This window comes from Adiantum capillus-veneris, chromosome 1 (genome assembly GCF_014529385.1).
Source record: "Adiantum capillus-veneris isolate H3 chromosome 1, ASM1452938v2, whole genome shotgun sequence".
Taxonomy (NCBI): Eukaryota; Viridiplantae; Streptophyta; class Polypodiopsida; order Polypodiales; family Pteridaceae; genus Adiantum; species Adiantum capillus-veneris.
The window spans coordinates 90,737,574-90,809,662 of NC_140931.1; the positions used below are offsets into that span (position 1 = coordinate 90,737,574).

The 72,089-nt window shown below is 40.2% G+C and overlaps 1 pseudogene; it reads right to left on the reverse strand.

Moving 5' to 3' along the window:
- Positions 1 to 19,180: 19,180 nt before the first annotated feature.
- LOC147465172 (uncharacterized) lies at positions 19,181 to 20,533 on the reverse strand (annotated as a pseudogene).
- Between the last annotated feature and the right edge of the window lie 51,556 nt (positions 20,534 to 72,089).

Sequence of the window (72,089 nt, forward strand, 5' to 3'; positions counted from 1 at the left end):
CCCGCGGCTCGAATACCATTAATTGCAAGGAATAGAAGAGAGGGTCTTTTGACACCAAAACAGCACCGGCTCCTGTCAAGCTTCTAATAGCTCAATAGTGGTTAAGCCGTAGGCAAGCAAGCCCCGTAGGACTCCACTATTAAGACCATATCCTAATAACTTATGTGTAGCGGAAATTAGCATGAACATAGTGGGCATTTCATTAGAATAGATTCCTAATGAGAATTACAAGAGTTCTTGGGTGGAGAGAGCAACAAAAAGCATAACACCTAGTTAGATAGCATCAACAATACTTTCAAAAGAGAGAGAAATTAAGCTATTGACAACAGTTGAGGACCGGATTTGCATGGATCCGGTCCCCCCTCCAAAAGGCTTTGTATTATGGTTTCTCCCATCAAGAGAGACATTGTACAATACAATTCTTTGTGTTCCTTCAAGACTAGCTAGTGCAATGAAGATGGAAGCTTCATGCACTAAGCAAAACACTTAACAAACACAACTTGAATTATCCCCGTTCTCAGACCCAAGACCTCACACACCTTCGAAGATGGTGAGAGCTAGGAGGGTATGAAAGTAGATTGAGAGGAAGAAGGAGTATCTTACGAGAAAGATGTACATCTCCTCACATAATCACTCATATGTAGCATAGCTTAGCTTAGTAATTAGATTGATAGAGGAGATGAGCATGCATTGACGCTTGGCTCTTGGTTGGATTTGCATCCACATGCCAAGAGAGTGTTGTGGTAGGCTTCTATCTCACAAGCCTCGAGTAGGTGATGAGTTCTCCATTAAAGCTTGGGAAGAGATAGTCTTCTCTTTCTTCACACATGAGCTTGTGTGACTGTGTGTGTGATAATGCCTTGCAAAAATCAGCCCCCTCTCTCTCTTGGGCGAGCCCTCTTGCTAATTGCTCTTGCTGAAGCCTCATTGGCCCTCCCCAAGTCAAGCCAATTACAATTAAGCAGCATAAGTGATAGCCTTCTGACATGTGTCCCCCTTTCCCCTTTTGTGAGAGCTTTAGGTAATTTAATAATTAAACTAAACTCTCATTGGACCCCTTTGCCTCCTGGCCAATAGGAATCAGGCAAGCCATTGGGCTCCTGAATGCTCATTGGACCCCTTGGGAGACTACCCAATAGTCTTCTAGGAGACTTAATTCTCATTGGTTTCTTTTATTAAATGTTTTTAAATTAATTAAACTACATTTACTCTAGCTTAATTCTCATTGGTCCACTTCAAGGGTCTTCCAATAGGAGTCAGGCACACCTTGTGGGCATCTGGCCTAGGGAGCTGACATGTATCCCTAATTCCCTTTGTGAAAAGGGAGCCTGTGTGTGTGTGTGTGTGTGTGGCTTTCTCTCTCATCCCCTACCTTTAGAGCTCACCCCCTCCCATGTAGGGATGTGCAAAGACTGTTAGGGCAAACACAAAGCATCCAATTTTCCCTAGGGTTGACCTTTGGACACAACCTTTGAATTTTGGAACCTTAGCATTTTGGAAGTCTTAATGGGCTGAACCTTAGGGTCTTTTTAGCCCATTGTTGCACATGGCTCTTTTGCAGATGGCCCCCCCTTTTGATTCCTATTTTCCCTCCTTTGGATTCCTACTGTGGCCGGTCTGCTAGCTTAACCAATATTCTAGCTTTTTCTCCCCTGGTACCTCCCCACATTAAATGATCAGTTTAATATGAGAAAATCATTTAGGAGAATTAGATATTGATTATTATGATAGGAATACATGGTGAAAACCCTAACGCGCGCCATGTCTTTCTTCAAGAGTCTACCAGATCTCTCCTGTGCAATGCTATTTAAAATCTGCAGAATGTTGCTCAGATGCATCCAAGTTTTTAATGACCCTAAGCAAGCAGAGCCCCATGACTCTGTCATTTTTAGAAGGTAACAAAGGCTTATGCTATGATCTGAGTGGAAAACCTTCAAACGAAGTCCTTTATAGCTTCTATGCCATATGTATGTTCTTACCATCAAGCAATATGTTGGCATTTGAGGAAGCTTTATACACTGGATTCTTCACCTAGTGAATGAAGATATTTGCACCGGTGATCAATAACCTCACATCCAGATTTGTAGGCTTCTCATCGGTGGAGCTGAAAATTAGAGTGACTATGCAATTTCTGCAAGTGCCAGACAAAGAAAGAAAAATCAGATAAGAGAAGGCACTAGATGCGCTTAAAGACCGCCTCGCCAGCCGTCAACCCGAAGATTATTTCAGCCCATAAAGCTGTGTCAAGAGACGACATAGGCGAGGAGGGGGGAATGTTAGCAGCAAGCTAACACGGACACCATTTTTTGGAGTTCTCTTTGTAAAACATTTATTATTTTGATAAATCGAGAATATTGTAACTCATATTTTTTCGGATAAACTCTGAAATTAACGAGCCGGGGCTACAAGCTTCCAGATTGTATTAGCCAGTCATTACCCAACTTTGGTAGAGCTCCAGATTATTAGTTTTGACCACCCAAAAACCTTGGCTAAGGTATAAAAGCCAATTTTTGTAAGTTTTTTATAAGTTTTTGGATAAGAAATACACAGCGTGAGCAAACGCCGCTCACTCCTCTTCTTCTCGCGCTTCCTACTTCCTCCCCGGTTGTCACATTGCGATTGTGTTTGTTGCATTGCAACCGCAAGTAAGAGCTCTACACATTGACATAAGTAGTTCACAGTATTTTGTAGCTTTTGGCGTCACTAACTGGCGGCCTAATTTCATCATAACTAGGAATTTACACTTTCAAATAAAAAACTAAGCATAGGCGGGCGGGGTATTGGGGCATCATTGCTAAGCATTTAAATGTATTCTGGGTCGAAAATGACTAGGTCAAAAATCCACTGTTGTTAATTATCGCGATTTTGGAACTTGACCTAAAGTGGGATTTGAGACCATAAGCATGTGTGCTTAGGTCTTATGAACTCGTCCTAGAAGTTTTGTTACATTTGGATGTCATTTGATGCTGTAACAGATGTGATTTGTTTGTTGCCGATGAGCGATTGGCCTTTGGTGATTTCAGTCACTTGAGTGTAGCTTGAGTTAGATGCGAGCTGTTAGTTGTTTTTTGAGAGATTGACAGCCTCTTGTAGCCTCTATGCACTACTCGAGTCAATTTCATCCCATGGTTTGACAAATTAATCGTGGTTCTCGCTAATATTTCAATAAGATAGGATGGTGAGGTTATACATGCATCCCACAGGTAGAAAATATGTGGGTGGCATGATGAAACATGTGCTTGCCTGCTTTAGTCCACTCAAGGTGCATATGTGGAAGCAAAAAAAGAATGTCTAATGCATATAACCATAATGATGGGACATCCTATATGCATACAAAAAATGCATGGTAAACAATATGTTGTGCAAGAAAGATGTTTGAGAGGCTCTTCAAAAAGAAGGTGTAGCTATATAAGCATATGTCGTGGCTTTACTAGATGGAACCCCTTTAGGTGTAGCTATATAATCATATGTTGTGGCTTTACTAGATGGAACCCCTTTAGGAAGGGTTTTTGTTGTTGGGGATCTATGCTCTCATCTTAGTGTGCACTGTGTGTGAGTGTTGAACTCTACGTCACTCCACCATGATTAAGTTAATAGACTTTCACTACAAGAGGCTATTCATATTAGCGACGCTCACACAGCGACGCTCAAAAAAAAAAATCCCGGCGTCGCTATGAGCGTCGCAAATTTACAAAGAAATTTGCGACGCTCATAGCGACGCCGGCTGGGCTAAAAAAATAACCGAGCACGCCCAAAAACTCAGATCTCAGATCTGAGTTTTTCGGCACCCTCAAGCAAGGAGCAGGTAACGCTCTCCCTCTCTCTCTCTCTCTCTCTCTCTCTCTCTCTCTCTCTCTCTCTCTTCTCCACACACACACACACACACACACGAGGAGAGGAAGGAGAGCCAGGTATGCTCCTTCCCTCTCCTCATTCTCATGTTCCCTTCCCCTCTTTCTCTCTCCCTCTCTCCCTCTCTCTCTCTCTCACACACACACATACACACACACACACATAGTGTTTTTGAGAGAGAGAGAGAGAGAGAGAGAGAGAGAGTACAAACAAAAACGCACACACACATACATAAACAAAGAATGCACACACACATTGAGAGAGGAAAAGAGAGAGAGAGCATGCATAAACAAAAAAACGCACGCATTGAGAGAGGAAAAGAGAGAGAGAACATGCATAAACAAAAAACGCACACATTGAGAGAGGAAAAGAGAGAGAAAACATGCATACGATCCAAAAAAACGCACACACATTGAGAGAGAAAGAGAGAGAAACTAATTTAACGTCGTAGGAAACTAATTAAAATTAAAAGACCTAAAGATCTAGCCGACGAGGAGTTGAACTCAAGACCTATTATTAAAGAGGGAAATGGCATAATCAATCTATCATACTTGGCATGGGTGATAGAAAGGTTATACCATTTATCTCTTTTTATTGGCACACACATCCACACACGCGCACACACACAAGAAGAAGAGAGTTATAACGTCGTAGGAAACTATCTTAAAAGACGTTAAAGATTAGGTTATATGTAGACTTACATTAAATTAGATTTAGGTTTATTTTTAACTAGATTTACGTTTATTTACGCTAGATTTAGATTTACGTTATATTATATTAGATTTAGGTCTCCATAGACTGTGATGCCTGCATGAAGCGGGTGAAGAAAGCCCTCAATGGAATATAGGGTATTGCTGCCTTCACTCATGGTGGGCTCCGTCGATCCAAAAGTACTGGTGAAATGTCTTCAGAAGATAGGGAAGAAGGTGGATCTTCAGGGCGGCAAGAGTCACTACATCCCCGACACAATGACTATCTAGACAACCTCTAGTCATTCAACAGCAACTTCAAAGTTAGTAACAAGAGTAAGAACGGTCTAAAGGGCCAATTGCTGTCGTCAGATGTGGATGGAGATGAGGCAGCATCACCGCCGGAAGTTAACTCTCACATCTTTAGTGATGAGAATGCCAACTCTTGCCGAGTTATGTGAAAAATTATGTGTTAAATCAGTTTTAAGGTTCTTATAATCCCTGTTAGTTTAGTTCTTTGTTTTTAATATAACATAATTTACGTTAGATTTAGATTTATGTTATATTAGATTAGACTTAGGTTTATTTAGGTTTACCCACACACACACACACACACACACAAGAAGAAGAGAGTTTTAACGTCGTAGGAAACTATCCCAAAAGACGTTAAAGATTAGGTTAGATATAGACTTACGTTAAATTAGATTTAGGTTTATTTTTAGTTAGATTTACGTTTATTTAGATTTATGCTTATTTACGTTAGATCGAGTCCACGCAAGAATTACTTACGGTTTAGGGTTTAGAGTTAGACGAACAGTGAAAAGATCTACTGTGAAAAGATGTTAAGATGCTGTGAAGTGCTACAGCTAGAGAAGAGGCAAAGGGGTTTTATCCACTACATGCAGTATCATGTAGACGTGGGTGTGTAGATTTCTTGTACCCACAAATATAGGTATTGACCAATAAAGACGAGATTATAACCCAGTGCTTCTGATCTCCGTGCACCTCTAGACCGAGGTGTGCGGGGATTGGACATGACTAGAGAATGTGAGGTAGAGAGAGAGAGAGAGAGAGAGAGAGAGAGATAAGACGAAGAATGCCAATAGAATATTAAATTTGTTGTCCAGGTTATAAGTTTTTTATCCTCATTATGAGTAGTGCCGAGGATGTGGGACCGTCCAACCGAAACACCTATCTCTCAACGAGGGTCTTATGTCCTTGTAATCAATGCAAGCATGCTGTGCGACGGACAAGACGTGTTTCTTTGCAGCACGTTCACGAATTTGGCGAGTTTGATCCATCTATTATAGATCGAGTTGTTGCCAATTATAACTCGTCGGACTCTGACGCTGGCCAACAAGCAGCAATCTTGCAACCCAATAGACGTGTTCGCAGGCTTTGGTCAAGCAGCATATGTGAGGCCACAAGATGTAGCCTCTGACAGCTCAGGCGATGATCATGCAGAGCACATTCCCAACGAGGCAATGTTTGAGCCCGAGATTGATGAAATGATCGAGACGATCATGGATTCAGAAAGGCTTATCTATGATGATATGAAAAGTGAAGCGGATATGCCATTGTATAATGGAGCACGTATGTCTAGATTGAAAGCACTCCTGGTTCTTCTCAACATGTAGGCAAAGTTTGGATGGAGTGACACTAGCGTCACAGTGCTTTTCAGGTGATCTATTACAATTAGTTTACTTTAATAAAACTCTAAATGTATAATGATCTGATAGATTTTTACACGACTGTATCATATTTTTATGTTGTGTAGATTGCTGAAAGAGCACATACTACCAGCTGACAATGTGATGCCAGATTCCCGAGATGAAGCAAGAAAGATTTTGCGAAACTTGGCGATGGATTACAATTCTATCCACGCTTGTCCTAATGATTGCATTCTTTTCAGAGGGGAATACATAGACATGGAGAAGTGTCCGAAAGATATCGAGTAGATCTCCACAGGACAAAAATTCCACAAAAGGTTTTGCGACATTTCCCTCTGCTTCCTCGCATCAAGCATTTCTTCGAATGTAGGTCCATGGCCGCCCTAGCATCATGGCATGAGGAGAATAAATCTTCGGATGGTGTGCTACGAATTCCTGCAGATTGCGTAGCGTGGAAACATATAGATGGAACATGGTCGAATTTTGCCAGGGAAGCTCAAAATTTGCGCTTAGGCCTGGCTATGGATGGCGTAAATCCATTTGGTCAAAGATCAACATCTTACAGTGTATGGCCCGTTGTCATTGTCAACTACAACATTCCCCCGTGGTTGACTACGAAGAAGGGGCACCTATGGCTAAGCTTGATTGTGCCAGGGCGATATAAAGTGGGGAATATGGATGTGTATCTTCGTCCACTATTGGAAGAGCTACAACAATTGTGGATTGGCATAGAGGTGGTGGATATGAGCCGACACACAGGACGACGGAATGCTTTGATCAGAGGCATTCTAATGTGGACCATGCATGACTATCCCGGGCTAACAGAATGCTCAGGTGATCTATTGACACTCCTCACTCAGACACTGTAAATCTTGTTTTTTCCCATAGTTGATCTGTTATCATGTGTATACATGTAGGGCTTCAAACAAGTGGATACAGAGCATGTGTCACATGTGGACCTAGACTGAATGCACATAGGGCACCCTCACTGAAGAAGCAAATCTACGAAGGTCATCAAGCGTATCTTCCAGAGAATCATGTGTTACGCGACGGCTTTTTGGGAAGAGAGCCACCAAGGATGTCTGCACAAGCATGGTTAGAGCAGAAGGAGATGTGCGATGACGGATTGCCTCCAGGGATGAAGAGACTATCTCTATGGTACGAGTTACCATACTGGCCCCGACTCATGATCAATCACTTGCTCGATCCAATGCACATATTCAAGAATGTGGGTAATCTACTATGGGACCATCTGACCGGCAAGAAAGATACTTTGGGAGCCAGAGTTGACCTTAGAAATGTGGATCGTATGGAGCAATATTGGCTGCAAACAGCGTCTGATGGATCGATAAAACTCCCTAAAGCACCATGGATTTTCACAGGAGCCCAAGAACGCAAAGTAAAAGAAACCATTCGACCTTTGCGGACCCCCACTGGCGTAATGCACTCGCTCCGAACGTGTTTTACTAAAGAAGGAAAGCTTACCGGTTTGAAGTCACACGATTGGCATAAAATGTGTCAGGTACGTTCATAGTGGACTTTAATATCATTGCATAAAATGTGGACTTTAATATCATTGCTGCACATACTTTACAGTTTATTTTACCGGTTGCCATTGAGGGATGTTTGTCTCTCGACATCCGTAACACAATCTACAAACTTGCAAAGCTGGTGCAATGGATCTCACAAAAGGAGATCAACGTAGACTCCATACCATTCGCCAAACTAAATGCTGCGGAGGTTGTGTGCATGTTTGAGAAACATTTTCCTACTACAATGCTAACCATTCAGGTGCATCTTCTTGTTCACATAGTTGATGAGGTGGAAATAGCTGGCACAGCTCATTCGAGATGGATGTTCTTCTTAGAACGTTTCATGAAAACGCTTAAGGGATATGTGCGTCAAAAGGCACGTCCGGAGGGTAGCATGGCAGAAGGTTGGTTGGTATCAGAGTCCCTAGTGTACATTGGAGAGTGGCTAGATGGATTTGATAAATCCCGGGACACGCTATGGCAAACCATAGATGATGAGCGCATATCTGGGATTGTCATGTGCAATCTCGGTGTTGAGAAGAAGATGACGGAAGATCTAGAGGCTAAAATCAACCGATTTTGCATGCTTCACAATCCAGTGATGCAAAAGTGGATTTCACAATATGAGGATGCAAAGCAAGAGCGACAAAGGGCACAAATCGAGTGGAGATGGGGAAGACGACCACCGATGCACTATCCAGCGGTTCTGGAGAGCCTACCAACCTTCATGAGCTTAAGATGGTTGCACAACCAATTGAAAAGCGCACAACAATGCGGTGACAAAGTGACTGAGGAAGGGTGGGAGTACTCTCGCGGTTGCGCGACCAAGGTAAGTTTGCAATGTACGACTAGCAAGTGACTTTATTTATAAACGTTTGAACGGCCACTCATAATCTTTGTTCGTTGTAGTATAAGTCATACACAGCAGCATGGTGTAAAGGTCGACATTTTAGGGTGGAACGAATCGACAAAAAGCGTTTTACTCAAGATTGTGGAATCATGGCAAAATTTGAACAGTCTAGTCGACGACGTTTCTCTGATGCAGATCCTGTGGTGGCGGAACTCACTTACTTCGGCACGCTGCAAGAGATTTTGAGGATCAATTACAGAGGATTTTTTGTCGACTTGTTCGACGTGCAATGGTTCAAGATAATCATGGAGGGTCGCAATGCTACTGTGCGTAGAGGAGAGTCTGGTTTTCTTGAGGTGGATTCTACTAAGAAATGGACTGACCGAAGAGACACTTTCGTACTACTCGAGCATTGTGAACAAGTAAGTATGTAAATAGTTAACATCCCCCTTTTACAAGTTATGTGCTTGAAAGCTCTCATGTAAGTTATGTGGCTCTGGCAGGTAATATTTCATCCTACAAAGTCTACATCAAACTGGTGGTACGTCATAGAGGTAGCCCCTCGTAGTGCAAGGACGTATGAAGGCTACCATGTGCCAATCACAACGGCATCAATGGAGGAGATCAGAGAAGATGCTCAATCAGAAGCCGCTGCGGTGGTGCCAAACGAGCATCAAGATGCTACTACTCTATATGGGGTGCATGCAGAGGAGCTACAAAATAAAACAGAGGATATGTGTTTAAACGGAGAGCTCTATATAGATATAGGAAGTTATGCTGAGTTATGCGAGGATAAGAGAGAGATCTCTTAAAGCCACAAATATTGTATTTGAACAATTTTGCTCCGTGTTGTAAAAGCTCTGGCTCTCTAAGTACCTTCCATGGTGTATAACGCTCTTTTCTACTCGCGCTCACATCTTTTGATTGAAAATTCTGAGTTTTCAACTTGCCTCTTCTATCACTCAATTCATTGCGTCATTGTATTTATATGCGTCATTACGTCACTGTATTTAATGGTCTTTGCGTCATTGTCTACTCTATTCATTCAATATTAAGTTTAAATATTCGTGTGTTTAATGCAGGTATGGATGATGAGGAGTTTCTTTCTTCTTTGTCACCGCAGCAGAGACAATGGTACGTGGAGCGTCATCGCTCTGGCGCATCATCGCGCGTTCCTACTCCATCCGCATCTCCCTCTCTTTCGGAGCATTCGGCGCGCTCCGAAGCTTCGGCGTCGACGAGACGAGCTTCACACTCGTCTAGACACCGGCGCTCTAGTGGTGGCGGTGGCGGTTGTTGTGGGGATTCCGTCACCGATGCCTCCACACCGCCTCGTGTTCGACGAGGCTCTTTACCCTCCCCTTCTTTGCCCGCCCTCACACCAGCCACAGCATCGCCATCTACGCCAGGTTTTGCACGGCTGACTGTTCCTAGAAGCTACACACCTCTACCTACTCCGCAAGGAGCCACCCCACTCGACACTCCTCGCTTCGGGGCCCAGACGCCGGTGGAGACACCTGACGTCCGTACCCCCATCGACACCCCGCTAGAGACCCCTGCCGGGACACCCAGGTTCACGCGTCACCGGCCAGAGGGCTTGTCTTACTCCATCGACTTCAGCCGCGGCATCATCATGGATGATGACGACAAGAAGGTGATCTCGCGCATGCGTGGTCTTTGCTCTCAGCTGTTTAGACACTACATACTAAACAAATGGAGTGAAGTACCAAGTGATTTAAAAAACAGAGTCATCAGCATACTTCATGATGAGTTTCTCGTTCCAACACGGGATCAACGCTTCAATGAAGACCTGATGAAGATTCGAATGCGCGAATACTGCAAACACAAGCGTTCCGAAGTGCAAAAAGCAATCAAGAATGGGTGGAACAAGCCAGATTGGCTGGCCAAAGAAGATTGGAAGAATGCGAAGAAAGCAGCGCGCGAGAATCCCGACAAGTGGAAGCAACAAAAGGATGCAGCCAGAGCGCGAGTAGAGGCAGGGAGCTCGCACCACTTGGGGAGCGGTGGATGGGCATCATTTGAGGCCGATTTTGTAAGTGTTTTCACATTGCTCTTTATGTTCGATAGTTTAGGGTTTATGAGTTTTTTAATTCTAACATAATGAAATCTTTGTATGTTTTGACAGTGGTCGATGACAGGACGTGATCCCACACCGTACGAGCGCGAGTACGCAGGCAGGAAGGGCTTAAATGCCCTGATGGACATTCTCAGTTCTCGCAGCGGCATGGTTAGTATTAGGGTTTACTCTTTTTTATTTTTTGTATTGTTTTATAAATGTCATTATATGTTTATACTTACTGAAAGCTGTCTTATTGTCTTTTTTTTGCAGAATCCGACAGATACGCCGCTTGGACGCGATGAGACGTCTGACTAGACGACGTCAGTTTAGCCGTAGCTACATAGCATTAGTTTAGGGTTTCTCATAGCTTATGTATCATGAGACGGATTTTATACATCTTTTTGAACCATGTATATTATTACATTTGTCACCGCAGTTCCTTTTGCCAATCAATTCTTTATGCCTATGATGTTGTACAATTGTCATTATTACATTTGCCAATCAATTCATTTTGCCTATGATGTGTACAATTGTCAATTTTGCAAACAATGCGTCTTGTGGGTGACTATTTTGGGTCTATTATCTACCCTTGCACTTTTTTTAAAAAGTGAATCAAGTACAATATGGTTGATGGGTGAATGCCCTGCCACCAAAAAAAAAATCTCTCGGGCGTCGCTATAACCGTCGCTATTTATGGCTCTGTAGCGTCGCTATGAGCGTCGCTATAGTCTTCAGTGTAAACGTCGCTATAAGCGTCGCTATGAGCGTCTCTATATTGCGACGCTTATAGCGACGCTCTCGTACCGACGCTCGTAGCGACGGTTTTAGCGACGCCGGGGGTTATAAAAACCCAGTGTATTTCCGTCACTAACAGCGTCACAAGAGCACACAACCTCTTGTAGTGTTTGACTCTTATCTCATCTCATCCAGCATGAGCAACACAACTTAGATATACTCAACTCGTCCAACTTGAGCGTAAGCCTAATTACTATGACTCTTAGCACATAGTTTAATATAGCTTGAATCTTTGGGACTAATGCTTTGCTCATTTTTTGGCTCAACAGCCCAACTCTGACTATGCCAAAGGGTGTTTTTTGCACATTAACAACTTGACTTGTCACATTCTTGAGCTTACTACAAACATTTGTTCAAGTAAAAGTAAGTTTGAATCCTCAAAAAGAAGATTATTGAAGGACCAAGTTGGCAATGAAGGTTTCTTTTGCCTACCTATTTTATCTTCTTTGAATCTGCAGCTTTGCTGGTTGAGTTGTCCTTCTTTAACAATGAACATTGTTTGTTTGGTTCTCCAATTAGGCTTGTTTGATAGGAGTGTTTGATGTTGTTGTAGGCCTTTGTTGACTGTCGACAGCTGGCTTTTGGCTTGGAGCATTGGAAGACTTAGAAATCCAAATCTCTTGATGACCTTTGTAACTCCTTTGTTGACTTCTCTTATCTCTATGTCTTGTTGAACTCTTGAGATCTTCATGCATGTTTTTCTCAATTTCAGTTGGTTTTTTGTTGACTGGTTGATAAATCTTCATATAGCCTGTGTAGAATCCTTGTGCAATAGGAAGATACGTTGTAATTTATCTTTGTTTTATATCCTCTTGAGAGTTGTGGTAGACTCTAGCATCTAATGTCATTATGTTGTAGACCTGCTTCTTAGGCATCCTAGGATATTTTTGAGGTTGATACCTAGTGGGACTTCTTTCTTGGGAAGGACTTGATTTTACTTCATATACCCTTACATGCGGTTTTGGTACCCATAGATGTTTGTTACTCTATAGTACTCCTGTTCTTTTAAGCTCCATTGTGATGCTATCCATCCCATGTTTTTGTCTTTCTGTGTTGATTTTCCATCTTCAATCCAAATTGGATCATTGACTTTGACTAAATTGCTCATAACAAACACTTGCTTGACTATATTCTCCTTTCTTGAGTACTTGGGCTTTCATTTTTTGGGTGTCTCCTTAGAGGTTTCAATTGGGTCAACAATTGACTTAAAGTTTTGAGAGCCTGATTTGATTGAAGAAGCTGATCCATGAGGGTTCTTTGATGTAGAGGCATATGATGTCACACCTTTCATGTTAGTTGGTGGAAGGTCCAATTTATCTTTACCTTTGTCTTCAAGATTTGTCTTTAATTCTTGTGGATTTTGCAACTCTAAATCTAGCATTAATGATACCTGTAATTAGTGATTTTACTTCTTGGAAAAGAGAGTATCAACATTGTATCTTCTTTGTAGGCCTTGTGTTGGTCTAACTACTGATGTCCAAGAATAACATCAACCAGAATTTCTTTTGAAGGATTTATTTGAAACTTTACCTGCTATGCTTTTCGATGCTAGGAATAACAACCATTTCTTCTTGACTTGTATGCATACCTCGCATTGCTTGTCTATCCTTTTTGCTTGCTGCAATCTGGAGGATCCTTTGGACGCTATTTGCAACCATAGTGCACTTTGCTTCTCTATCCAATAGAGAATTGCAACTGACACTTGCTCCATTTTCACTAATGAGGACTATAGCTATTCTCATTGATGGTTTTATTGAAGATTTTTGTCCTAATTTGACATGGTCTCATCTTAATCTAGCTGTGTTGCCATGGAGAGTGGCTTGAGACTCTGTTTTCCAATCTAACTTACATCGGCTGATTCAGTTGGCAATGAGTGATTGATATTTGGACTTCTTATTTCTTTCTAATTTTTTGAAACCTCGTTCTTCCTTACTTCTAGCTTTGGTGACATTCTCTCCTCAATAGCTTTCATGGTTGCTCTTTGCTTTGCTTGATCTACACTTTCTATTGCTTGATCTGCTTTATGTTCTTATGAGGTTCTATTCAATGGAGATGATTCATATTCAATAACTTTTGCATCATTCTCCATTTTAACTCTGCTTGGAGGATTTTGTGCTATACTTTGCGGGTGACCAGTCTTGGTCTTCATTTTTATTTGTCTTTGAAGACTGCATCTTGTTTGCACTCTGTATTTCTAAAACCTTCTAGGCCATTGGCATTCCCATTATTGTGTTGTCTGGTATATCCGTTTCTGTGATCACGTGATACTGAGATATGATGATCTATGAACCTATTTAAATGGTGGTGGAAATGATTCCCCAACATTCTGCTCGTTCATCTCTAAGTATGCTAATGAATTCAAGATCATCTTCTAGTTGTGGTTGGCCACATTTTTCCCAATTGCAAAAAGACATGAGGTTCTTGTCTAGTTCAGAATCTACCTTTATTTCACTTGACAACTTCTCTTTGTTTTCACCAGTAATGTTTCACTTTGATGTTATCAGGATTTTATTCAGAATTGACTGGTCTAGCTGTGGTGATATCCTTATTTTGACCACTTGCTTTAGTTGATGTTGTCTCCCTTAGCTACAATACTGCACTTTTTGCTTGCAATGGTTGAGCATCGTCTACCTACATCTGAGTGACCTTTGATCTCAAAAGATCCACTGTACTTTTTGACAAGATGTATCCCTTCCGAGGAGATTTTGGTGGTGACGTTTGTGTAGCCTCTTGGACTTTAGCTTCCATTGATTTTGAATTATCTATCACATGCTCTGGCAATTTGAGACTTTGGAGTATCATCAGATAGTCTTTTATTTCAAACGGAGCATCTATAGGGGTTTGTACAAGGTCATTGCATCTCAATATGCATATGTGAGCTTGGCCACATGTAACTGCTTGAACACTATTGGGTTGCTCGGCTTTTGACATTGATTTGTGGAGATAAACTAAAACTTTTGTCCTTGATGATCTTCATAGAAGCATTTGTCTCTGCAGATTTTGATGGAATCTGGGTCAATTGGGAACTTCCAACAACCCTATGATCTTTCAATGGTTTTTTCTTTGAAGAGGGATGCTGGCTAGAAGTTCTAGGACTTCTTTCTGATGTTGCATTTTGTTGCACTAGAGATGATTTTGATGGATTTGCATCCCCTCCCTTCCTAGGGTGATCACTAAATCTTTCTCCATGAGTTGGGCTCAAGACTATTTGACTCTGATTTGATCTCACCTTTTGAGACTGTGAAGGCACATTGTGGGTAGCACAATTGATATTTGGCATTTGTAAACCTTCTGCATAGTTTCCTATGTACCTCCATAAAACATGACATATGATTCCCCAAGTCAAGCTATAGATATCATCATCTATGCCCTGATATTTTCTATCCCATGGGTCACCTATGATATGAGCTTCTACGGTTTTAGGACCCAAGGCATCATGATTTTAGACTTACATCTATATCTAGAGCTGTTTTGGTCAAAGTATATGCTCATTTTTTCACAACGTCGAATCTTTATTTTTGATGAAGTAGATTTTGGATCTAAATATTTATTTGGGTTCACTCATGTAATGCCATTTATCTCTAGAGAGGATGTGGTATAATAGATTCTATCCTCTGAAATGAACCATCCTTCTTAATCTATTACTGGGAACACTTTTATAAGCTGGTATGTGGGCCTTCAAACACTGGTCGATCATTTTTGTATGGTTTCCCTTCTTGGTCTACATAGTGTGCATATGAATTATGTGTGCCATACAATGCTAACATCATTCCGTTGATATGTCCCTTAGACTTGTGAATGATTGCACACTTGTGGCAGTGGATGAAAAATAATTTGCAAACCTAACAATCTTTTCAACATTTGGTGATATTTGATGTGCACGTCTGTCGCACGTGTCAATGCAAGGGACTTGTTGATACACTGTGTGTGAGCCACAAATGGCTCCATGCACACAACTAGCTTAAACTAGTAAGCTCAAAGATGGCCCATTCACACTTGGGCACCCACGCTTAGCCAACTAATCCCTTGAATGTTCCAGTTAGAGTGCGCCTATCATCGGCAATCACTCTTACCCTTTTCCTATTGGACCGACAAGCATGATACGTGACTCTACCAAATAAATAATACGACGTCCGTCTTAGGTGATAGGAATGTGCCTGAGGGTTAACATGCCCCCCTTCCTGATGTAGATTCCGTCCTTGAAAGCTATTGAGTTAAAGCTTGTTCATCGAGGTGGAAGAGAATTTGAGATGAATGTCCTTAGCCTTCTTCAGTCACTGCAAAATCAAACAACATTGGCACAGTAATTGCATTCTCATATACAATTAAAAAGCATATGCAGTTGTCGGTAGACAATTTGATTGGTAACAAAAATTTAAAGCATTTGTCAGCAATAAACATTAAATTACAATATAATCAAACGCATAAACAATTGTAAAGGTAGAAAATTAAACAAGTATGGGGTCGCTAATTTAACGGTCGAAAGGCACTAAAGATCAACTATTAATACCATGGGTAAGCTTCTCAATTTTCTCTTGTCAATTAAGTTGTTTAATCGCGAGAGCCAAGTATTTCATGTCCGAGGGTTGACTAGAGGCTATACCTAGAAGACCTCGTAGTTAAGCTAGGATAAAATGAATTCTCATGAAATCATCACGTGACTTATTTACTTTTCTTTGACCCCATAAAGTCTTTTCACAGTGATTCAATTTTGATGTGTGTGCTTATTTTGTATGCCTTGGGTTTTGCTTTTCAAGGAAAAGCGCCCACACTAGGAACCTCTAGGGCTCTACTACCATAGGCGATACATGTGAGTGGAGTACCAAATCAAGCTGAGATTTCTCTTCCAGCTTAAGATTTTAAATTGTGGCACTTTGATTTTTTTTGTTTGTACGTTTTCAGCATTTTGGGGGGTCATATAACACTGTTACCCTTCCCAGGCTCATCAAATTAGTAAACTCCCTTTATAATACTTAAGCTAAAGATCAATAGGGACGAAGCCCACTAGAAAGCCCTAGTACATTTCACACAATGTTGCCTAAATTGGATTAAGAACCTAAGTAACCATTCATTATTAGGAAGGCATTCTCCGTGGTATTAAGAGAAGATCTCTAATGCATAGCTTGGTCAAACTAGCTTAGTCGAACTGCTTGATTTTTAAACCTAGACAAGTGATTATGACAAAAAATTACATTGAATTTAATTTTTGATACTATATGTATAAATACTCATCCTCATTAACTAAAAGTTCACAATATTCTTACTCCATTTAGGCATGGTCTTGACTAGGAATAGGAAAGTATCGGGCAATTAATCATTGATGCCAATAGGGACTTCACCATTGGGTATGTGAGACAAATGATCTGCCATGACATGTATTTTATCGGGTCTCACCACAATGGTAAAATCAAACTCAAGGAGAATTAACAACCATCGTGTAATTCTTCCCATGGAACAAGGTTTATTCACTAGATACAAAAATGCTTGGTGATCCACATAGAAAACAAACTTGTTGGCAAATAGGTAGTAGCGAAATTTCTTCACTACATAAATCATAACTAAACCTTCCCGCTCTTAGTGGTGTAGATCCTCTTAGCATCATCTAATTGATGACTTAGAAAGCTAATGGATTAGTCCAATTTATGTTCTTCTGGTCGAGCTAGAACACACCCAATAGTAAAGTTTGATGCATCAATATGCACATGGAAAATTAAATTCCAATTGGGCACTCGTATGATGGAAGCGCTTGTCAAGGCCTTCACTACAACACGTCGTGCGAATGCCGGCATGCATATCGACGGAAATGAAGTTGTTTTTAAAGTGAACTACCTCGGTATATTCACCAGTATCAGGATCGGAACCATTGTGTCGGTATATGCACTGTCTGTATACGCGTCTTGCTAGGCGTCGGTATACGTGTCTAAATACACGCTGGAAATATAAACCGTGTACCAACGCTTATTTAGACGTATGTTCAGACGTCTATTTAGATGCATTTACCGACACGTAGTATGACGTGTATAACGATGGCAATATCGATGCAGGTACCGATGATAAAACCTGCAAATTTTTTTGGCCAGAGAGGACTAGCTGCTCTACTGCTACATGTACTGCAGCAACACAAACTAACTCTCACTGCCCAAAGGAGGAATGCAAAAGCAACCGCACTCCACCTTTTCAATTTTTGGACAGAGAGAACTACCGAATGCTGCCGCATGTACTGAAGCAGCATAAACTAGCACTCTCTGCCCAAAGGAGAAGTGCAAAAGCAATTGCACTCCAGTTTATGTGCAGAGAGGATTGGTTGTTGCTGCTACATGTACTGAAGTAGCATAAACCAACTCCCTCTGGTCAAAAGAGGAGTGCAAAATCTAGGGCACTACACCATTGCGTTTTTCTCTAAAGAGCAAATTCAAAAACTAAGAATCAAGTACCAATTCAACATTACAAAACCACATAAGAAAAACCATAAACATAACAACTTCTCTATCAAAACCATAAGCATTTATACCATAATCTTATTACAAATTCACAACAAAAAAGATATTCCATAACCAAATTTTTGTCAACCCTACATCATGACCATACAAAAACCTCATTGCAGCAACCAGCCAAAACCATAACTTGATTTACATGACCATAACCATATCAGTTGCTAATCGACCATGAACATATAGCAAGAAGTAACAATATCTAACTATAAGTGTAAATGTCAGAGTATATACAATCATGAATAACATAAAAACTACCAAAAAACAACTATGAAGTCTATGCCCCTCAAGGCAAGGCCTCCCAGTTGACGGCATCTCCCTCCTCTTGAAGCTGGGTCAAGAGAGCCACAAGCCCATGATTGTACCCATACTTGTCCTCTCGACGTGTAGGAAAATGCTTCATAGCAAGTTCCTGCAAAAACAAACACTTAACCATAAATAAATATGAAAATAATACATATACATCCATTTATTTAAAGCGTTTTTATGATACTTACAAACTCGTATCGAAGAGTGTCGTAGCCTCCACTCCCAAGGTGTGATGATCCAGCAGACTCCAAACGTGCTCTGGCTACATCTCTTTGCTGCTGAAATTTCTCAGGATGGTCCGTCGTCTCCCGTGCAATCGCTACCCACTTGTTGTAGGCGAAGACATTCAGAACAGACAAACACAGGAATCAGAATGGAAGTGGAACAGAACATAGAAACAGACTAATTCTTCCATAACTTCCGCCTTCATATTCCCAAAAAGACATTGATTGACAATTACATAGTTAGAGAATACTAATGGGCAACGCCCTTTCCCATGAACATCCCTTGGAGTCCCAAAACTACAAAATTTTATATTCCGAATTCCACTAAGGTAAAACATCCAAAATTCCCTCGGCTTAACACCTGGCACAGCCCGGTGGCTAGAGCATAGGCTAACCTGGACCCATAATCCCTTGATCAAGTAGTCTGCTCCCCAGCAACACCTTCTACATCTGTCTCCAAAGCCTTTTCTGCCACAAAATCCGGATCCGCTTGCTTTTCCACCTCCACTTCCGCATGCTTTTCCACTTCCGATTCCACTCCACCTGCCAAATTCTGATCTGGTTCCAAAACGCCACTACTCAGCTCCGCCTTCCACTTACTAAGACCCCATGCACTAAAAAATTCCTCCAAAATCCATTTGCTTTGACATTAAATCTACATTCTACTAAACATTCTCTACTTCCACATTTACATCATCTACTTGACTCCCAAATTGACAAATGGCTTGACAATTGCCATGATAAAATTCAGCTCCATTAGGAATATGAATCTGACACTTGGGATACTCCTCTTCATGTCCCTTATACAACAGTGCCCTATCCTCCTTCATATTTGTTCTGATTTTGTCCACTCCAAGAATAGAATGATGTTGTTAATCCCCACTGAGTATCGATGTCATCCTCCTTGTGACACTGATTGTCATACCTCTTCATCAAGCTTTCCACGGCTTCCATTAAAATTTGCATATGAATTGGTCTTTGTATCCAAAATTGTAGTTGAATCCAAATCCAAAAATGAGACTGAATCTGAATTGAAATCTGAATTTGAGTCTGAATCACATTTGGCATCTTCCAAAATTTGACTTGCTTTATCAAACAACTGAAAATTTTCCCTCAATATCTCTTCATATCCATCTATATGAAACGGCCACAATATGGAATGCCACCTCCAACTTCCAATATGAATATCATCATCCTCAATCTCCTCCGTTATGCTGCTGTCATCTTCTGGTCCTTGCTACTGCAATTGTTGCTTGGCTCTTTTGACATCCTCTTTTGACATTTGCTTTGAAGTTCGCTTGAAATGACAAAATTCTGCCATGATATCCGCATTAGCATGCACATCCTCCATTTGTTGCTGACAACAACTGTCCTCTTCAAATGTATGTGAATTCCCAATGAGCATGACACTTCGATCAGTCAAAAAAGAATAATCCTCCTGTGCTTCATGGACACACTTCCGTGGTAGGATAGAGGTAACCAGGGTTTCTGCCTGGCTCTGTTCCCGGACCTCATGTTGCTCGTCCTTACCTTGCTGCCTTTTATCCTGCTGATATTGATGATCCTCCACATGGTCTTCTTTCCGACTTCCCACTTGCATTCGATGAGCTACCACCCATTGATTTTCTGATCAAAACTCCCGTGTACATTGTTGGGATACAATTTCTACAAGATTTGCTAACTGCATATTTACATCAGTGGATCTTCGTGGTGACAATTCCTCCGAAACTGAGTTGTTCATTGTTGTTACTGCAAATTCCTCCTGAGTATATCTGATTTTTGAAACTTCTTCTTGCTTTGACTCTTCATTTGTAATCCTACATACATTCTCAATTGAACCCAAAAATAAATCAATCACCTCTTCCTCTTCATTCCTCTCTCGATCCATCACCTCTCCGTTCATCCGACTATCCACCTGTCCATTCCTCACATTATCCACCTCTTCAAATGGTCTTTTATTTCCGTGAACAACATGCTCAATATGTATGATTTGCTTCTCCTCTGAATAATAAATATCATTGACAAGTGACAACACCGACATCATTTTCAGCAATGGATATTCCGTCTCCACTCTATGAGCACACTCCAGTGGTAGGGTAGGGGTATCTAGGGGCAGTTTTAGGCTCTCTTTGCCAACCTCCTTTTGCACATCCTTCTCCTCCACCTTTTGTATCCCCACATGATGGATGTCCGTCTCCAAGCCAACCCATCCGTCATCATCATCACTTAATTCATCTTCAAACTTAGCCGCATATGCATCCCTCAATCTCTCACATGCTTCCTACAATTTTCTCACCTCCTTCCTGCTGGAACATGATGTCCTCCTCTTTCCTTTATGATTAGTCAACCACTCATATGCCCTCTCTAAGTCATCCTCAAAATCTTCCAACTTATCCAATGCTACCTGTGTCCCATCAACTAATGCTTTATTCATTCTTCGGCTAAATTTTTGAAGTTTTGAACACAAATCCACCATACACCACTTCCTATATGCATCTCCCTCTAAACACTCATCAACTGCACATGGGCAATCCTCCACTTCATGCTTCCGACTCATGCATACCTTGCATTTCTTCCTCTTCTTCTTTTGACTCCCCATGGCGCTTATCTGCTAGAACTTTGATTTGAAATTTGGCTGCTTTCTGACTTCCACGTTTTGCAACAGTTCTAATTCCAGACTCCTCAATTTGACTTTAAACTCTGCAACAATCATTCTTATTTGAATTCTGATTCTGCAAACTTATCTGATTCCTGATTCTGGTGGTACTCAACTTCCTGCACTTCCTCATAGTGGAACTTGACTCCCATAACTCCCCTCTGAGGGAACTGATCCCCCGGAATTTCTTCCTGGTGATCCTCAAAATCTGTGATAATAAATCTTGTTCATCTTCCACTTCTTCCCCCGCTTCTTCCTTCTGTCTGTCTCTCAGATAATCCTCTGGTACATCCAAATCTTCTTGTCCAATTTGGATGCACAAGTAAATGCATTTGGATGGTAAGAATGTTAGTTGGAAAATACTTCTCCACCATACACACTGCTTCAATTGCATTTAAGAGAGCTGCATCTATCATGTCTTTTCTTATCTCTTTTATGAGATCCAATGCACTAGCTCACTAATTCTATAAATTGTACATCTAATGTCATCTTTCAGACAATCTTTTATGGAAATTGGTAAGATAAACTGTAAAAATTTGTGCCAATCATGAAACTTAAGACCACTAAGATTGTCATCTCTAGTGAAAGACATTTTCAAACATTGCCTGCACCTTGTAGGAGTCTGGAAGAAGATATGGTCTTCTTCACTTTTGCTCCTCTGTACAACTCAAAACCCATGGAACTTTTGGAATAGCAAACGCTCCATTGGGTTTAAGTCAAGGCCACATCTCTGGCGTTCGACCCACAGCCTGTAGATCATCTCTTTGAGCTTTGCTCTCCCTTTTCCCAGTACTTGTCTTCCATATGATCTCTCCCACATTCTTAAAAATGTGCATTGGGTCAAGCAGATGATTGATAAGCAAATCACTCCAGTACAAGAGTTCATGAAAAATAGACAGTCTCTTGATGCCAGGTGGATTAAAATATCCACTTTGTAGCCACATGTTCTTCCAATCACTCACCTTCAGTGGATGCATGTCGTGTTTACATATGTTTTCCCACGTAGCTCATGTCCTTCAGGCAAAAATTGACCATGCTCTTTGTAGACTGTCTTGCCTAGGTAATCAGAGCATCGAAAGCCAAGTTGAGGACCACATTTTGGACATGCATGATTGCCAGAGTAGCTCAAGCATGGAGCTAGTAAAGAACGAAATTAGTAGGACACAATTAGTGATGACTAAGATTTCTATATAGGTGAAGGTTTCATGATACTAACCTGAACACTCACCAAAATTTGGACAATCGTGCATGGTCCACATGAGAATGCCTTGCACATGGGCATGTTGTCATCCAATCGGTTGGGACATGTCAACCACATCAATATTGTCCACAATATTTGAAGCTCTTCTCTAAGTGGTGCCAGATAGACGTCCATGTTCTTTGCCTTTTACTTTCCTGGGACAATGAGTCACAGTAACAGATGGCCCTTCTCAATAGCCGGCCATGGAGGAAGATTATAATTCACCAAGAAAATAGGTCATGTGCTCCATGATGAACTGCGTAATCCAAATGGATTTACTCCATCCATTGCTAACCCAAAACGGAGTGAACAAGGCTCTCTCGCAAATGTAGGCCATTGTTCTTCTATGTGCTTCCATGCACGAGAGTCACCAGGCACCCACATCATATCATCCATGGATCTAGTGTTGGTATGCCATGTCATCAAAGATGCTATAGACTTGCCCCTGAACATGCTCTTAGTTCTTGGAATGATAGGAAAGTGTCTCAAAACCTTTGCAGGGACAGATTTGCCTTGTGTATCCTCCCTATACCTATTTGATCCACACTTGGGATACTGTACATGATCTGCATACATTTCAAAAGAGTATACAATCCTTAGGACATGCATGGATTTTATGATAATCCATGCCCAAGCTGGTAAGAAGCTTTTTGGCAGCAGGTCGGGTAGGGGGCATGTGATTGCCTTCCGGCAAAATTTGCTCATTGAGCAACGTGTCAATACATCAACACATCAAAAGCCACAATTATTGGTTTGTATTTTGTGTCTATACTAAGTATATAGTATATTTACCTGAAAATCTCTGTGACACTTGTGTAAGACCATCCATAAATAGACTGCAGATTAAGCAGTGCCAAAGATGTACGACGAGCTGAAATGTTTGCACCATTGTGAAGCGGCGTCCGTGCAAGAGTCCACATCATCTCACCTTCTGGATCAACGTCACTCTCATGTCCTCGGTGTGGACATGATGACTGAGGTTGATCGACATTGTTTCTTTGAATTTTTTCTCCACCTTGGTTTTCAATAACCGGATCCATATCAAAAAAGGCATCCAACATTTGATCCATCTCAGCTTCTTGGATTGTGGCATTCTGTGTTGGTGGGATAGACTCCACTCGTGGTGGTTTGTTTGACATTCGTCTTCTTTGTGATGAAGTTGTAACAATATCTATTTGTGGGTGTTGATCGACTGCCTCCTGAACATGAGATTGAAATCGTAGGTCTTGTAGTTTCTCTATAGGGAAGAGACCGTTGTTGCGTATGTGCTATTCACATATATTTTGTTTTTGAAAGATCTGGTGCTTGCATTGCGCACAAGGACACACCATCCTATTGTCCATAATTGATTTGTTGATGATATAATAAATTAACAGTAAGGAGTACAGTAATCTAAATTTGTAAGGAGCATAGAATCTCTTTAACCTTGTATCTATAGACAGTGTAAACTACCTCACATTCTCTAGTGATGCCCAATCCCCGCACACCTCGGTCTAGAGGTTCCGGAGATCAGGACCACCGGGTTATAATCATGTCTTTATTGGTCAAAGCCTATATTTGTGGGTCCGTAAAATAATGCGAACGGACTTCAAAAACGGTTTGTATATTTGACGTTTCTTCTTGCAGTTTTGTCTACGGCTTGCCGTACGCACTCTTGACTTTGTGTAAAGCTTACCTAATTACCTATGGATGGTTTGGGCAAGTGCACAAGCCGTTTCCGAACTCCATTGCGTTCTTCTGTAGAAAAAATTAAACGCACTTCAGAAACGGCTTGTGTATTTGGCGTTTCATCTTACACGTTTGCCTACGGCTTGCCATACACGCTATTGACTTTTCCTAAAGCTTACCTAATCAACTATGGATGGTTTGGGCAAGTGTTGAAGCTGTTTTAGAAGTCCGTTTGCGTTTTTCCGTAGAAAAACGCAAACGTACTTCAGAAACGGCTTGTTTATTTGGTGTTTCTTCTTGCGGTTTTGCCTACGGCTTGTCATACGTGCTATTGACTTTGCATAAAGCTTACCTAATCAACTATGGATGGTTGGACAAGTGTTGAAACCTTTTCGGAAGTCCATTTGCAATTTTTCATAGAAAAACGCAAACAGACTTCAGAAACGGCTTATGTACTTGGCGTTTCTTCATGTGGTTTTACCTACGGCTTGCCATACACTCTCTTGACTTTCCCTAAAGTTTAATTAATCAACTATGGATGGTTTGGGCAAGTGTTGAAACCGTTTCCGAAGTCCATTTGCATTTTTTCATAAAAAAACTTAAACGGACTTCAGAAACGGCTTGTGTAGTTGGTGTTTGCGATTTTGCCTACGTCTTGTCATACGTGCTATTGACTTTGCATAAAGCTTACCTAATCAACTATGGATGGTTGGACAAGTGTTGAAACCATTTCGGAAGTCCATTTGCGTTTTTTCGTAGAAAAATGCAAACAGACTTCAGAAATGGCTTATGTACTTGGCGTTTCTTCATGTGGTTTTACCTACGGCTTGCCATACACTCTCTTGAATTTCCCTAAAGTTTAATTAATCAACTGTGGATGGTTTGGGCAAGTGTTGAAGCCGTTTCCGAAGTCCATTTGCATTTTTTCATAAAAAAACTTAAACGGACTTCAGAAAACGGCTAGTGTAGTTGGTGTTTGCGATTTTGCCTACGGCTTGTCATACGTGCTATTGACTTTGCATAAAGCTAACTTAATCAACTATGGATGGTTGGACAAGTGTTGAAACCGTTTCGGAAGTCCATTTGCGTTTTTTCATAGAAAAACGCAAACGGACTTCAGAAACGGCTTGTGTATTTGATGTTTCTTCTTGCGGTTTTGCCTACAACTTACCATACGTGCTATTGACTTTTCCTAAAGTTTATCTAATCAACTATGGATAGCTTGGGCAAGTGTTAAAGCCGTTTCTGAAGTCCGTTTGCATTTTTCCGTAGAAAAATGCAACCGGACTTAAAAAACGGCTTGTGTGTTTGGCGTTTCTTCTTGCGATTTTGTCTACGGCTTGCCATACATGCTTTTGACTTTTGCCTAAAGCTTACCTAATCAATTATGGATGGTTTGGGCAAGTGTTGAAGCTGTTTCCGAAGTTCGTACGGAAAAACGCAAACGGACTTCAGAAACGGCTTGTGTGTTTGGTGTTTCTTCTTGCGATTTTGCCTACGGCTTGCCATACGCGCTATTGACTTTGCCTAAAGCTTACCTAATCAACTATGGATGGTTTAGACAAGTGTTGAAGCCGTTTTCGAAGTTCGTTTGCGTTTTTACGTAGAAAAACGCAAACGGACGTCAGAAACGTCTTATGTATTTGATGTTTCTTCTAGCGTTTTTGCCTACGGCTTGCCATACACACTATTGAATTTGCCTAAAGCTTACCTAATCAACTATGGTTGGTTTGTGCAAGTGTTGAAGCAGTTTCCAAAGTCCGTTTGCGTTTTTCTTAGAAAAACACAAACGGACTTTAGAAACGGCTTGTGTATTTGACATTTCTTCTTGCGGTTTTGCCTACGGCTTGTAATACACGCTATTGACTTTTCCTAAAGCTTACCTAATCAACTATGAATAGTTTGGGCAAGTGTTGAAGCTGTTTTCGAAGTCCATTTGCGTTTTTCCGTAGAAAAACGCAACCTGACTTCAGAAACGGCATGTGTGTTTGGTGTTTCTTTTGGCGATTTTGCCTACGGCTTGCCATATGCACTCTTGACTTTGCCTAAAGCTTACTTAATCAACTATGGATAGTTTGGGCAAGTGTTGAAGCCGTTTCCGAAGTCCGTTTGCGTTTTTTGTAGAAAAACGCGATCGGACTTCAGAAATGGCTTGTATGTTTGTCGTTTCTTCTTGCGGTTTGTCTACGGCTTGCCATAAGCGCTCTTGACATTGCCTAAAGTTACTTAATCAACTATGGATGGTTTGGACAAACGCACAAGCTATTTTCTAAGTCGGTTTGTGTTTTTCTGCAAACAAACGCGAACGGATTTTAGAAACGGCTTATGTTTTTGCCGTTTCTTCTTGCGGTTTTTCTCTTTCTCTATTCTCTCTCTCTCTTTCCCTCCTTCTATCTCTCTATCTCTCTCTAGCTCTCTTTCTGTCTATCCCTCTCTTTTCCTCCCCCTCTCTCTCTCTGTCCCTCCCTCTACCTCTCTCTTTCTGCTTTGCTCTATCTCCACGTCTCTTTCTCTCCTTCTCTCCCTCTCTCTCTCTCTCTCTCTCTCTCTCTCTCTCTCTCTCTTCTCTTTCCCTCTCTCTACCTCTGTCTTTCTTTATTCTCTCTCTCTTTCCCTCCCTCTCCCTCTCTACCTCTCTTTCTCTCTCCCTCTATCTATCTCTCTTTCTCTCTACCTCTCTTTCCCTCCCTCTATCTCTCTATCTTTCTCTCTATCTCTCTCTTTCTCTATTCTCTCTCTCTCTTTCTCTCCCTCTCCCTCTCTACCTCTTTTTCCCTCTCTACCTCTATCTTTCCCTCCCTCTCTTTCTCTCTCCCTCTATCTATCTCTCTATATCTCTGTCTTTTCCTCCCTCTATCTCCCTATCTTTCTCTCTACCTCTATCTTTCCCTCCCTCCCTCTATCTCTCTCTTTCTCTATTCTCTCTCTTTCCCTCGCTACCTCTCTTTCTTTCTCCCTCTATCTATCTCTCTTTCTCCCTCCACCTCTCTCTCTCTCTCTCTCTCTCTCTCTCTCTCTCTCTCTCTCTCTCTCTACTTTCTCCCTCTTTTTTTCTTTGTTTAATTTTTTCTTTTTAACTCTCTTTTTTCCCCTTTTTCTATGTTTAATTTCTTTTTCTACTCTTTTTTTCACTACTTTTTTAATTTATTTAAAGCTTTTTTTATTTCTTTTCACTTTAGTATTTTTTATATAAAAAATATTAAACTAATTTACTTTATACCTAAACTTAAATTCAAGAAACTACTAAGTATAATTAACAACATTTTTTAATTTAACTCTAACAATTCAAATCAAAACACATAAACTTAATTAACAACATTACTTAATTTAAATCACAAACTAAAATGCAAAATTAAACAAAAATTAATGTTTATGTGTGTGTGTGTGTGTGTGTGTGTGTGTGTGTGTGTGTGTGTGTGTGTGTGAGAGAGAGAGAGAGAGAGAGAGAGAGAGAGAGAGAGAGAGAGCAATGAAAGTTAGTGCACTCACATACACTATATGCGTGCACAAAACGGTTGCAAAGTAGCTTCCAAACCTGCAAAAACACGCATATACACACACAGTGTGTTACACACACACACACACACAACCAAGAAAAATGCACAACCATCTCACCTAGTGCAAGCATGGAGGAGTGTGCTTTGTTTTCTCAAACCCGCAATGGCATAGAAGTACACATCTTCTCGCAAAATGAAGAAGAGAGAGAGAGAGAGAGAGAGAGAGAGAGAGAGAGAGTTTGGTTTCGAAAACGTGCAGGAAAAGAGAGTCTGCGGGTTTTTTACAGCAAGCTTTCGGTATGCCCGCCCATATTGGCCTCGATATCGGCGTCAGAATCGGCATCGGTATCAACATCGAAAACAAGAGGTAATTTTTTTAATAAATTTGCACTCCCTCCAATATTCCCGATGCACAAACCGGCGCTCGCCATTGACGTCGGTAATTTGGTATTCAAGTGATGTCTCGTAATGCTTTTTAAATAACTCATAGGCTTGGTCACACTCCACAATCTAGTGGAACTCAATAAGAAGCTTGTATAATGGGCGAGCTATCTTGGAAAAGTTTAAAATAAAACATCGATAACAACCAACATGGCCCATGAACCTTTGAACTCCTTTACAATTTTTAGGTTGTGAAAAATTGGAAATGGCTTTAATTTTTCTCTCATCTGTGGAAATCCCATCTTTGGACACTATATGCCCTAAAATGACTCCATGTTTAACCCAAAATTGGCATTTGAAAGGGTTTAATAAGATGCGATACAATCTGCACTTTTCAAACACTTTTCATAAACATGATAGATGTTCTTTCCAGTGTTTATCAATCTTTGGAAGGTAGCAGGGGTATTGGTTAAGCCAAAATCCATAACACAAAATGCGAACACTCCAAATTCGGTTATAAAAGCAGTTTTAGCTTGGTCCCCTAGTGTAATTGTAATCCACGTACACTCTGAGTTTCCCATTCTTTTTTGGCACAATAACTATTGGAGACACCCATTATGAGTGCTCAATAGGGTACATGAATCTGCATTTGACAAGCTTTTCAATCTCTTCTTGAACAATCTTTGCATACTTAGGATTCATTGGTAGGGTCGTTGCTAGACTGGTTTAGCCATGCTATTCATGGGAATTGTGCTTCTCAAGGAATTCAAGGATAATGATTTTCTTGAACGTATCATGATATGAAAGGTGTTCCACCTTCCGTGCTAACTCTATTTCCTTAACTATCATTGGACCATCATAGACTCCATTACTTACGTCAACGGGTGTTCTCTCGGACTTTGTATACACAACCTTACGCTCCTCCGTGGTGTAGGATTTGAAATGCTCAAGTGCAGGATGTAAATCTGTGGGGTCTTGTTATTCTATGGACCGTGATTTCTCTTTCGCTTCCTTTTGTTACTGAGATAGCTCTTGATTTTGTTGTCTCCTTACAATACGGCTCAACTTTGACTTCTCTGTAGCTTCTAGTTGTGTGATGTAAATGGGTTGTGGACTACACCACATGACGCTTTGAAGGTATTCAGTGCAATTATCTACCAACTTTTGATGAGCATCACATGTCCTCATATAATTAAGACATTTTGCGATGGTCTTCCCATAGTTTCCCAAACTTTTTTGGTTAAAATGCTAACCCTAACATACCATCAAGGATTCCCTTCACAGTTAATCTGTTGGTAGTGATTGGTATGGTTGTATTGGATTCCATAACTTCTACAAATCAGCTCTAGATTTTTCAAAGTTTGGGGATTTAGAACCTACTTTGTAAGATCTTTCCAATAATATGATGGTTAATAGAGTTTGGCAAGGCATTTACGTACTTCACAAGGTTGCCCACTTTGAACAAGAGAGGCAAAGTCAAACCTCCTTATAAGGCCCCTATGAGAGTCCAAATTTTGTCTAATGTAATGTGCTCTAGAAGGAAATAAATTCTTTTAATGGTGTATAATGTGCATACACAAAAAGAGCCTGCTCCAACCCTTGCACCTTCCACCAAGGCCTCATGGGAAATTCCAATCAGATGAGTGCACTTGGCATTCAATGTCATATGCATGATTGTGTCAGTGCCACTGGGATCTGATCGACCACCTACAGCCGCTTGCGCATCTTAGGCCATCTTAAATATCTTGCGTAAGGAGACTTGTCCTTGAGCTTTCATCCGCTTCATCTTGACCTTCTGTTCCTCCCATTGTTTATTCCACAACTCTATTTTTGCCATATCACAAGTGGGAGGGAGATCTTCATTTAAGTCTCTGCAACACACTTTCATATTGCCCAGCACTGTCCTGACCTTGTGGTGGGGGTCAAATCCTCGGATCTGTTACCATATACATGTGGTAGTGATGTGTGTGAACACACTAGGACCGTCGGGGAATTTTTTCCCTCTTTAGGATGTTTTTTCCCCCGTGCATTGTATATACACCCATCACTCTAGGGCTATCTATCTTTCCATTGCACACTAAGTTATACACTCTCTATTGTGTGTCTTGAGCTTCCTTCATCTTCTCCAAGCTGTGTGTGTTTCTCTGCAACCCTAATTCCAACAATTGGTATCAGAGCAGGTTGCGTCCTCCCGATCTTAGTCGCCAGCTACTCCAGTACACGCCTGCTCAGTTTCTCCGATTTCAGTGAGCTTTGGCAAGCGTTCGCAGGTCGACAAATACTTCAGGTAAGCTCGAAGAGCTTGGTCTGCTCAGATTTTTGATTTGGGCTCATTTCGGCCTTCGTTTCCACTACAGGCAGTACTTCACAGGCTATTTCATCATTTTGTGCAAAATTTCTGTCAGTGCCATCTTCTGCATAACATGTGCCTTATAGTCTTCTACGGTTTGTGCTATATAGCATAGGTTGTTCCCGCTCCGTTTCTCCTATTTTTGAGCAGATGTCACATCAGGTGTAGCATTTTCCATGGCTGACAACAACAACACAGATGTGTTCAAGATGTTTGCTGCCAAGGAAAGGTTGGATGGGGACTACTACCCTATGTGGGCTTATATGATGCAACATGTTCTTTCGTCAAAGGGTGTCTGGAACATTGTGCATGGCATTGATGTACGTCCTGGTTTTGAGGATGTAGGCGATGTTACGGATGTTGCAGATCTTGCTGCAAGGATTGCAGCTGTTAGAGTTGTTTTGCCTACGGCAAAACAAGCTCGTTGGGATGTTAAGGATGCGCAGGCTCATGCATTGATTGCGTTGTCTGTGAAACGCACCATTGTTCCTCACATCCGTTCAGCAAAATCTGCAAAACAGGCTTGGGATATTTTAGCAGGTCTTTATGCAAGCCACAATGAGGCCAAAATTCCTTTGCTGCATAAAGAGCTGGAGTCGAAGATTATGATGAGGAAGATGATACGGACACTTTCCTTGCTAGTTTCAAGGATATCAATGAGCAACTTATTTCTACAGGTGAAGTCATTTCGGACAGTTCCTACCAGACTTTTGCTAGTACTTGGAGACTGATGACCCAAGGAAATCCTGAAGTTGTCAAGTTTGATGCATTATGCACATTTCTGTTGCAAGAGTCACTTTCTAGAAAAAATAGGACTAGGCAGCGTGCAGTTGAACAGGATTTTATTGCTTCTCAAAGAAAGGGTGGTAACAGTAATGCAGCCACTTCTTATGGTTCTGCTGCGAGTGGCAAAAATTATGTTCCTAATGCTTCTGCTGGCAGCACTTTATCTGGAAATTCTGGTGATAAGGGCAAAAAGAAGATGCGTTTCCATTATTGTAAAGCCAATGATCACTTGATCAAGTCGTGTCCTAAGTTGAAGGCCAAAGAGGCTAAGAAGAAAGAGGGTGGTTCCACTGCAAATGCTGGTTCCACTACAAATGCAGCCATTGTTGAGTCTTCTGTGAAAGGAGACTGTAATGCTGATGTTGATGCAGAATGGGCGTTTAGCGCAGAGTGCACTTACAATCCTGCTGTCCATGATGCATGCTTGTCAGTTGCTGCAGATTCACATGTGTGGTATTTTGACAGTGGTTCTACAAAGCACATTACCTCACATCGTGAATTGTTTACCTCTCTCGAGTGTGTCCCTCATGGGATTTCAGTCACTTGTGCCAACAACGCCTCTTATCCAGTTCAGGGAGTTGGAAAGATTGTGCTCACTGCTGCTAATGGCAATTCCTTCACACTTGTTGATTCACTTTATGTACCTGGGATCAAGAAGAATCTCTTGTCTGTATCCGCAATTGCTAGACTTGGACTTGTAGTCAAATTTGTGGATGACAAATGTACAGTTCATGATCTCAGTTTTGGTGATGAAATTGTTGCATCTGGCCTTTTGTGCCGTGGGCTGTATAATCTCACTTTGTATGACAAGTGTGGACAAAACTTTGCAAATGCTGTTGCTCATTCAAGGGCTATTTCAGATGCAAAACTTTGGCATGCACGTTTTGGTCATCTGAATTTTTCCAGTTTGCTGCGTTTGAAGAAATTTGATATGGTTGCTTCTTTGCCACCTCTTGAAGCACCTGTCAAACATGTTTGTGAAGGCTGTATTTTGGGTAAGATGCAGCATTCTAAATTTCCAAAGGATGGTTCAGTTCGGGCCACATGCAGGTTGCAACTTGTGCATAGTGATGTTTGTGGGCCCATGCAAACTCCGTCCTTGGGCAATTATCTGTACTTCGTGAATTTCATTGATGATTACTCCAGGCATGCATGGGTATTTCCTCTTAAAGAGAAGTCCGAAGTTTTTATGTGCTTCAAACAATTTCTGGCTATGGCTAAAAATGTCTCTAAATGTACTATGGGCACCCTCTGTTCCGATCGAGGGGGGGAGTATATGTCTCATGAATTTAATGCATTTCTGGCTAGTCGTGGGATAAAACACCAATGTATAGTGCCTTATACACCTCAGCAAAATGGTGTTGCTGAGAGGAAAAACAGGTCAGTGATGGAAATGGCACGATGTATGGTCAAAAGTCAAGTTTTACGACATTCTTTTTGGCTTGAGGCCATCATGTGTGCCACTTATGTACTTAACAGGTGTCCTACGAAAGCTTTGCAGTCTATTACTCCATATGAAGCATGGCATGATAGAAAGCCTTCTATTGAGCACATGCGTGTTTTTGGCTATTTGGCATATGCTTTGGTGCCACAAGTGCAGTGCAAAAAGTTGGATGATAAGGTTGTCAAATGTATTTTTGTTGGTTATAGTGCTGAAAGCAAAGGTTACAGGTTGTATCATCCGCAAACAAAATGTATTTTGGTTTCACGGGATGTAGTGTTTGTGGAAGATTCTGTTGAGCCCTTGCTTTCATGTACTAGACACAGTAATGTAAGCTCACATGACATTTATGACACTTTGTTGCCTCTTTTCGGTGGTGGAAATACGAATGTAAGTTCCAATGAGGAAAATGTACAGCCTATGGGGGTTTCTAAAAATGTTTTAGATCAGCCTATTACTGATGTAGATGTACATGATCTACTTGATGAGGAAAGGGCTGAAAATGAGTAGGCTAGAGGTATGCCAAAATGGCTGGTGCACACTTTGCATGACAGTAAATTGGATGCACCTTTGTCTAGTCGTACTCGTTCAGGCTCTCGCCATGCATCTTATGCATCAGATTTTTATGCTTTGGTTGTGTCTAATTTACATGATGTTGAGGAGCCTCTGTCTTTTGATGAAGCACAGAATTCAAAAAATTGGATGGCTGCCATGCAATCAGAATATGATGCACTTATAGAAAATGACACATGAACTTTATGTGATTTGCCTCGTGGCAAAAAGACCATTGGTATGAAGTGGGTTTACAAGTTGAAACGCAAGCCGGATGGTGAGATCGATCGCCATAAGGCTCGACTTGTTGCAAAAGGTTATGCACAGCAAAAAGGCATAGACTATGAAGAGACTTTTGCTCCCTCTTGTCGTATGACTACTGTGTGTTTTCTATGTGCATTGGAAGCTCATTTTGGTTGGGATGTACATCAATCAGACATTGTTACTGCTTTCTTAAATGGTGACATATTTGAGGAAGTTTATGTAACGCAGCCTCGCGGTTTTGTCATAAAAGGACAAGAGGAAAAAGTGTGCACATGTGAGAAGGCTTTGTATGGGTTGAAGCAATCTCCTCGTGCTTGGTATGAGAAAGATGACACTCATTTGGTTAAACGAGGCTTTCGTAAAAGTCCAACAGAAAGCACATTGTATGTAAAGCATGAGAATGATGTATTTCTCATTGTGGTTCTTTATGTCGATGATTTGGTGATCACTGGACCAAATGAGAGACATATTGCTGAATTTAAGGCTGATTTGAATGCTACTTTCAAGATGAAAGATTTGGGACTGTTGCATCATTACTTGGGTATACAGTTTAAGCAGTGTGATGGTGGTATTGCCTTGTGTCAGAAAAGTTACATAGAGACATTGCTATGTAAGCTTGGGCTTGAGGATTGCAAACCTATTGCCACTCCCATGGAAACAGGTTTGAAGTTGAGTCTACATGATGCTGGCGATCCTGCTGATGTCACTCTTTACCAAACTACTGTTGGTTGCCTCATTTATGTATGCAACACGAGGCCAAATATTCAGTTTTTAGTCTCACAGGTCAGCAGATTTATGCATAGCCAAGGGTCTAAGCATTGACAGGCTTTCAAGAGTATTTTCCACTACCTTAGTGGCACTTTACATCTTGGCTTGTTTTATCCCAAGGGGGGATCATTGCCGCCAGACTTACATGCTTTTTCAGACTCAGATTGGGCTGGTTGCTTTGACACGCGAGTATCCACAAGTGGTTTTTGTTTCATGCTTGGCAGTTCATGTATATCATGGTTGAGCAAGAAGCAACCTACTGTGGCCACTTCGAGTTGTGAGGCTAAGTACAGGACAGTCTTCACAGCTACGGTTACAGCTACGGTTGAGTGTGTATGGCTCAGACGCCTTATGGCTGATTTGGGTGTTGGACAAGACATTGCCAACACTATCTACACTGACAGTCAGAGCGCATTGGTGGTTGCGAGGAACCCAGTTTTTCATGCTCGCACAAAGCACATTGAGGTGCATTACCACTATGTCAGGGAGAGGCTCTCAGCAGGAGAGATCAGCTTGGGTTATGTGCCAACACAGGACAACCTTGCAAATCTTTTCACAAAGGCATTGTCTCGTGAGAAGCTTGAAGCTTTCCGCAAAGCTTTGGGCTTACTCCCCTTTGTGGACTGATCCTGTCCTCAGGGCATGGCACTTCCCTTTACTCATGTGCCAGCTCTCGTTCACCGCATCACTCCAGGGGGGATTGTTTACCATATACATGTGGTAGTGATGTGTGTGAACACACTAGGACCTCCGGGGCATTTTTTCCCTCTTTAGGAGGTTTTTTCCCCAGTGCATTGTATATACACCCATCACTCTAGGGCTATCTATCTTTCCATTGCACACTAAGTTATACACTCTCTATTGTGTGTCTTGAGCTTCCTTCGTCTTCTCCAAGCTCTGTGTGTTTCTCTGCAACCCTAATTCCAACAGGATCCCTGTAGGAATTAACAACTTATACTGGCCCGTGCCTCGTAGCTTGTGCTATGTGTTGTCCCAAATAGCGCTAGTAAGATCTTTAGTGAAGACATCACTTTTATCAATATGTTGTCTACGACCATCTGCACATGAAGATATTGCCAAAATACATTCTTTTTGAATGGAGCGCATAGTAATTTTCTTTTTCTCTGACTTCATTTTTGCATTGGATGATAGAAAAAAACATATTAAATACAATTTCATGGGTGCATCGACACTCTCACACTAGTTCAGAAAAACCATAACCGTGACTTGAAGACTTCAAAAAATTCTGCACAATTATATTGATATGTATTGAAAACCATTTTCACTTTAACATGCTATGTTTAATCGTGTTTAGTGTAGAAAAAACAAGAAACTACTAATAAAACCATCCTGATCAAAAAATATAAAAAACCCAAAACATTTCAACATATTGTGATAAACCATGAGACATGATTTCATATTTTGTACCTTGCACTTTCACACTAGTTCAGACAAACCATACCCTTGACTGAAAGACTTCAAAAAATTATGCAAGATTATATTCATTGAGGTTGTTATTCATTTTCACTTTAAATTGCTATATTTAATCGTGCAAAATGCAATAAAAACAAGTAGCTCCCAAGAAAATCATACAGATCCAATATAAAACATATTCAAAACCCAAAACATTTCAAAATATTGTGATAGACCATAAGACATGAGTTTATATTTTGCATGTTATCACTTCAAAAAAAATTGATACAGTAAAAGACATGTGCATCATGATGTACATATTGCCAAGCTCATTTTAGCTCATTAAACATTAATAGTATACGACTCCGTGAGAAAACATTGAAAATCTGGTGCATTTTTAACAAACCACTCATAAATTGCAAAGAACATCTTGCTCTTGAAAAATATCAAAATAAATGTCTTACATGCAAAATGTGTGCATATACTTTTTAAGATTGAAAGTATATTAGCTATTTGTAGACATAGAGAAATAGCATAGTCTGAATATTACAATGTAGCATTTAAAATAGTAACGATGATTGATGAATAAAATATTCTCTTGAATATGATTAGATAGTATATATTTTCACAACAACACTTAAAAACAACATTGTCAGAGAATTCAAACATTTGTGTAGAAATACCTTTCACGGCTGCATTATAGACCAAGTATTTCATATACTTAATACTAAAAAAAAGAAATTTCACATGCACATACAAATTATATGGCGTTCATATGGCCAAGCCAACGACTTGAATGCCAGATTTATGCAAAAACAAATGCTTCTAACAAATGACACTCAATTAGCCGCATTACCAATCGAGTGGCATCCGAATCTAAAGAGCAATAATGGCTTGCATACGAGCATCATAGGCCACATTATCGATCGATGTCCATATGTTTTTTTGGAAAGGAAAAGGGAAGTTGACTCACCATAAGGATAGTATAATCGCCACGTTACCGACGTAGTACCCTGATAGTGAGCCAATACTTACCCAAGGACACCATATTCCTTGCATCACCGAGGTGATTCCCCCGTGGTAAGCACTGTTATGTGGAACAGATTACACACACACTCACATTGTGTGGTAATGTACCTTATGACTATCATGCAATACGACAAAAGGCACACTACCGCACAATGTACACACACACGACACACACACCTAGGTCATGTGGTCAGGTACTCGATTGTTGTTGTTCACTGCGACGTAGAATACACTCCCACATGACCTCTTCTCTTCTCTTGACGTACCTACAAAGGAGGTTCTCTCTCTTTATCTCTCTCTCTCTCTCTCTCTCTCTCTCTCTCTCTCTCTCTCTCTCAGTGGCTCAAAAACAACACCCAACGGGCCTAATCGGGACCCTCTATATATTTTGTTGCAGGCTCGTTGGGCTTAGGGTTTCCCTGACGGGCCCACATGGAAAATGTAAATTCTTGGCGGGCGCACAGGGAAAACTAAATTTCCTAGTGGGCTTTTTGTGGGTTTCTAGGTTGCTCTCAACCGGCATGTTTGCGATCATGTTCAGTGTGATTATGTAGATATGTAAATAAGACATTGTGATCACATAAAATTTAGGTAATTACATAAATATTCAATTCTTGATTGTGCAAATGCACTAGTTTATTTCACTATTTATCTTCTCCACAAAAAAAAATTAAAATACAATTTTTAGTAAGTAAGTGAACTTTAAGTAGTACTACATGGAGGCACACATATGTGAAAATGAAATCATTTTAAGGGACTTACACCATATGATTGTCGATTGATTTTCTAAAGCAAAAGTACAAATGTGACAATAATTTTTTATATTGCCTGTTGAGATTTCTCAAAGGGCTTGCTAAGAGGAACTATAAGCTAGATGATTAGGATGGCCTCATCAACTTGGACATGGGGTCTATAGGTATCCAATTCTTTAATTGGGACATGGTCTTAGCTTTTTTAGTGCTTGAGGACACAGATATGGATAAGAAAAATGGAAAAAGAAAGTAAGAAGCCCCCGTAATCTTTGTTGAGGAGAGAGATAGGGAGGTTGAAGATATAAGTGAGAATGATAGGGAGGTTGAAGATATAAGTGAGAATGAGAGAGATAAGAAAAATGGAAAAAGAAAGCAAGAAGCTCCCATAATCTTTGTTGATGAGAGAGATATGAAGGTTGAAGATATAAGTCAGCATGATAGGCCTCAATGAAATTTGTGCTCCTATAGGACTCTGACGTGACGGACAACATAGATCAAGTACTAGATGGAGATGAGGTGATAGAGGAGGTTCTTGAGTTCCATCTACTCACTTTGCATGCAACAGTGATAAAGGGTCATCAATTGATTTTTTTCAACGGCATTTAAAAGTCTATTGAACTTTTGTATTATAAGAAAAACTCTTAATTATTTCATGCTCCAGTCTTTAGTATGGAGCTTTGGGAATTATGGGATTCATGCTCTTTTAATATTTTTGTGTATCATGCAAAGCCATTATGATGGATCTCCATTTCCTATTCTTCTTATTCATTGGTGGTGGGGAAGGAGGTGATTGTTGTTTCCAAGCAAGGACATCCTTCTTGCACTTTTTTCTTCACTCTCTAGGATTGCCTGTTCCTTTGTGGTTTGAATTGTACTCTTCTTCCTCTTTTAAATTTTCTTTGGCATGTTCACTAAGGGTCTTGTCTTGCATACCCTCTTTGTAAGAACTCTACTTATCTGGGAAAATGGGGACACTTGGAAAAAGATTCAAAAGAATGGGTTGCATTGGGGACTTGCTGGGTCCATCAAAGTATGGGGGCTTTTTTGCACCATGGTCAAGCTACATGCTACATTTTTGGAGAAAAAAATTGGAATTTTCCATGTTTCCGGGGCAGATTATGGGGCAAAATCAGGCATCTATTGCACTAAAGAACCGCACTAGGGGATGTTTCAGGACCCGAGGGGCTCAGATCAAGCCTCGTGCACTGACCATAATCTACCTCGAGAACATGGCAAAAGGGAATATTTCGAGAACACGAAGCTCAAGTCTTTGGAGGATTGATTTTTGGTTTTTTGACAAGTGATTTTAGTTTTTTGGTGAGTGATTTTTCTCACGTATGATGGCTTCTCCTCATTATGGGGGTCTTAAAAATGTGCTTTTTCTAAATAGGAATTACAAGGGTAAACCAAGCTCCTTACTTAACACATTTCCATGTCCATTTTTAAGGGAATAATTTGTCAAATCCCAAGAATTGTCACTAAGTCATAAATGCAAGTCATATATTTATTAAGTTGGCTTAAACTTTTTTGAAACTACCATTTCTAGGTATGTAGTGAAGTTGTGAAGCTTCTACAATATTGAAGGAAGTCAATATTGATTTAAACTCAGCAATACATTTCAACTTAATGCATAAACTTTTACTTATTTTTAATCATTTTTTGGGTTTTTTGAAATCAAATATGAGTCTTATCATTTTTTTGACATAGTAAAATTGTACTTCCATGAATATTCTATATTGTATACAGAGGCTATGGCCAAATTACCAGAATCTACCGTGACTTCAGTGGTTTAAGCCACTAACTTGATCCGAGTCTTACAAGATGATGAGAGAGCTTTTTTGAGAAACAAAAAAAGTGAGCAAGTCCATCAATAAACTTGTCTTGTGTCGTCCCAGAGTCTTGAGTTTGGATGTGGGATGGCTCCCATTTTGTCAGGATGTTTGGCCACTGGTTGTGTTTGGCTATTTTCAAAATACTTGCAATCAAATAAGGGATTGCATTGTGTATCTACAATTGCAATCATACCAAAGATAAATTTAACATTGCCCTTACCCCTAGTGCTTTTGACTCTCCCACTCAAGCAACACTACCCCACCTTGTCATCCCCAAAGGTTCTTTACCTACTTTCTCTCTCCCTCTCTCTCTCTCTCTCTCTCTCTCTCTCTCTCTCTCTCTCTCTCTCTCTCTCTCTCTCTCTCTCTCTCTCTCTCTCTCTCTCGTCCCTAAGATGAGAGGAATATCCCCCCCATTTCCCTATATAACTTTTATGTGGCCTCTCCCAATCAAAAAACATTGCCCCACCTTGTCATCCCTAAAATTTGTCCTTTACCAACTCTCTCTCTCTCTCTCTCTCTCTCTCTCTCTCTCTCTCTCTCTCTCTCTCTCTCTCTCTCTCTCTCTCTCCAAGATCATAGGAGTATCACCCCATTTTCCCATATAGCTTTAATGAAATAATGACATCATCGTTTTCCCAAAGGATTGATAATCTATCAACCAATAGAAAAGTTTGTAGAGAAAAGGACAAGCCATTTTTTCCTTTTTTTCAAGAAAGGTTGAATTAGATCAATCTACTAAAAAGGAAAAGAAAGTACATACCCACACAAAGGAGGTGAGTAAGTCCTTTACAAAAGGGAACTAGTACAAAATGAGGTCTCTCATCCTAAATTTAGATGTAGAATAAAACTTGGGTAAAGTGGATCTCCACCTTTGCCGTCTTGTGTCTTTTTGAAGCTCAGTAAAGGTTACATCTTCAAGGGCTTCAATAGTCAGATTACATAGATCAGAAGATGCTTGGGCTAAATGCTACTTGACACTAGAGATATGAGGGGGGTTAGTGCCATTGTGGAAAGGACACAATTCCTTTGCAACCATATGTTCCGCATGATGATTTCCCTCCAAATATTCTATAAAGGGATATCTATACCTTTACGTTGGCCAAGCAGCAAGTCCTTGACTATCATGTCCATTGAAGAGACTTGGATGTGAATCTTCCTTACCATTATCTAGACGTTTACATTGGCCAAGCAGAAAGTCCTTGACTGCCATGTCCATTGAAGGGATTTGGATGTAAATCTTCCTCATCATTACCATAATTGGTAGATTAGAATGGCAGGAATATGAGAGGTGAGGACAATCTTCTACATTAGATTTACACCTCTAACACAAACCATTGCTGACTTTAATGTGTAGAGCTCTCTTCCCACACCATACACCTTGGTGTATGATAAGCCATAGCAGGTAGATGTACTTGCTAGCCAAAGGGTAGGGTCATATACATTTAAACCTATATTCCCACTATTTGTAACTCCAATGGACTCTCCATTTTCTATTTAGCTTCTTTTTCATGCTAGCCGCTAGCCCACACACTACCTTGAACCGTGAGAACATCTCAAAAGTAATGGATATCTCAGAATTAATGGTTTGTAGACTATTATGACTCAAGGTGGCCTTGTGTGATACATTAACTTTGAACATGAGATCCTTTGCTCTCTCCAAGAACCATCCTACATTAGTGATACTGAAGTTGAATTCCTCTAGTAAATCATATTCATTCTTCAACCTGTTGAGACAAATATCTCCCTAACATTTGATGCTAGCTTTAGATCACTTGTGTTCCCTAATTCAAAGCTGCAGCTTGTAATGAACAACACAATATCTTGTCCAAGGGGGATCAAACATGAGACAAAGATAGTTATTCTTAAAAAACTTAGAAGGATTCCAAGATCCATTGATAGTGTCCCAGGCAGTCCAAAACCTGCATACAACAAAAGAGCCATAAGTTTTAATATGGAGAGGATAGATGATAATATCCCAATGATCCATATTAGTCCAGGGTTTGTAACTTTGTCATCTGAACTTAGAACAATCCCTCTCGATAAGGAGTGCCTAGTAATGAATAGAGCTACAAAGAAAACACAACTTTTAAGTTTTTTCCCTTTGGGCAAGCCAGAAAAAAACTCTCGTGCATATTGAGGAAGCAAGACCCGCTCCGACAGCAACTGTTCAGCTTCTCCAACATGCTCGAGAGTGTTTTTTTCAAACAAATGTGATCCAATTTAAACAAGGTGCGGATATCATTAAAAAAACAAACAAAAAATCTATCATAGCATTGTGCGGATCCACCGCGATTGGCGGTATCACCGCACGGTATTGGAACTAGTCCACACCAACGTGGATTGGTTTAGACAAGTTTCACCAAGGTCTAGTGCTTGAATTTTGTTTTTTTCCAAAAATTTGATAAGCCTACCTATGAAAAATAATACTTTAAAATTGACGAAATTTGAAAAAAAAAATCACAAAAATTTCTCTAGAATTTGTGGGTGTTCTCACCTTTAAATTTAAATTTGAGGGGTAATATAGGATTACACTAAAACCAAGGCTTTTATGCACTACTAGCTGCAACCGATTATTTAAAAAAACAAAAACCAAACCTTTTTTTTATAGCATTCTCATTGCTTGTTGAACCTGCTCAATTATTTTAAAAAACAAAAACCAAAACCTTTCTTTGTATAGCATTCTCATTGCTTGTTGAACCTGCTGGAACCAGTCCATGCCGGTGCAGACTTGTTTTGACAGGGGGATATTTAATGCTGGAAGGCTCTAGAATGTGGGAGCTTTCCCCTAAAATTTTCATAACTAGAATTCTTTGTATATCACTCTCATTGCTCATGGACGTGCTAGAACCAGTTCGTGCCGGTGTAGACTAGTTTTGATAGGGAGCGGGGTGTTATTTAATAGTGAAATTCTCTGGAATGCGGGAGCTTTTTTCTAAGCTGAGTGGCTACTCATGCAGAGTGGGGGGTAGCTGGAGGTAGAAGAGGTGCAAGCTAAGAGTCGAACTTGAAGAGAAGAGGTTTTAAAGAATCTTGCAAAGGGGCGCTATTAGATTCTCTCTCTCTCTCTCTCTCTCTCTCTCTCTCTCTCTCTCTCTCTCTCTCTCTCTCTCTCTCTCTCTCTCTCTCTCTCTCTCTCTCTCTCTCTCGGCTGCTACTCTTTCTTCTGGTTTTTTCTTTGGGAAACTTGCACAATTGTTGCTGGTCCTCGTGTTTTGGAGAGAGCGAGGATTACCAAGCAGTAGCAGTCATCCACACAATGTCTTTAGAAAATGGCATCATAAGCGTGAGGCTACAGACAGAGAGTGCCACTGAGGGTGTCTAAAGAAGGATCGGTCTTTGTCTACAGATGGAAAGAGTAGCAAGAGGAGATTATTGATGTTAGGTTCCCTATTATGCAAGGCTCTCTATTTCTCTCTCTGCCATGTGTGCATACTCTCTATCTCCATTCTGCAAGTTGCAACCGAATCAAAATCTCACGTCTGATGCCAACACGGTGTGGCTGGCGGCATTGTATCCAAGCAGCCAGAGCACCTTACTAGTGTAGTAGCCAACAAAATTCCTCTTTCAACATGACTTGATTGCCACTGCTAGTGGAGGAACTCAAGAAGGGGGGGGGAGGAGAGAGAGAGAGAGAGAGAGAGAGAGAGAGAGAGAGAGAGAGAGAGAGAGAGAGAGAGATTTATTAACGTCTACTAGAGGCCGAACTCGACCTATGAGACAAAATTGATGTACAACTGTCAATGCCCTCTGTATGACCAGAAAAAGGACAAAATATAACATGAAATAAAATAAAATAGGACTGAACTAGTAGGATAGGAGTGATGAGTGGAGTGGGGTGGGAGATGGAGCACTAACACTAAGGGTATGTGTGTGTGTGTGTGTGTGTGTGTGTGTGTGTGTGTGTGTGTGTGTGTGTGTGTGTGTGTGAGAGAGAGAGAGAGAGAGAGAGATCTAGGAAGCCCGTTATGAGCTGCTGCAGGCCCAAACTCTTTGTAATAGTTTTCTTTTGGATGATGTCCCTACAATTGCATGCGTACCTTGACGAGGTCAAGATGATGCGTTGAGTTGTCGGCCACCACGGAGGCGAGAATGCTTCTTATTGCTAGCATGGCAGAATTGTAGTGTGCATGTCTCCCTCCTTGATATTCATCCTATTGTCATACGCATCTCTTTCACATTGACACCATTCAACAAAGGATCTGGCACATTACACTGTACAACAGTATTGCCTCCTCAAGTTTATAATTTCACATCTTTGCAAGGTGCAATGCATGTTTGAACACTAAGATAGATTGTTTTTGCAATAGTTTCTACAACATCTCCTTCCTTACTATGTGTGTGTGTGTGTATATGTGTGTGAACTATGCACTATGCAAGTAATTTCTAGCAGGATTGTACTTTCTCATAGCAACCAAAGGACTACAATGGAGTAGAGATCTACTATACATGGTACCAATGTAGAAGACATCAAGGGGTGTATGTAAGGCTTATCAAGGGTCAAAAAATTTCAATGTTGGCAAAGGATCTTGATGTAAGTGTCAGTTCCTAAAAATCAATGCTGGAAAAGGATCCTGAGGTAAGTGCCAGTTCCTAAAAATCATGTGTGGCTAGTGTATTTTCCCATGAATCACTTATTGGAGCTCTTTTTTCTTTGAAATTAGAAGGATTCTTTATTAATGATCTCTTGTTTTAACATATTCTCCTATATTCAACAACATTGGAAATTGGTACTAGTACCTCCAAAAGATTCATGTGTAAGCTGTTAGTCAATGTCTTGGAAAACATGACTCCAATGAATTCTAGCAATGTAGGCCACAATATAGATTGGTCTAAATCTAAAAAAATTCAAATACTTGCTCTTGGAAGAGGTAAAGTTTTGAATGTTTATGTTGCAATCAAATTATCTATGGATTTAAGAGACTTACATTGTATTTAGCTTTTGATATTGTACATCTATGTGTTCATGTTTGATTTGTAGAAGGTGTATCACAAAAGTTAATAATGTGGAATTTCATGCCTAAAATATTTGAATACTTAAGCCCTAGGGAGATATAATCAGTCACTTAGTGGCTCAATTTTAGACCAAGAAGAACAACCCAAGCCAAGATGGGCATTCAAAGTGTGGAGCTCTCCACATCCAAGAAATAGATGAAAGTGTCTGCTAAACTTACAACACAAAGAAAGGTGCCACAAATGGAAGGAAAGATGAAGGGGCCAAAAGGTGGAGATGTAGAGTGGTAGTGAGAGAGAGAGAGATCCTAGCTCTATTTCCCATGTATGGAACACTTAAGTACACAATTCATATGCTAAGCGAGTGGGCTCATGTAATTGATCAATGCAAAACAATATTTACCATTTTATAGTGTCATCTCTTTACTTGCAATTTGTCATTGTTTTGAAATTACTTTATGTTGTCATTCAAATAATGGTTAATTTTGGGCACTTGTCTTGAGATACAATTGTTTCCCTTATTTTCTAAGCCCCACAAAAATTTGTGTCAAGAATCAGGCTAGCCAGGAACTCTTATAGTTTACACGTTCTTATACATAATTGGATATCCATAGTGGCCAGTGAAAGGATGGTCACAAGACACCATAAAACAAAGGAAAGCTCATCATTTGTATTTCCAAATAAAGGACGTCTAAATCTAAAATGTGAACATGAAACATATAGTTGCTAATAGTACATTCGACCTTTATAGAAATTATGAAGAGAATGTGGTTTAAGAGGGCCTCTTTATTTGGAAGTTTAAGTAAGTACTTAAAACTTAATGAATCTTTGACCAAAGGCTAGAATGGTGGGGTGTGCTAACACTAGTCTTAGGATGCATGTGAAAGTTCCTTGTGCCAAGTTAATTGTGGACTTTAGGACATGCACAAAAGTGCCTTGGATCAGGTTAATGGCTTAGGCCATGTAGCTTATGGTAGATTTTGGTAATTTGACCAAAACTTTTGTATACAATATAAAAATTCCTTGGGCAAAGTTAGTGGTGGACTTTAGGACATATGCATAGGCATATGCACAAAAGTTCCCTGGATCAAGGAGGAGTTCCAATTAACAAGCAAAGAAAACCAAGTGAAGCCAATTTTTGAGCAAATATGAGCAACACCCTTGACAAATTGATTCGAGTGCAAGATATATTGAAGAAAATATTCCAATTATGTTGGATTGGACCACCCAACACCTCAACCCCTCAACACAAAAGTGTCATACGACAAAAATTGCCACAAAGCAGTGAAGGCTTCATAATCTCAAACTTTTTTACATGTTGAGGCCCTAACAAAATCCCAAGTCACAGAACTATATATAAATCAGTTGATTGTGGATGCATCATGAACACAAAAAAAGGTTAGAACTAACAAACTTCTAGCATGTTTATGAGGCCACTCGGGTACCTACCAAGGCTTAAAGAAACTCCACCTTTGCAACTCGCGAGGATATCTTGATGCACAAACTCATGGGCAACGGAGTCCAAACCAAGGATGTGAAAGAACATGAAGTAGACAAAAAAACCTTGTACATATGAGAAACTTCATGATCAATATCATAAACATAATCTTTCATATTATTTTATCTGCTTTAACTCTTTCTAGGCTTGCAAACTAAAACTTTAATGTACCTGTCATACATGCAGATGCAAATAAAGAGGCTAGAGAGAGATAGGAGGTTATTACCTAACTATAAAGGAGGTTAATGAAATTATATGCCTTGTGTATGCCAAATGTGGGTAGGGAAAAGAGAAATCACATGTGCACCACAAAGAGAGAGAGAGAGAGAGAGAGAGAGAGAGAGAGAGAGAGAGAGAGAGAGAGAGAGAGAGAGAGAGAACTATGTCACCATGTGCAGTCAAAAACCAGGAAGCAAGCTACAAAAGTGGCATGCTTGTCACACCACTATCGTAATTAATTACACATACTTAATCCCCCTACCGAGATAGTAAAGAAGAATCGGTCTTTGCGTCAAGACTTAGTAAGGCTAAGAAGCCACTTCATGTCACAAAACATAGAACCCTAAAGGTCAATCTCCAAAGTTATTTGGCACTCATCCTCTAGTTGTTCTATGGGAGAGCTATCATTACATAATGTACCATTTAGAATCGAGCTTTTCCTAGAGACATTAAAGAGATTGTTGGATGCCGTCTCATGAGGCTAGTTTGAGCACTATCTAGCAATGCATTACTCCACGCACCACCCATTAGCACCCAATCACGTCCAACTCCATTTTGTATCTACTAACATACACATTTTGAATTCAAAATATGTGGATGGGGATTTTCACATGCAAAACCCAATTCAAAGTTGATCACATGGTTCATAAATAGTTGATAGTTATTTGCAAAACACACATCAAAGCATAATATCTATGATTGGTCATGCTATGTACTTACAATCTTTCATAATACATAATGCACTCCCTATATAAATCAATACATAAAACACGGTAATGAAATCTTCAATACAATTACACAATTGAGGACTATTTGTACCCAATCAAGGATTGTATCCAATTCAATATATAAAATCTATTTTCACCCAATTAAGCATTATAGCTCTCATATTGTGCAGTGACAATGTATATCAAGTAAAATCTATGATGGTGAAAAATGCAAGACTTCAAGGATCTTTATTTACCCAGTATACTAGTATAGGGCATCTGACCCTTGACTATCGACTCGTCATATGCTCGTCTTCTAAAACCAACTTTGGCCCTTTTATGGAACAATGGCTTCGGTGAAGGGTTTAAATATTTTTAGAAGTGGTTATTGTATTATGAATCATGCTTAGCCCAAAAAATAGACCAACCCAATCAAGGTTAATGCTCATTTTTATCCAAGGACTAATGAACACAGATCTCCAGAAAGACCTACACATGAAAAAGAGCCCTACATTGAATGGGTTGACAAAAAAAAGCTCTCTACTTGGTAGATAATTGTGTTGTCTACGAGGAAGGAGAATACAAGGATTTAAACAATGATTCCTCATCACAGCATAGTGGATCCAAATTTACGAAGTCAGTACAAAAATTTGAATCTCCGCTAAATCAAGAAAAGCTCATTGAAAACTTTCTCAAGAGGATTAATCCGTTTTCTAAGCGTGAGCTAAGCAACCCAAGTGGTGTGCGATAGAACATAAATGGGAAAATAATCCAAGTGAGGAGTGCTATTACAACAAGGGGTACATAAAAGAACGTTGGTAAGCCTCACAAGACCAAGTAGTAGAACAAGCACAAGCCCCACCAGTGCCAATATACACAACAAGAATTCTTCTAGGACCAGTAGGAGTTGAAAGACCACAAAAAATCTTAGGAGAACAACCCTTACTACTAGGAAGGAGAATTGTAGGAGTCAAATATGCACCAAAAATAGAAGAACCTAAGGATTAGACCCTAGTACCAATCCCAAAATATTACGAGGAACCTAGTGGATATGTGACCAAAATGCGAGCCAAAACAGGATACTATCCACTTGAAGAACCAAAAGCACCAAAACCATGGAACGTGATTGGATTGGTTGGGGCCACCTGCTACACATGTTGTAGAAGAAGGTAGGTACAACTTGGACAAACGCACATTGATATTCATAGAAAATAGGGGATCAACGGGATTAAGACTTATTTAACAAAGGGTTGCTCAAGGTGGACCTCAACAACCCAATGGACCTTGTTACAAGTGTGGCAGTGACTACCTAAAAAGAGACTATCCTTACAAAAAAATCATAAGGGTGAATGCATATTTCCTTGAGTGTGGGATCACTCATTTGCTCCCTAATTTCCCAAAGAACCCGAACAAAGGAACAAAAGTAACATTGAATATACTCTAGGCAATACCATCTAGTAGTGGGTCAGAAAATGAGAATGTGATACCAACCCAAGTGATCATACCCAAGCTCAAAAAATGGAAACCAAACCCATCATAGAAGAACCAAAGAATGATTTACCTATCATTGAACAAAAAACTCAAGGATCCTTCACCCAATTCAATCTACTAAACTAATGCTACCAAGGTCCCCATCGAGTTTCCCATACTCTCAAAAACCTCTTAGAAGTGATAAAGTCAAAAGTGTTTTACTCTAGTCAATATTAGAGGAAGTAATGGAAATTTTTAGTAAATGCTTTGGGTTTTTCTCTAGTCTAGGTTTCCTCGTCCTCGGCAATGGCACCAAAATTTCAATCAACTACCAAGCCACACCATATCGATGCTACCAAAGCAAGAACCACAAACATAAAATGTCAATCCATGGGATGTAGCTGACCCAACTAGTGCATGGAGGCCACAAGAGATAGCTAGTCCCTCGAAAAACCTAAGTCTAGTGTACTCTTACCTAGATTGATCTTAGGTTTGCATCAAATATCAAAATCTAACCTTCTTACTGCAAGCCCAATACGATGATTTAGTGTAGCGACAATACTCCAAATGCAACTAAACTTCCTACCTAGATGTAAAGAGTATCCTCATTGACCTCATGTGCTCAAAAGTCATTTTTTGACACTTGGAAAAACTTCGTGCCAAAGTTAAACAACCTATCTTGGGCATGTTAGTTTTGGCCTTTGAAGCACTCTAAAGCTTCATAATGATGTGCTCTATCTACTCCTTTGGTCAGAGACTATTTTTGATGTGTGTATGGTGCGTAAGGAATGAAAAAAGCTCGTAGATTGACACGACTAAAAACACAACTTCATCGCAAGAAAATTACGTAGAAAGAAATATCTTTCACCTACAAGTGCATTGGTATGCTTGGAATAGCAATGCAACACCACATGAGGGAGACACAAAGAGATGAAATAGTAGAGAGCTCACGACATAGTACAACAACGTACGTTCACTTTCATTATCCAAAAACTCAGGTCAAAAATTACAAAAAATTTGATTTAATACGCTAGCCAAGGTTTAAGAGATGGATCCCTAGCTAACTTGGCTCAGTAATAAGGCTAGGAGCTACAAATAATTACAAATTTGGAAGCCCCTCGGCCCTTTACACTCTTGGGAAATCATTTGTGATACAACAAGTTTAGACATTTACATGATTTTAAATCAAAGAATGTGGGGATGAAAATGATGGTGGTGTCCCTTTGATGTTCTTGTTAGCTGAGCAACTAACATTACCAAGTTCTAGTTGTGCTCTAAATAAGAAATAGTATGATACAATAGTGAAGATTTTGACATCTTTTGCAAAGGTGGAATGGGAAGGAGAGAGCAAATCATTGGTAGTGGAGACTAGTATCCTCGACTGAGGAATATTTCTTGTGACCATGATATGCTCTATTATTATTAGAGAATGATGTAGATGTAGTGTGCAAGCTGATGATGTTTCCAAGAATTTCTTTGTGGGCGTGTTGCTAGCCAAAGAGGTAAAATGTGGGTACACTTTTTGAGAGGATAGTGAGTACCTCCGAATGTTGTAGAAGCCAATGTAGAGAGGCCCACTGCGGTGAGGTCGGCACTACTAAAAATTGTATCTAAGGGGTGGTATGGTAAGATGGTGTCAAAGATGACCATGGACTCTAGAGTGGTCATCGTGCCCCCTAAGAGCTGCATGTATGAAATAGACTTCAAAGCCATAGCTACTAGGTAGTCATCATTGGTGTCTTTAGCTGCATGCTCTGGTGTGTGCTCCTCAATCGGTGTTATTTTGGCTTCGTCTTCATGCTCAAGAAGGCCGCTAAATGTGTTGGCATAGTTTGTCAACTCTAGGCTATGGAGGCATACAATGGTCAATCCATTGGAGTCCTCATTATACTCAATATCATTTGAGGAACTATGGAAAGGGGAGTTGCTTGGCAAATAAATACCATTCAAAGATGGCTCCTCTCTCTGTAAATATGATTTTGATTCCACCTTGTGTAAAAATGAGATAAATATGTGTGCAAAAAAACCTTTTTGGGGGCACCATTGTAGCATAGCTCCAATGACGAACAATAATTGTCAATCCAGAGAGATGAGCTACCCTGCTAGGCCATGATTAGTGATGGCAACATGAAGAGTAACTCTATGAAGCACGCTTCTCGGCCTATGGAGGAGCTAAGCCACAATGTCTGGCAATCTCCACATCCACTTCTCTTCAACTAAAATCAACCCAATCACACACACTAACGATTTCAAGACACACACATCACTAATCCTATCATGCAACACACTAATCACAAGCACACACACATCGATCTATCAAGCATCCACACTCCAATCAAACCTACATGCACACAAAAAGATTAGATGGAAATCATACAATATTAGAGTGGGATTAACCACTAAATAGTTATAATCTAGAAAATCAAAGCATCATTAGAAGTCAAAAGAAGTATGAGAGAGGCATAGTGAAAGAGAATTAAGCCTTGATTAGTGTTAATCATGTCACATGATCAAGGAGAACCCCAAGAACTCCATAGCCACACAACGCATGAGCTCTCACCAAATTGTGGTCTCAAAAAATGAGGCTGAGAACCCTAATTTCATTTACACACTGCCTTATATACCTAGGGTAAAAATATGCAATGTTCGGGTGTCCAAGGCCTTTAGGACTCAACATCTTACTGTATCTGCAACCTAGGCACACTAGCTAGCCTATTCTCTAGAGCTTGGAACTCCCATTGAGCCTATAACCCATTACAAATATTACAAATGGCTTGAAATAACTCAAGAAATTACAATACAAGACCATTTTGGAAAATGTGAACATGTGTGACCCAATCGTCACTGCTTCGTCTTGTTCATCTTTGATTTGCTTCACAAGGCTTGGGCCTTTAACATATTTTATTAACTGACATTAAGAGACCCGTATGATGATGTCATTATAGGTCATGTAGTGGAGTCAGAACCGAGAAAATAGGGGGTTGAGTGGCTGCCCAACTTCTCCCTTCGCTTGGTTTTGTCCTTTGGAAAAGAAGGCCAGTTGTTGCAGTAGGGTCAGGACCAAGAAAATAGAGGGTCCGATGACTGCTCAACGCTTCCCTTTGCTTGGTTTTGACCTTTATATTAATGTCATTACAAACGTACGTCGGATCAATTAACATTCCCCCCTTTTTATTTTAGTGCTCGTCCTCGAGTACTATTGAAAAGTGTTAGTGGAGGCTGTGGAAGTTTTTTGACTGGTTGTTGATGGGTTGATCGTCTTCATCTGTCATTGAATTTTTTGATGAGGTTCATTTTGCTATAGTATCTTCATTGGTCCAAATTTGTTCTTGATGTGAGAGATGATGTCACATTTGTCCATTGTAGCAGCATATGGAAAGGCTTTGTTTATTGATAAAGAGTATGTACAAGGGAAGTAGAATGATGAGGTTCTAAATTAGGGTCTAATACCTAGATTAAATAAAGGGAAAAATCCCAGTGGAAAAACATTTCCTTTGGGATACACTCATTATTAAAGTACTATTAGCATGGAAAATATTAAGAAAGTACTGAAGCGATTATTTACCAAGGGATATAAAGTTGAAGCAGTAGCAAATATGTGGGTGACATGATGAAACATTTCCTTGCCTACTGTAGTCCACTTAAGGTGCATAGGTGGAAGCAAAAAAAGAGTGTCTAATGTATATGTCGGCAATGATGGAACATCCTATATGCATACACAAAAATGCATGGTAAGCAATATACTGTGCAAGAAAGATGTTTGAGAGGCTCTTCAAAAAGAAGGTGTAGCTATATAAGCATATGTCATGGCTTTACTAGATGGAACCCCTTTAAGAAGGGTTGGTTGGGGATTCATGCTGTCATCTTAGTGTGCACTGTGTGTGAGTGTTGAACTCTACATCACTCCACCATGATTAAGTTAATAGATTTTGACTCTTATGCTCATCTCATCTAGCATGAGCAACACGACTTAGATATGCTCAGGTCATCCAACTTGAGTGTAAGCCTAATAGCTACGACTCTTAGAACATAGTTTAATATGACTTGAAGCTTTGGGACTAACGCTTTGCTCATTTTTTGGCTCAACAGCCCGACTCTAACTATGACAAAGAGTGTGTTTTGCACCCTGGCGACTTGACTTTTCACATTCTCAAGCTTACTAAAAACATTTCTTCAAGTAAAAGTAAGCTTGAATCCTCGAAAAGAAGATTATTGAAGGACCAAGTTGGTATTGATGGTTTCTTTTGCTTACCTGTTTTATCTACTTTGAATCTACAGCTTTGTTGGTTGAGTTATCCTTCTTTAACAGTGAAGACTCCATTGTCCATTTGGTTCTCCAATTAAGCATGTTGATAGGAGTCTTTGATGTTGTTGTAGGCCTTTGTTGGCTATTGTCATCTGGATTTTGGCTCGGAGCATTGGAAGACTTAGGAATCCAAATCTCTTAATGACCTTTGTAACTCCTTTGTTGAATTTTCTTAGCTATAGGTATTGTTGAACTCTTGAGATCTTCATGCATGTTTGTCTCAATTGAAGCTGGTCTTTTGTTGAGACTGGTTGATAAATCTTTGTATAGCCTGTGTATAATCCTTGTGCAAGAGGAAGATACATTGTAATTAATCTTTGTTTCGTATCATCTTAAGAGTTGTGGTAGACTCTAGCATCTAATGTCATTGTGTTGTAGACCTGCTTCTTAGGCATCCTGAGATATTCTTGAGGTTGATACCTAGTGGGACTTCTTTCTTGGGAAAGACTTGATTTTACTTCATATGCCCTTACCTGCAATTTTGGTACCCATAGCTTTTTGTTACCTCTATAGTACTCCTGTTCTTTTAAGCTCCATTGTGATGCTATCTATCCCATGTGTTTGTCTTTCTGTGTTGATTTCCCATATTTAATCCAAACTGGATCACTGACTTTGACTAAATTGCTTGGAACAAACACTTGCTTGACTATCTTTTGCTTTCTTGAGTACTTGGGTTGACGTACCTTTCATTTTTTGGGTGTCTCCTTAGAGGTTTCAGTTGGGTCAACAATTGACTTCAAGTTTTGAGAGACCAATTTGCTTGAAGAAGCTGATCCATGAGGGTTCTTTGATGTAGAGGAATATGATGTCACACCTTTCGTGTGTTAGTCGGTGGAAGGTCCACTTTAGCTTTACCTTTGTCTTCAAGATTTGTCTTTAATTCCTATGGATTTTTCAACTTTGAATCTAGTATTAATGATACTTGTAATTGTTGCTTTTTACTTCTTGGGAAAGAGAGTATCAACATTGTATCTTCTTTGTAGGCCTCGTGTTGGTCTAACCATTGATGTCCAAAAATGACATCTGCAAGCATTTCTTTGAAGTCTTTATTTGAAACTTTACCCGCTATGGTTTTTGATGCTAAGAATAACAACCATTTCTTCTTGAATTGTACGCATACCTTGCATTGCTTGGCTATCCTTTTTTCTTGTTGTGATCTGGAGGATCCTTTGAATTCTATCTGCAACCATAGTGCACTTTGCCTCTTTATCCAATAGAGCATTGCATCTAACGCTTGCTCCATTTGCACTACTAAGGACTATAGCTATTCTCATTGATGGTTCTATTGAAGATATTTGTCCTAATTTTTCCATGGTCTCATCTTGATCTAGGTGTGTCACTGTGGAGGGTGGCTTGAGACTCTTTTTTCCAATCTAACTTAAATTGGCTGATTCAGCTGGCAATGAGTTATTGATCTTTGGACTTATTATTGCTTCCTAATTTTTTGTTGAAACCTCGTTCCTCCTTACTTCTAGCTTTGGTGGAATTCTCTATTAATAGCTTTCATGGTTTCTCTTTGCTTTGTTTGATCTACACTTGCTATTGCTTGATCTGCTTTAAGTTCTTCTAAGTTTTTGTTCGATGGAGATGATTCATCTTCAATAACTTTTGCATCAGTCTCCATTTTAACTGTGCTTGAGGACTTTGTGCTATAGTCTGTGGGTGACCAGTCTTGGTCTTCATTTTTATTTGTCTTTGAAGACTGCATCTTGTTTGCACTCTGTATTTCTAAAACCTTCTAGGCCATTGGCATTTCCACTATGATGTGGTCTGGTATATCCTTTGTTGTGAGCAGGTGATATTGAGCTATGATGATTTGTGAACCTATTTGAATGGAGATGGAAAATATTCCCCAGCATTCTGTTTGTTTTGTCTCCAGGTATGCTAATGAATCCAGAAGCATCTTCTATCTGTGGTTGGTCACCATTTTTCCAAGTGCAAAAGGACATGAAGTTATTGTCTAGTTGAGAATCTAACTTTATTTCACTTGACAAATTCTCTTTGTTTTCACCAGTAATGTTGCACTTGATGTTCTCTGGCTTTCCTTCGAAATTGACTGGTCTGGCTGTGGTGATATCCTTGAGTTGAACTTTTTTTCTAGTTTCCTTGTTTTGACCACCTGTTTCAGTCGATGTTGACCCGATTGGCTATAATACTACACTTTTTTCTTACAATGGTTGAGCATTGTCTCCATGCATCTAAGTGACCTTTGATCTTGGAATATCCACTGTACTTTTTGGCAAGATTTGTCTCTTCCGACGAGATTTTGGTGGTGGCTTTTGTGTAGACTTCTGGACATTAGCTTCCATTGATTTTGAATTATTTTTCACCTGCTCTGGCAGTATGAGACTTTGCCATATCTTCAGATAGTCTTTGATTTCAGTCGGAGCATTTATAGGGGTTTGTACAAGGTCATGAACTTGCTAATATTCATTTTCATCTTGATATGAATTTGTGAGCATGGTCACATGTAACTGCTTGAACACTATTGTGTTGCTCGGCTTTTAACTTTGGTTTGTGGAGATCAACTAAAAATTTTGTCCTTGATGATCTTCATAGAAGCATTTGTCTGCAGATTCTGATGGAATCTGGGTCAATTGGGAGCTTCCAATAACCATATGATCTTTCAATGGTTTCTGCTTGAGGGTTGTTGGCTAAAAGTTCTAGGGCTTCAATTTGATGTCGCATTTCCTAGCACTAGAGATGATTTTTATGGATTTGCAGCTCCCCCCTTCCTAGGGTGATCACTAAATCTTTCTCCATGAGCTGGGCTAAAGAGTATTTGACTCTAAATTGATCTCACCTTTTGAGACTGTGAAGGAACATTGTGGGTAGCACTATTGATATTTGGCATTTGTAAACCTTTTGCATAGTTTCCTATGTATCTTCGTAAAACATGACATATGACTCCCCAAGTCAAGCTGTAGATAGCATCATGTTTGCCATCATATTTTCTATCCCATGGGTCTCCTATGATATGATCTTCTGTGGTTTTAGGACCCAAGGCATCATAGATTTTAGACTCTCATCTAGATCTATGACTATTTGGTCAAAGTATATGCTCCTTTTGTCACAACGTTGAATCTTGATTTTTGATGAAGGAGAGTTTGGCTCTGAACATATTTTTTGGGTTCACTCGTGTAATGTCATTTAGCTCTAGAGAGGATGGGCTATAATAGATTTTATCCTCTAAAATGAACCATCCTTCCCAATCTATCACTGGGAACACTTTTATAAGCTGGTATGTGGGCCGTTCAAACACTCGTTGATCCTTTTTGTATAGTTTTTCTTCTTCGTCTACGTAGTGTGCATATGAATTTTGTGTCATACAATGCTAACATCATTCGTGAATACTTGTACTTGTGAATGATTTCACACTTGTGGCAGTGGATGCAAAAGAATTTGCAAACCTAATAGTCTTTTCAACATTTGGTGATATCTAGACACTTTGACCACATTCACACGGGAACTTGTTGTTCAACGAATCAATTTTAAGCTTTTCATGTGCCTGTGCATCTTCATGCAAATCTTGACTTTGTAGTGCTTTTACTGGTGTTTCTAAATTAATGGTAATGTATGAACATCTGATTGCATCAAAGTGACGATTTAGATGCACTTACATCAACATTTTCAGTTCCATTTTCCTCCATGCTTTTCTCTGTAGTTGATGTGTCCCTGTTGTTTGGAGTTCTAGTACAATCCTTTGAAAAATGTCCACCTTTTCTTCCACAATTTGAGAAATTTACCATGACTGGTGGTACTTCATTTGATTCTGTCATGTCAAGCTCTTGCAGAGGAGTTTCTACTTTTGTACTTGCCAAGTTGTCAGCGTCCTCTTTCAAAACACTGAGCATCAAGATGTAGATTGCTCCACCTTGACCTTTGTACCATCTTTCACTTGGTTCTCCGATTAGAGTGGCTTCTATTGGCTAATCTATTGGATCTTCCAATTCTAGCTCTCGACTATAAATATGATGATTTTAATCCATATACAATGACCTTGATTGCATATGCACCAATTGGATGGTTCGTTGGCTTGTGCAGATATCCTGATAAACTCTTGGGTCTATTTTTTCCACTTCTATATGTAGTTCATCTTTGAGCTTGCAATACCTGGCTCCACTGAAGTCTATGAACATCTACGAGTTCTTTGTATCTAACTTTACTTTGATCAACAAGATCTTGGCTCCTGTGTTGCGTTTATTGCTCATCAGGTACCTATGGCCATCTAGATCCGCATATAAGACCTTATCTCCATTGTACCCATAGAGATGTAAAACTTGCTCTGTTGCACTTGTGCATGTGTTTCAACTGCTATGGGCTAGCTCTGCTTCTCGTGCTTTTGAACTCTTGGCTCGACTTGAGTCCATGTTGGCTCAATCTATCAAAACTGTCTCCTAGAAGATTCTGATGTTGTTCAATAGAATTTCTGCTACTCCGGTTTGACAAAACCGCTCGTATCAAAGCAGTTTTGCAGTTGACTGCTCTTTAGACTCACAAGAGTTTATTAACACTATCTTGAAAGTGTAAGGACGGATTGTATTCCTTTGAAATGATGAAATTTGGGCTTTGAATAGCCTAATCTGCAATCCAATTGTGATTCATGCTCCTCTTCCTCCGACTGGAAGCTCAATTTGCAATGCAATTACTTGTGCTTGCCTATTTGTAGCGTGTAGAGTCACTTTTGGCTTCTTGACTAAATTGTGGTAACACCTTCCATAATTGGGCTAGAATTGTGATGTTCTTGACTCAAACAATTAACAATTGTTTATTGATGATTTCCCTATTTCTAGGAACACAATATTAGTAAATTTGTGAATTCTCCAATTCCCACTTTTAGAAAGAGCTTAAGATCTGACCACATGGTCCAATCTCAACCAAAGTTTTGAAAAAATGGCTCGAAAGATCTTTTCAAGTACTACCTTCTGGAAGGATTTGGTCTTAACAAATAGTTTGAGATTTATCCATATGGCCAAACTTTCAACACATTGGTGATTCCCAAATTGGCTCTAAAGTCTCAAACTCTCTAATATGGTGGTTAACCCTCATGAGTTTTGCAAGTCGCACTTGTTATTTTTCACCCAAAATCTGTTATTTCAGCCCCGAGTCGTAATTTTGATGTGTGAACAATGCCCTAACGGCCAATTTTACTCAAATTCAGTTTCGAATTGAGTTTTGTGTGACCGATTTTGTTTTGACGGGTTTTTGATTGTTCGGTTTCAAACTGCTTGATTTTCACTTTTTTCAATAAATTTTTGGATTTTGGATTGTCTCGTTGCTCGTTGCTCGATTTGCTTGGTTTTTTGTATTTTCTGTTGTTTCTAGCTTTTCGGTTGTTTGCTCGGCTTGTGGCTCATGAGTTTCTCCACATTTCCTTTTTGTCTAACTTTCTCTGCTCATCTCGTTTGATTTTTTGAATTTCTAGCTTGTAGTGTGAATTTCCTCTGCGAACTCTTTTCTTTTTTGCCCCCTCTCTTTTGTTTGTTTTTTAATACTCCTCCCCTCTGATTCTTTTTTTGAATTTTTTGCATTTTTTATTTTTATCAAAAAATTTAATTTTCTTGATTTTTTAAATTTTCCAACTTTTATGGATTTTATAAAAGTTTTTATGCATTTTATGATTTTTCTGTGATTTATCTACTCGCTTTTTGATTTTTATGGGTTTTTGTGAAGTTTTTTGTTTTTTGTCAATTTTTAGTGACTTTTCTATTTTTTTTAAATTTTAAAAACCTTTTTTTTTATTTTGTTGCCTTTTTTTGTTTTTTTGTGAATTTGAAGTTTTTTTGGGTTTTTTGTGATTTTTTTAATTTTTTCATGTTTTTTTGTTTTAAAATTGAGTTTTTGAAAAAAACTCAAATAAATATACAAATTATAACTTACCTGCTCTAGTAATGGCGGGCAAATCTGCAGGAAGAGCGCACCGAGTTTGTGATGATGAGGAGAGAGAGAAGAGGTGCACTCAACAGCGCCGTGAGCAGATGAGAGAGGGAAGAGGTGATGGCAATGGGCAGCACCGTGAGCAGAGGAGAGGGAGAAAGAGAGCGAACACGCGAGTGACGTGGCGTGGATGCAGAAGAGGACCAGACTGGTGTGCAACAAAGAAAACGCAAGCTTCGCGTGGCAGGGCAGGACTTTCAGACAACAAGGGAAGAAGAGAGAGAGAAAGACTCACTGATAGGGTAGAGAGAGAGAGAGAGAGAAGAGCTGGTGTGAGGCCGTGGGCAAGTGGCGACAAGGGGTCCGGTGAAAGAAGGAAAGAGTGTACGGCCTTGAGTGGTGGATCCAGCATGAGAGAGGAGGATTTTTGGCACGTAGTGCTCGTCAAGGAGAGAGAGCGTGGTGGGCCTGGCATGTAGCAAAAGAGAGAGTGTGGGATGGTGGTTGAATTGATTGGGGAAGAGAGATAGAGTATCTGAAAATGTAGGGTGGAAGCAGGATCGTGTGTGAGTGTTAGTGTGTGTGTGAGCCATTGTTGACGCTAGAGGAACATGGGAGAGAAAAAGTAACAAAGAGAAGTTTTATTATTATGCGCCTAAAACGATAGAGAGAGAGAGGTAGCGAGAGAGTATCTTCAGTGTAGGGGACTTGGAGTTGGACCAAGGGGAGAGAGAGCGAGACAGAGAGAGAAAGAGGGCTATCTTATGCAGAGAAAGAAAGTGAGAGTGAAGAGAGAAAGTGGGATAGGGATGAGAGAGAAATTTCAAGGGGAGGTGAGAGACTATAATGAGCGTGCTGAAGATGGACGAGGAGAGTTCCTTTTTTTCTTTTTTTTTTCTTTTTCTCAATTGAAATTATTTGAACCTTAATGACCACAGGAAACGATTCTCACATACAAGCAGTGAAATCGTCTTTTACGCCGAAGCCCAAAATTTTACCTCAGACTCCACACGACTACCGAAAACATGTTGGAGTCTATGCCCAAGCTCATGATCAACCGCCAACGCTCGTCCAGCACAAATAATTAATTTTCATTTTTTAAACGCCCTAAAATGCCAAAATTAGGTCAAAACTTAGCCAAATATGTTAGAAATCACCCAAAAATACAAAAAAATCCAAAAAATTCTTTAACTCTCCAAAAATGATCGACAATCACACTCAAACACTTTCGACACGCATAAGCACACAAAAAATAGCAATTTTTGTCGAAAACGTCAATTACGAGAAAATCAACAACCCAACTTTCGAAAATAGCGAGACGCTCAAATTGATGCCGTAAACATGCAACTCGTTAAGATCGTAAGATATCAATTTTTTACGAAATTAAGCAAAAATTACAAAATTGATGCATTTCAAGTGTGAGCTCAAAAACGCAGCAATTATCTACACACATCAAATATGCAAAAAAACATTGGATTAATCATGCACATTAAGCACTTTTTAGGCGCACGTGCGCACACATAGACACACACACACACACACACTAATAATTGGCAATTTTTACCAATTTCTAGGTGCGCACATACAAGGGTTAATCATGTCGAAATTGCAATTTGAATTCACAAATCTCTTATTGGACATGATCACAACACAAATCAATAATTACATTCGCAAAATCTTTATGCACACATTGCTTTTTAGGTGCACACATAAGGGAAAAATAGTGCACACACACTTAAAATCAAGCGTACACACTCAATTAGAATGCATACACAATTGATTTTAGTGCACACACTTGTAATTGACCATTCAAGTATACAGTTAGGCTAATTCACAATGCACAAAAACCATCAAATTTCACATTCAATTCTATGAAAATTTTGGCATTACGATGGCTGCAATTGCATAAAATCAAAATTTCCCAATCATCAAATGGATAACGGCTATGCATACCATACAATTCTTGAATCCAGGTAGCTCCCTCCAATTACCAATTACACCTTGTGTAGGCCGATTTTGTCGATGCTCCACATCTCTAAAATTGCATTTCAAAATCAACAAATCATAAGAAATTAGTACAAACCGGCAATGCTAGAATGCAATCCAAGCTTCTAGGTAGGCAAATATTAAAGCATAAGCACAAGATATTGATGTAATTAGTGTGTAAGTTAGCAAAAAATTAGTGAAATTAGCAAGGGGTTAGTGTGAAATTAAGGTGTGTAGACACACAATTAGAAAGATTTCGTGATAAATTAAGGAAAATTAACTCATTGCTTCATGCACACACATTCAAAACCCACAAAACCATAGACACACAAGGAGAATTAGTGATGAATTTAGTGAGAAAACCATTCGATTATGCCACAATGACACTAGCGTAGGCCATCGCTTCCCAACAACGGTGCCAAATGTTGGGTGTATGATCGTAGCATAGCTCCAATGACCAACAATAATTGTCAATCCGGAGGGATGAGCTACCTGGCTAGGGCATGGAAACACACACACGATTAGTGAGCTAATCATGGCAACACGAATGGTAACGCTATGAAGTGGGCTTCTCGGCCTATGGAGGAGCTAAGCCACAATGTCTAGCAATCTCCACATCCACTTCTCTTCACCTCAAATCAACCCAATCACACACACTAACAGCTTTTGTTAATTGACATCGAGAGACCTGTGTGATGATGTCATTATAGATAATGTAGTGGAGTCAGAATCGAGAAAATAGGGGACTTAGTGGCTGCCCAACATCTCCCTTCGCTTGGTTCTATCCTTTCTAAACTAATGCCAGTTGTAGTGGGGTCAGGATCAGGCAAATAGAGGGTTTGATGATTGCCCATCGCTTTTCTTTGCTTGGTTCTGACCTTTGTATTAATGTCATTACAAACATACGTCAGTTCAGTTAACAAGTACCTATGAGAAAGAGGAGTGACAGAGCATTAGGAAGAGGATGGGGTCTAGGAGTGCTTCTTTATTTTCCATTTGATTATGGAGGTGATATATTTTGACAAATAGATACACACCATGTGTGAAAGAATGGTGGTTGTGTAAGAGAGGTGTAGGAGTGGTCAAAGGATGCACTTTTCCCCCCAAAAAAAGGGGTGGACAACTTTATGATTTTTAGACTCCCATAACTCCTACATATGATATCCAATTTGAGCGAAGATTATAGATCTGTAATCGACACGTTGATCTCTTTTTGTAGATATGTTACATGATATGGTTTTTCCTGTTAGATTTTAGATTTCATTTTGGGACAAAAAAATAAACTAGCCATTTTGTTTGTTTAAATTTAAAAGTTCTCCTTTGATTGCTTTCTTAATACTAGAGGTTTGAATCCCTTAAATTTCCAAATAAAGAGGCCCTCCTAGACCCCTTTCTCGTCCTAGTGGAAGGGAAAATGTGCTCTGACAAGGATAGGAGGGTGGTCGAGGTAGAGGGTGGGGTCCAGGGTGACATGGTTAGAGGAGGTTTGTGTTAGGACAAGGGGGTCGAGTAAAGAGTAGGAAACTAGGGCAAGAGAGGGTGATCAAGGGCGTGTCGGGTGAGGATAGGGCGAGGCAAGAGAAGAGGTTAGGTGTGGGAGGTTCAGAGGGTGAGTGATACGGCATGTGAAGGCAAGCGGGCAAAGTGAGGTGAGGGGTAGGGTGAGTGAGGGCACGGGCGAGAAGGTGAGCAAGTAGAGAGAGTGGGGGTAGGGCAAGTGAGGCGAGGGGGTAAGGTGAGTGAGGCCAAGGCGAGGGGTGAGGGCAAGAGGGTGAGGGGTAGGGAGAGCAAGGGCGATGCGAGAGGGAAGGGGTAGGGGTTCTAGCAAGAAGGTAAAGGGGAGGGGTGAAGGTGAGAGGATAGGTAGAGGGGAGAGTAGGTGATCGAGAGATAGTGGGTAGGGAGAGGGGCAAGGGCGGGTAGGCGAGGTGAGGGTTGGGGGCAAGGGCTAGGCGAGAGGGTTTGGACGAGGTAGGGTGGGCAAGGGTGAGAGGGGTTTGGGTTAGTGTTTTTGGTAAGGGGTAGGGAGGGTAGCAAGTTTGAGCGGGTGGCAAGGGCAAGGGGAGAGGGGTTGGGTAAGAGGTTGGGGGAAAGTAGACGAGGGCAAGGGGGTGAAAAGGTAGGGGTCGGGTGAAGCGAGGGGATTGGGTGAGCTAGGGTGGGCGAGGGCGAGAGGGGGTTGGGTTAAGGTTTTGGGTAAAGGGTAGGAAGTGAGGCGAGGGGGGTGGGTGAGGTTGAGAGGGGGGTTCGGTAGGGGGCGGGTATGGGCAAGGGTGAGAATAGGGGACAATTAGCAGGCAAGAAGTCACTGTGGACAAAAGCAAACATGGAGGAGTCCGTAGAAAAATTGATGCTCTTTGCCCATAAGTTTCATGAGAGAAGTGCTTTGTTTGATAAGATAGCCCAAGTTCAAGTTCATTTGAAAGACACTAGAGCCAATGCATCTTCAAGCATGACGTGTTGTGTGCAAAACATGATACAATCAACATTAGAAATGATCAATTAGGAGATTACAAAGAGAGAACTGGAGAGCACCAAGCAAGAGCTGCAAAGGGGGATAAGCTTGATATAGAGATACATAATATGCATACATAAGGGCAATGATATCTATGTGTGTAGACAATCTACATAAGCCTATTTTTTGTTACAAAGTTACGAGAGATGTACAAAGTTGCTACTGGTCTTCATTAATCCTATTGTATAAAAGTTGACAATCTTAGAACTCCATGCATAATACTATATGTTTACATTCTATGTTGGTAGGTTTTTATGTTAGTACTACCTGTGTTATGGTTTTTGTCAGTTTAGTGCTATGAGTTAGTAGTATTCTATGCTAGTACACCACACCATCATCATTAGCTAAGTCGGTTTTGGAGGGGATTGTGAAGAAGATTTTAGGAGAGGATTGTGGTACAGCATTGCCACCAAAGGCTTCATTGAATTTTTTTTTAGTGAGTTCACTAATTATATAGCAGAAAAATATCTTACCACCTTCACCTACAATTTTTTCAATCAAATATGATGTAAAGTCATTGCTTTAATGAGTAAATGATGGAATATAATCTAAATACCTTTGAAAGAGTGGTGGTAATGCGTGTGCTAGTCTCCACCCAACCGTGCTATCTTATAGCCTCCCCCTAGCGTAGACATTGTCTGGCCGTGCCAGTGGCCTTACCCATAGGACACATGTCCTTACATTACTCTCCCCCCTTGGAGAATCGTTTTCGTCCTCGAAAAGGAATGTAGGAAAACGTTTCTTAAGTGTGGAGACATTCTCCCATGTAGAACCTTCTTTAGGTCTATCTAGCCATTTTACCAACACCTGTCGTCTGACATGATTTTTGGTGCGAAGCTCATGAGAATCCAAAATCTTTTCAGGCTCATGTGGAATGCTTGGCGGTTCGATAAGGTCAACTAACACACCCGTGTCAATGACGTTATCATTCTGTCCTAGCTATTTTCGTAAACGGCTAACATGAAAAACAGGATGAACTCGTGAGTGCTCTAGGAGAGCTAACTTATAGGCCACTTGATCTATACGTTTGAGAATGGTAAACAGTCCACAATAGCGTGGTGAGAGTTTAGCAACTTTTCCCGTCTTCAGACTTTTTGAATGCTCCGGAACTTTAAAGAAAACCTTGTCTCTTTCTTCGAAAGTAGCAAGACGACGATGCTCATCTGCGTACTTCTTATATCGATCTTGAGCTTGCTTAACATTCTATCAAGCAACTCGAAGCATGTCAAAATGTTCTTGGAGAAAATACTTCACTTGTTGTATCTTCTCCTTAGCCAACCCCGTCGTAACGTAACGGGTGATCTAGGTTGAAATCCATATAAAAGCATAAATGGACTAAACCCTATAGTCACATGCTTTGAACTATTATAAGCAAATTCCAACATAGGTAAGTAGTCTTCCCAATTGGTTTGCTTCTTGCTAACGTACGCTTGTAGCATATCCTCTAGCACTTGATTAACTCTTTCGGTTTGATCATCCGTTTCTGGATGATCAGTCGTACTTAGATTAAGTTTAGTTTCCAACTTTTGGAACACAACTCTCTAGAAGTGATTATCGAACTTTCGATCTCTCTCACTAATGATACTAGCTAGAAGACCGTAGAGTTTATATATATGCTCTACAAATAGCCGTGCTAATTTGGGTGTCTTAACCATAGTCTTAGTGAGAATTGAATCAAACCATCTTTGTGAGACGGTCTACAATTACCCAAAGGGCATCATGGCCACGATTTGTAGTAGGTAGTCCTACTACAAAATCCATAGAGATACTCTCCCACTTACCTTGTGGAATCTCTAAAGGATGTAAAAGGCAACCTACCTTGAGGCGCTCTGCCTTATTAACTTGGCACTATTGGCAGTTTAGTACGTACTCTTGAACATCATGATGTAAGCCTGGCCAATAAAATTGCCATCGAACTAAGGCATACGTCTTACGAATACCTGGATGACCAGCACTTGGACTATTGTGACACTCAAATAACATTTGGCGCCTAGTGTCTAAGTCCTTTGGCACACATACTCTACCTTTGTGGAGTAAGTAGCCATCATCAATGGAAAAAATCTTCCATCGCTTAAGCTCTTCTTGAGTAGGGTGGAGCTCTGTGTGTTGGAGTTTCTATCTGCACGTACAGAGACATGTTGATCTGGTTGTTTAGAGACATCTGAGGGATCACTTTCAGAGACATGTGAGTGTGAGGGATCCCTTTTTAAAACTGCACTCCACGCTTTAGCATATGATTGATCTTGTGCACACTTGCCACGTAATGACTCCAAAAATCCACTCTTTAGTTCTATGAAAGCAAGTGAATTAATATGAGGCATCCAACTTAGTTCATCCGCTACTACATTATATCACCCCTTCCAATATCGTAGCTTACAATCATAATCTTGAAGGATTTTTGCCCATCTAGCTTTACAGCCCTTCAAGTCTGTTTGAGTAGTAAACCATTTTATACTCTCATGGTCAAAAACTACTTCAAACTCGGCACCATATAAATAGTGTTGCCACTTTCGTAAAGCGTGAATTATGGCATAGAGCTCTCTCTCATAAACATAATAATTTTGTTGAGCTCTATCTAACTTTTTACTTTCAAAGGCTATAGGTCTTCCCTCCTGGAGAAGACCCGCACCAATGGCTTTATCACTAGCATCACTCTCTACCACAAACGACTTAAATGGGTCGACGATTGCTAGGATGGGAGCAGTGGCTATAGCTACCTTGAGCTGTTCAAAAATGCGCTTTTGGACTTCTTCCCGAGAAAAGGTGTTACCTTTTTATTTAAATTGATCCGTCATAGGAACGGTGATTTTGGCATAGTCATGGATATACTGTCGATAAAATCCAGTCATGCCTAAGAATATTTGAAGCTCCTTACCGTGTTGGGATGTTGCCATCGAAGAATGGCAGTGACCTGTTAGTGTCCATCTTGATGCCAGAATAAGAGATCACGTGACCGAGGTAATGTATCTCTATTTTAAGAAATCGCACTTGCTTTGCTTAGCATGCAACACATGAGCTCGTAGCTATTCAAACACTAATCGTAGTGTTCTATGTGTTCATATTCAGTCTTACTGTAAATGAGAATGTCATCAAGGAAAACCACAACAAATTTTCCAAGATAGGGACGTAAGATACTATCCATGAGTGTCATAAATGTAGTTGGAGCATTGGTTAGACCAAAAGGCATAACCAAAAATTCAAAATGCCCGAATCGTGTTCTAAAGACAGTTTTCGAGATATCTTATTAAAGGATACGTGCTTGGTGGTATCCTGAACGAAGATCTATCTTTGTATAGTATCTTGCCCCATGAATTTGATCAAACAACTCATCTACTCTTGGAAGAGGATACTTGTTCTTGATGGTTATGGAGTTTAATCCGTGATAATCTACGCACATGCGCATAGTACCATCTTTGTTTTTTACCAATAGAATTGGTGATGCCCAAGGCGAAGTGATAGGTCTAATGAAACCACCGGCAAGGTAGTCATCCAACTGACTCTCAACCTCCTTGGCTTCTTTAGCACTCATATGATAAGGTGGTACTCACCGGTTTAGTGCGTGGCAAGACATCTATGCCATGTTGCACATCAGATGTAGGGGGTAAACCCGGTGGTAAATCACTTGAGAACACATCACTATACTCCGTGAGTAAGTGAGTCAACTTTTGCCATGCAAAAGAAGAAAGCAAACTAGAGTTATGCTCGGATGGAGAATCTTGTAACTCCTGTAATGTTTGTTTTACAATAGTTGCATGTTGCTCTGTAGAATTAAAATTGAGAGAACTTTGCTCGTTAGATTTGTTAACACTTTGTTTATCGGTAGAAATATTGCACTTTGCATATTATTACTAGAATTCACCGCACTTTGCTCTTGAGAATTCACAAGACTTGAAGACAAGAAATAACACAAAAAGACTTCATCTATTAAATCTGATTTTTGCAAAATAGAAAGCTCGGCTATACATATAAGAGGTGCAAATGGTATATTTTTCTCACAAAAAAAAAGCACATGTTTACCATTGGGCATAAAGGATAAGGATTTGTGTTCATAACTAGTGTGCAATGTGTTTCCTAAACCATGCAATCACTCCCGTCCTAAAACTACATTAGTACGGTCCATGTTCATAACTTGGAAGCCAAGGGTCATCGTATGATCTTGAACATTAAACTCAACCCCTTGAACTATTGTGTCCCATACTTGTTTATCATTCCCAGACATCTTCTCCACCACATACTTGTGAGAGCAGGGAGTCTGTGTAAGCTTCAATTTCTTGACTAGCCTATAGTTCAAGAAGTTATGAGTTGCACCATCATCCACTAAAATACGAACACGTTGTCCGTTAATAGTTCCATGCATGCGAATCAAATCATGGGGGCCAAAGGTGGGCTACCACATTGAAGCAGGCACACAACACTTGTGTTTTTCTTCCATATGAAGAACCTCTACATCACAATATTTAGGAGATGAATCTAATGTGAGGCATTGCACCGTGTGCATGGTCTTTTCTTTGTCTTGCAAAAGAGGACAATCTTTCTTGTTATGTTGGTCCGAAAGACATCTAAACCACAAATTGTGTTTCTTTGCATGCTCAAAAATCAGTAGTGCTGAGAGACCCACGTGGAGTATCTCGTGATTGCTTAGGCTTCTTAGCCTCTTGTGGGCATGGAGACGTAGATTGTTGTTAACCCTCACGGCTCACGGACACCCTATCACCTACGACGGACGTTCTAACCTACGACGTACATTGTATTATTTATTTGGTAGAGTTAGGTACCGGGCTTGTCGGTCCAATAGGAAAAGGGTAAGAGTGATGGCCGATGAGAGGCGCACTCTAACTGGAACATTCAAGGGATTAGTTGGCTAAGTATGGGCACCCAAGTGTGAATGGGGCGAGCTCATATAAAAGTCAACTAAACCTAAAATTCACTCATCCTCTCATTTGTGCAATAGAAGAGTGCTCTTGCTCCATCTCCTTCTTCTTCTTCTTCATCTCTTTGTGTGTGTGTGAGAGAGAGAGAGGAATCCCAAACTCCGAGAAAGTGTTTCCGAGCTAATACAAAATCGAGCGACATCTAGCAAAGCACCTTGAACATATCCATGTTCAAAAATTTATGCAACTCATGATCAAGCAAGAAAGCATATTCAAAAGTAAATTTTTACGATTTTCAACTTCACATATGCATCTTCTCCATGATCTATGTTTACGGCCTCCAAACGTCACTTGTGCTTCCAAAATGTTAATGGACGCAAATATACATGGTCTCCCATAGGCTCAAAATTCTCTTTCAAAGAATAACATTGATCTCAAACATTCTACATTCTAAAATCAACATAACCTCATGGATAGGAAGAGGACTAAAGATAGGGATATGGATATCCATGGAAATCTATTTTCTTGCAAAAGCTGAAGAGGGACGGAAGGTACTAGTGTCTTTTATAGAGAAGCTAAGTAAGTAAGCTTGTGAGCACTTAAAGAAAAACTTTTGTAAAGAGAGATTTAGATGACTCTCAAGGGGAAATTCTAAAGTCCATAGATGAAACATAGTGATGCATTATAGTGGGCGTCCTTCCATACCATCCATACAAAACTTGTGCACACAGCCTTCATTTTTCTTTGGGTTAATGGAAGTCTTTTTTGGCGGTGGTTGTTTAGGTGATGGTCAAGTGAGATGACCTAGTTATTCATAAATGATAACTAAGGTGATAATGCCTAGCATTAATTACAAAGGGAAGTAGTTCTCCATGTCATGTTCAAGCATAATAACTAAAATCACATTTTTCTACATCGACCACCACATGGAGGTCAGTTGTGTGCATAATATAGGTGATAGCATATGATTGCCACTACCTTCTCATCTTTGCTTGGTCCATATGTGCTAAAAGTTTCTTGCAACCATCCTCATCAAAATAAGGAAGGGGTTAATAGTGTTAGTATGTTGATTTTGGCAAGGTGCTTAAGGCCCCAAACTGCTATGCTCGATCACAACTACAAAGCCCGTGAATCTCATAATTGGTGGATAGTTATTTGAAAAGTAATTGAAAAATATGCATCATGTGATCATGTTGTTATGGCAGCCTACTAATAGCATACCCTCATGATCAAGAGGCATGCTTCAATTATTTCAAGGAGTAATTTTTTTTCCAAATTGAAGCTACTCTAAAGCTAGAGCTTAACACTAGAGGAAAAATTTAAAGACTAATAAAGGATTGATACAAGAGCTCACTACTAGACTAAAGGGGTGTGGGCTCCCTTTCGCCACCAGAAAGGTTTGTACTCTAACATGTCCTCTCTCTCTCTCTCTCTCTCTCTCTCTCTCTCTCTCTCTCTCTCTCTCTCTCTCTCTCTCTCTCTCTCTCCCCCCCCCCCCCCCCCCCCCCCATAGTCAAAGACTCAAATTTCATTTGCATTGATGATAGACACATGCGAGTATGAATGTAGAATCCCTACAAAATCTCTCTCTCTCTCAAATTTGCAAAGGAAGCTAGAAGCCTGACCTTGTCCGTCTTTTTGGTCTTCAGTGAACACTTCACGAGGGACTCTTGATAGTGTCGGCCTTCCAAGGTCTGCTGCTAGACTTCTAATGAGGTACCATTTAGCCATGCCTCCTAGTAGATTGACTGAAGCTACAATAGTTATACCTTTTTCGGAAGAATCTCGTAGGGCTGATGATCACTGGCAGAGAGCTGGAAATGACAAAACACCTTTGGTTACTAGGATTGAAAGCAAAACTTCTCTGGCTAGTGGTCGTGCAGGAAAAGGCTCCCTTACTAGTGCATCCGTGGAGGACTTGAATGGTTTAGCCAACTCCTTTGCTCCAAATGCGTTCTGATCTCGTGCTCCTTCCTTTTTTCTATATTACTGTGTGACCCAATGCTTAAAGTGAGGGTGACATGAGCTCAAACTCAAGATCAGGTGCATGCATATTGTAAGGCAAGAGAGTCCGTAAACGGTAGAAAGAACATGGGCTCCATCGCTTGCCAAGAGAGTCGGTAAACGGTAGAAAGAACATGTAGGGTAGCCTCCCGTCTTGCTCAATAAAATAAATGCAGGCAAGCATGCTACCTCTCCTCCTCGCGACACGCTGCCTAGCTCCTCATTGGCCATCGTTGTCACACTTCCTTACATAACAGATTGAGGGAGGGGCCGAACGATGGGATTTGATCAGCATCAATCAGCATCAAGCGGGGACAGAGCTGCTGCAATGGAAGTGTGAAAATTTGTTGCAATGCCTCTGCTGCGAGCTCCTAGCTACTCCTACTCCTTTTTCGGTGACATTCCTAGCATTTGAAGCCACGTCAATCTTTCACGACCATCCAACTACGTGAAAATAATAGGCTTTTCCGTAATTATTAGGAAAGGCTATTTTCGAACTCTGCAGGCGGGCAAGGTAGGATCTCCTCTCGGGACCACTGCCATTACCATGGAGGGAAGCGACTTCACTCGCAGCCTTTCGTCCTTGCGTTGTAGCATGGGATTAGGCAAGAAACACCAACGTGAAACTACCTGTAGCCATCCACGCCGGTGTGGATGGCTATAGGTAGTTTCACGTTAGTGTTTGTTGCCGGCGTGGATGGCTACAGGTAGTTTCACGTTGGTGTTTCTTGCCTAATCCCATGCTACAACATTCAAAAAATTTCACATCACTGTTTCTTACATATTCCCATGCTACAGCACATGAAAAAATTTAATGCAAGAGCATACTGGTGGCTTCTCAAGTTTATTGGAGAGAATCTAGTAAGATCTCTTTCCTAGCCAGTCGATATGAAGTAAAATCCTCACCAAAATCAACATATAGTGCGGAGAATTCGAACCTGGGAGCTGGACGGTCTCAGAGAACATTTCGCCTAAGCCATGCGGCCGAGCATGGCTTAGGCGCCTCACCAAAATCAACATATAGTGCAGAGAATTCGAACTTGGGAGCTGGACGGTCTCAGAGAACATTTCGCCTAAGCCATGCGGCCGAGCATCAACTTTGTCAACGACCAAGCACCCAACCTTTAGAAAAAATAATGAAGGACCCTCCTTTCTCTATCGCGCGCTCGCTTCCCAGCCTGCTGCTCATGCCACCCCCTCCTCCGGTGTTTATGATCGTTTGTGACTCCGGCTCAGCTGTCAGTAACTGACCATGCGCCATCGCCTGCGCCAACCCTGCCCCATCTCTCCTCCTACCTCGCATGTCCAATTGTTCTTCTGATATTCGACTTTGGTATCTCGGGTAGATACCCACTAATAAAACAATTTGCAAAATCGTGACGACATACTACTACAGCGGTCAAAAAATGAACTCCCTATAGCCATCCACGTCGGCGTGGATGGCTATCGACATTTCATTTTTGGGGAAATTACCAAAATAACCCTCTAATTTGTGGAATTCCCAAAATATCTTTCAAATTTAAAAATTTCAAAATATACTCCTCGTATTTTGTCATAAATTCCCAAAATGCCCTTTAAATTTTCCAAAATTCCCAAAATATCCCTAGTTGTGAGAGCAAATTTATCCAAAGATAAAATAATTTGTAGCTTTTCATAAGAAGATTGATTGTCTATCAATACAAGATACTTAAACTAGAATTTGAGCTAGTTATGTAGGCTTTGGAGATGAATTGCTTCATTATTTTTAGACATTATTGTCTTTTTTTTGGGAGGTAATTTGTGAAAAATTACATGCTAAGTACTAAAAATGGATCTCCATTGTCAAAAAAGAATAAAGCTTAGGAAATCGTGGACAATCCAACTAAAATAGATACAAGGGTATTTTGGGAATTTCAACAAATTAGACAGGTATTTTGGTAATTTTCCCTTCATTTTTTGAACAATCATGCCAATGTTTGCAGAGTGACGGGTAAAGATTTCCATTCCACGCTGGCGCGGATGACTATAGGAAATTGCATTATGCACCAAATAATTCCCTTGTTAGATGTGGCGCTCATACAAGGCAAATGAAACACAACCGCTAGCTACCTATAGAAACTCTTAGGTAAAGATTTCCATTAGAAACTTGCATGTAGCCATCCGTGCCGGCATAGATGGCTATAGACACTTCCATTATGTACCAAATAATTTTCTTGTCACATGTGGGTACTCTTACAAGGCAAGTTGAACACTCTTGCTAACACACATAGACGATGAGCGGAAGAAAATGAAGGTCTCATCTAACTATAAAGTGTTCATGATGCCTCCTCGTGATCTAAAGTTCAAGACATTTACGTGTCATTCTTGCCTCTAATAATAGGAATGTCTTTTTCTTCTCGATGAGGTTGCCCTGAACAACAAACATCTCTTGCAATGTAGCTTCTTGCCACAAGTTGTGCACAAACGTAAAACTGGACATGTCCAAGGAGCAGACATATGTGACACGACCCACAATCTTTCAATCACATCATTTGAATGATGATAGATGTCTTGTTTCTATTCTAATGTACTTGCTTACTAAGA